At 40.2% G+C, this 60,381-nt stretch overlaps 1 pseudogene; it reads right to left on the minus strand.

Moving 5' to 3' along the window:
- Window positions 1-671: 671 nt before the first annotated feature.
- LOC118801498 lies at window positions 672-37,097 on the minus strand (annotated as a pseudogene).
- Window positions 37,098-60,381: the final 23,284 nt, after the last annotated feature.

Genomic DNA, 60,381 nt, shown 5'->3' on the forward strand with positions numbered 1-60,381 from the left:
ACAACCATTATGTTCATAAAAAGCTAATGGTTTTTTAAACAAAGTCTTTATAAAATATTACTGTAGTTTGCCATATGACTGTTGTCAGCAATTACAGTTGTAACTGGAAATAATTAGCTTTTTATAGCACAATGCCTCTTTAACAAAAAGCAATTAGCTTTTTGCAGCGTTGGCCCATCCTTCTTGGCCAACTGTCCTCAATTACTCAAGGTTAAGAGGGCCACTCTGCTGGATTGGCAAAATCTTCCATAAATTTTCAGCGGTCAGGAGATTGGTTAGGCCATGCAAGCCAATTCCCCAATTTGCCAATTCATTCATTTTTTTAGAAACCTGTTGTGAGTTCTTTTGGCTGTATATTTGTGCCCACTGTCTTATTGAAACATACATTTTCTTTCATCTCTTGGCCTTTGAGATTGAATTTTGCTCTAATATGCCTGGTACATCACTCCATTCATTTCCTTTGATGATCTGTAATGCCCCAGTAACATTTGCCCCATAAAATAGCCCCATATCATGATACTCTCATCTCCATACTTCACTGTGGATTTTCCTACACATAACCCTTCTTTCTTCAAACATGATGTACAAATATAAACAAACATAAAAAGGGAAGGCTAAAATTTGATGTAATCAATGATAGCACCCTGGGATTGCCTTCACATGTCATTTACCCCTTTGAGCCTTTCCTTTAGAGATGAGTCTCTGGTCGATCTCCTCATAAATGACCTCAGGCAGAGTCTTATGCTTCCTCTTAGAGAGCACTGTGAGGGAGACAGAGAGAAACATGGAGCCAGTTCAGTAGAAGAGAAGACTGATGACAGACTGAAGGACTAATGATGTTTAGAGAATGTACAGAAAGTGGATTGTAGATGATCTCTGAATCTCTCTACCTCTCCTGAGCACTCTGTTCTGGTAAAACAGCACAACCAGAAGCACTAAGGCCAGGAAGAGCAGCACTCCCAGAACCAGGAGAGACACTGGATAGATGGATGGAACAGCTGGTGATGGAGTTTGTGGAGGAGTAACTGCTTCTTTCTCTGTCTGACTAACTGTAAATAAAAATACAGAAGAGAAACTCTATAGAACACTGCATTTAGAGACATTTGGAAAAATCACAGGAATTAATAAAAAAAACGTACCTGTGATAGTAAGAGTATTTACTTCAGATGCAACAGTGGGGGATACAGACATGTCTGCAAAAAGAAAAGCAAAATGAACTGAGGCAAACAGAGACCTTGTCACTTAATCAAAAACTACAGTTTGCATGTACTCAAACACAGTGAGGAACTTATAAAGAACTTATAAATGCTGACATTGAGATTTAGAGTGAGAATTATTTAGAGAGAAAGAGAACTTTTTTAAAAGTATTTATCTTAAAAACTGTAATGGAAAGTGACTAGAGGTGGTCACATTGTCTTTTCTAATTCTGATACCAATACAGCCATACACAGCTACAACTACAGCCATACACACAGCTACAGCTAGAGCCATACACACAGCAAGAGCTACAGCTGCACACACAGCTAGAACTACTGTTAGGGGTCAGAATGTCTGCCAAACCACAATTAAATACCACTTATATCCTCATTCCTGAAAGTCAGACAACAAACTTCAACTAATATTTTTCAAAATGTCCATTGTTAAATTTTGTTTAGCATAATATTGCAGAAAGGCAGTGTGGTACTTTTAGCGTGCGCCCAAGGGGAGGTGCTAGGGAAGCCAGGACACTAGGAGTTCCAGTTTAACGGCCACGCCTTTTATTAGTTTTCTGAACCCAATAACTACGTGCACTATTTACAAGTGATGAGAGTAAAACGAAAGAGGAAAAAAAAAGCAAACAAAAACTGAAATATATTTACACAATAAATGAGGCTCAATGCAGCCTTAATACAAGTTATTTATCCCCACGACTTAGGGCTTGACGGCAATAACTTCTGGCTTTAGTCTATAGATTTTGTCCTCTCACAACAGCTGCCGTTGTTTGTCTGCAGGACACTTAAGGAAGACTTGGTCCGCTCAGTCCACCTCTTTTCAGCTTCGAGCAAGCCCTCTCTTCTAAGTTAAGCTCTGTCGCTTTTATGCGTTCTTCTTCCCGCCAAACGTGATCGGACTGTACCACCCAGCGGTGATAATCTCCTTGCTCGTTTGCCAGTTCGTATTGAGAGCTGCGGAAAACCAAACCGCTCCCCCCTGGCGGAAAACGGGTGGTTTCTACTCCCCCCACATAGGACGGTGCTAAGCGTGCGCGTGTCCTTTTGAATTTCTTCCCCCGGGGTCTGAAGGTAAGTATACGTTTTTTTGGGTTTTTTTTTTTTATCGTCCTCTTTTGTGTTTTCCTTCTTAGGTTTCTTTGTGTACCAAGTTAGATGTTTGAATTTTGTCATTTCACGTGTTTTAAAAGTGAAAGTTTATGCCGCCCGCTCCGATATGTACTCTCTCTTCACGGAGACATTTAAACGAATAATCACGTCCTTATACTTCGTCATCTCAAGTCCGTTATCAGTTCTCTTTTCCTATGAGGAGGTGTGGCCTTGCAGAACTTGTCTGGTGATGGTGACTCGGTCGGAGTCATCATCAAAGGCAGATTACTGATGGTTTAGTCATTAAGGGACAGTGTAACAGTGCAAAACATATTCCCTTTAACTTAAATTCCCTTGGCTGGGATTTGTAGCAGCCTGAAAGGAAGACACTCTGTTTTCTACTAGTGATTTGATGTGATGTAGCCTTCTTCTAGCTAACTATGTGGGAGAAAGATGTTTGCATAATGCACTTTGTAGATGGCCCCTTAATGACTAAAGTGCCAGTGATCTGCATTTACCAATCTTTCAGCAAAATTAAATACTACTACTACTACTACTACTGCTACTACTACTACTAATAATAATAATAAAATATTTAAAATAATAAAATATGGATGTAGTTAGTTTGCTGTCTTAGTAGGAGGAAAATGTAGCTTTGATCATTTTAGATTCTACAAAATATCAAACAGAAAAAGTTGAGTATCCAACAAATGATCAACACACAACAAACTTTACTGCACTGTCACAGATCTCAGGTGCAGCTCAGCTTTTTCAATACTTTAGCAGTTGCCAGATTAACTTTTGTTAATTAACATTGTCTTGTTCAGTCAGTCTGTAAAACATTTCATAACTCATTTTCTGGCTAAGAGCAGTTTGTTATAAAAATACTACACTTTGATTAGCCACAAAGCAGCCATTACTTAGCAAATGCTGCTCAGAGTAATGATTTTGTTTTTCACAGTTATTGTGAAAAAAAGTATAAAGTAAACAATTCTCTGCTAATCAGAATGTGCCTGAACTAACTCTAACTATTGTATAAAGTGACTGTTTACACAGCAATGGCAGATGTCCATTTATCTTCAAAATATATCCCTGTGTAGTTTCTGCCTGTGTACTGTGAAACTACAGATTAGTCATCCAGACATTGCTTTTGGTGTAATCTAATACAACACATTTTTCATTACATTAAAGGTTTTAAAAATATGTCAAAATTTGCTGTTGCTGGGTAAATACAATTAAACTAAACTGTATCGTTCTTATGTGTTTCAAAAAACAAGTTAAAACTCATCTGCTCTTACTCCAACATACATACATTTATTTATTTATTTATTTATTTATTTAAGGGCTTTCTTTTTATTTGGTTGTTTTTTTTTAAAGTAATTCATTTTAACAGATTGTTTATGTCATTGTGGGTTTTTCTTTTTTTTTTACTTTCTTTAGACATTATCTTTTTTGTTTGTTTGTGCATAACAGTTTTGGTTGCATTCTGCTTTCTTTTTATTGCACTGTATTGTTGTCTTGCATCCCTCAGGCTCAGTGGTTTCTAGGGACTTAATTTCCCAGAATCCCCAGGGGGATCACATGATTCTCAGCCCTCCATCTTGCTCCAGTCACTGCTCTCTTTCGCCTGAGTACTAACTGGTTACACCTGTTCTGATGTAATTAGCTTAGTATAAAGCCCGGGCTTTTAGTCTAGTTCGATGCGAGGTATTGCATTTTTTCTTCTATTGTGAGTTTTCTGGTTTTGACTCTGTTTGCACTCCAATTTGATTCTGTTTTTGACTTTTGCCCTTTTTGCCTTTGCCCTTTGGACTTTGTTTGCCGTGTTATGTTTGTCTTTTTGTGTCTCTTGTTTTTGCTGGATTCGACCTTTGCTTGTTTTTGACCATGTTTTTGGATTACAAATCAAACATTAAAGCCTCACTCTTCTTTTAACCGTGAGTTATTCTGCCTCATTACAATTGTGCAAAAGAAATTATGTAATTAAGTAATTCATTAATTTTAGAATGACTTAAATCCAGAACTTTGGTTTGGTTACCATGTCACAACACAAACATAGTACTGAATCTAGCTAAAAGTTCAGAAAGTAGGCATCTCATGCACAGTGTACACAAATGTACAGTACCCTCCTTTCAAAGCTGCGTCAAGGAAAACCTATAGTACCAGAATATGCATTGGAGTTCCATACTCTAGCGGCTGGAACAAGCCGGCTCTCTTAGTTATGTTTCACCAGGGTCACAACCCAGATATCCTCACTGAACTAGCCTGTCGAGATGCCGAACTGACGCTGGACAAATTGACCTTTGTTTCTATTCATCTGGGACCAACTTTCATGGGACTGCAGGGCTCAACGATCACACAGCTACCAGTCCATCACAGCTCCTCGTGAACGACATGAGAGATTTTCCTCCAGTGACCAGGAAGAGGCCATGCAATGTGGCACGTCCTGTCTGTCCGCTGAGGAGAGGATTCAACATTTAAGAGGGGGTCGGTACTTATACTGTGGGGCTGCAGGTCAACTTCTACATGGCTGCCAAGCTTGTCTGAACAGACCTCAGGCACCAACCCCTGGAAAGCATGTGGAGGCTAATCGACATGCTAATGTGGTGAATATTCCCACAAAGGGTTTCGAAATTCTTTCTCTTATCAGTGATTGTTTCCTGCCTCTCCAATTCTTCTGTTGTTTCAGCTTTAATTGACTCTGGAGCTGAGGGGAACTTCATGCTAAGCTGGTGGAGTAGCTCAGGATTCCAGTAAAGCGTCTGGAAAACCTGCTTCGAGTTGTTGCATTAGACAGGGAGCCAGTAGGAGCCGGCTCCATAACGTGACAGGCTGAACTGGTTAAGCTTAGTACTAGTGGCCTTCATTAGGAACCTCACTCATTTTTTGTAATTAATTCTTCTTAATTTTTAGTAATCCTTAGACTGCCATGGTTAGCAAAGCAACCTGAGTATCTCTTGGACTGACCATGAAATAAATAAATAAATAGATAGATGATCTTTATTGTCATTCTTAAAAGTATGACTATTGTCATGGTCCGAATTTTTTGTCACCAAAAATGCAACCAAATTGCCCCCTCACAGGCCCTATGATTGAGCTATCAATTTAGTAGAGATTGCTACCCTTCCTAAATCTAGAGTCAAGGAGAAAGCCATGGACACATACATACAAGAAGCACTAAAAAAGGTTTTATTAGACCTTCGACTTCTCCTGTGGCCGCTGGTTTCTTTTTTGTAAAAAAGAAGGTCTTCATCCCTGTATAGATTATCATAGCCTCTTGCTCCACATGCTCACAGTGCAAGAGTCCAAAGACACTACCAGCAGACAAGCTTATGCCATTACCCATTCCTAACTGTGAGCAGGCTAACTAAGAATTAGGCAAATTCCTACACTTGTACTGTCATAATAATCCTGCTGACTGGGCATGTTATTTGATTTGGGCAGAGATGGTACAGAACTCACTCATAAGCTCCACTACTAGACTCACTCCCTTCAAATGTGCTCTCGGTTATACACCTCCTGTAGCCCCATGGACTGGAATCTCCTCTGACGTTCCAGCCATAGGTAGGTGGATGCAGTGCAGGGAAAGAGTCTGGGAGAACATGCATCAAAGGATTGAGACTGTCGTCCAATGACATAAGATCCAGGCCCACCACCATCAAGGAGAGACCCCTTCATACCAGCCTGGAGACTGGGTATGGCTCTTGACCAGGGACTTCAGGTTTGCTAAGGGGAGTAAGAAACTAAACCCCAATTATATTGGTCCATTTAGGATTGTCGAGAAAATTAATGATGTCACATATAAACTCGATTTAGTGCCTCATTGTCATGTGTTACGATTTTTTTATGTCTCCCCTCTCAAACCTGTGGTTTCAGGTCTTTTGGACATGGCTTCGCCTGGTGATGCCCCTTCCCCACTGGAAGTGCTGAATGGAGATCCACACTATGTTGTTCGCAGGTTGATGGACTCCCGGAGACATGGTGGTCAACTCCAGTACCTGGTAGACTGGGAGGGGTATGGGCCGAAGGAACAGTGTTGGGTGTTGGCGCATGATGTTCTGGACCCAGGACTGATCGCGGGCTTCCACACCCAACATCCAAACAAAACTGCTCCGTGCCCCAGAGGTTGCCCCAGAAGAGACATCACCAGTTCCCCTCCTGTTCGTCATTTTGGGAGAATCCCTTTGGTCCAGCACCACAGCAGCTCTAGGTCTGTTCCTTTTTCTGCTTCTGAAGGTGCTCTTTGTGAGTGGGGCGGCTGGATACTGTCACGCATTCATCTGGATCTGAACTGCACTTCCCAGAACTTTCTTGGAGATCACGTGACTACTGATCAGCTAACTACAAATAATTAATGCTCTGCCTCACTGGAATATTACTCTGCTACACCTGTTTTGCATGTCACATGAGTCTAGTCAGTTTTTAGCTTAGCAAATTGCTAGGTATTGTTTAATTTCCTTGAGCTACCAAGCGCTCTATATAGACTTTGACTTTTGTGTATCTGGACTGTGTTTTTGGACTTTTGAATGTGATTTTTACCTTTGCCTTTTTTGATCTTGGTTGCCTGACTGTGTTATGTTTTTCTGGTGTCTTTTTGGATAGTTTTAGATCTGACCTGTGCATGTTTTTTGATTATGAGCTTGGATCATGTTTCAAAGAGTAAAACCACTTCATTTAACAACATTTGTGAGTGTGCAGTTGTTTAGCGGTACACATTAGCTATACTACTAATCCATCTGTAAGAGCAAAAACATCACAGTAGTTACAATGTCATTATATTTGTTATTATTATGTACCAACACAGTTATAAAAGACAGTTAATGTATGTAATATGTGCATATAATATAAGTAAAACACCTGCCAGCATGTTTGTGTGTGTGTTTTTTTAATTGAATCAATTTAATGTATTTTTTAATCTGCATAAAAGTATTATGTACAAGCCCACTCTGCTTGTTTTTGTAACTTTCCTTGCACATTGAAGTTGCTTTGAAAATAGTTTACATTTGGAGAAAAATGTTAGATGTTAGATTAGATCTGAAACCCTGAAATTTACCAGACTCCTCTGACCTGCACAGGTGACTCCAGCGTCCTGCCTGTGGGAGCAGTCAGTGTGGTTCTTCAGGGAATGAGGACAGTCCCACAGGTGAATCTCATTCCCTCTACACTTCACTCTGTTTAGCCAGATAGGCCCTTCACCAGCACCAAAGACAGAACTCCCATCAGCACTCAGCGCCGGCCCACAGCCCAGCTGCCTGCAGACCACCTGAGCATCTCTGATGTCCCACAGATCATCACAAACAGACCTCCACTCAGTGTTATAATACACCTCCAGCCTCCCAGAGCAGCTTCCCTTTCCTCCCCTCAGCCTGAGAGGCAGGTGCTCTACATCACACACATCACACAAGGAGATAAACAAACACTGATAAATTACTGCAGTCTCAGAGCTCACAACAATATAGTAAAATTTATGATTATGTATTTTTACTGTGGAAAAAATACATCTGACATCAACAATCACAAAACTGAAGCTCACATAAGGTTAACTTGACAAACAAATGTAAAAAATAATGATATTAAACAACTACTAAAAACTGAACTCAATTATTAAGTGTCCTTACTTGAGCATTGTCTCTGGTTGGGAAATGAGCATTTCAGATGGTTTTGCAGTGCAAAGGGGTTTTTCTCTCCTGTTAGTTCAGAAAAACACAATTTATTTATTAACCTTAAAATCCCAGGCATATTACATGCTAAAACATATTATTTAGTAACTACAGGAACTTCAATGTACTTCAAAAAGTACATTGAAGTTGAAGTACATTCAACTTCAAAGCTGGCCATTTAAGGTATAAACCACTGAACAGCTTTTCTGACTTACAACCCCATTTCCAAAAAAACAAAAAAACAAAATGCAATGGTGTGCAAATCATTTAAACCCTGTATTTCATTGAAAATAGTACAAAGACAACGTATCAAATGTTGAAACTGAGAAATTTTATTGTTTTTTGAAAAATATTTGCCCATTTTGAATTTGATGCCAACAACATGTTCCAAAAAAGTTGGGACGGGGCAACAAAAGGCTGGTAACGTTGTGTAATGCTAAAAAAAAAACTGGTGTTTGATTGGCAACAGGTCAGTAACATGATTGTGTATAAAAAAGCATCCCAGAGAGGCTGAGTCTTTCAGAAGTAAAGATGGGGAGGGATTCGCCACTCAGTAAAAGACTGTGTGAGCATATAGAGCAGCAATTCAAGAATAACATTTTTCAACATAAAAGAGCAAAGAACTTTTGCTTTTAATCATCTACAGTACAAAATATCATTAAAAGATTCAGAGAATCTGGAGAAATCTCTGTATCTAATCTTGCTGGCCGTGATCTTTGGGCCCTCAGTTGGCACTGCTTTAAAAACAGACATGATTCTGTAGTGGAAATCACTGCATGGGCTCAGGAACACTTGTGAAAATGCACAAATGCTGTTAAAACTCTATAAGAAACTGTACATAAGCAATCCAGAAATGCTGCCATCTTCTCTGGGCCTGAGCTCATTTAAAATGGACTGAGGGGAAGTGGAAAAGTGTCCTGTGATTTGACAAATCAACATTTGAAATTCTTTTTGGAAATCATGGACACTGTTTCCTCTGGGCTAAAGACCACTCAGCTTGTTGTCAGTGCACAGTTCAAAAGCCAGCATTCATGATGGTATGAGGTGCATTAGTGTACATGGCATGGGTGTCTTGCACATCTGTGAAGGTGCCATTAATGCTGAACGATATATACATGTTTTGGCAACATATATGATGTCTTTTTCAGGGAAGAGCTTGACAATGACAAACCACATTCTGCATGTATTACAACAGCATGGCTCAGTATTAAAAGAGTTCGGCCTGCCTGCAGTCCAGACCTGTCACCCACTGAAAACATTTGCCACTTTATGAAATGAAAAATATGACAAAGGAGACCCTGAACTGTTGAGCAGCTAAAAGCCTATGTCAAGCAAGAATGGGAAAACATATTACTTTCAAAACTACAGCAAATGGTTTCCTCAGTTCCCAAACGCTTACAGAGTGTTGTTAAAAGAAGAGGTGTGGAAAACAGTGGTAAACATGCCCCCATCCCAACTTTTTCAGAAAGTATTGTTGGCTTCATTTTAAAAATGGGCAAATATTTTTCAAAAAACAAAAACATTTCTCAGTATCAACACGTGATATGTTGTCTTTGTAGTATTTTCCTTTAAAAATATGGTTTACATGATTTGCATATCATTGCATTCTTTTTTTATTCACATTCTGCACAGCGTCCCAACTTTTTTTTTGGAAATGGGGTTGTATTTAACTTTTAAAAACACAATCATAGCAAGTCTAGCAAGTCATAGCTAATCTACTAATTTCATCTAACAGTTCTCAGAGTTCTCTGCTGTAATCTTTAAGTCTACTTTTAGACAGATATATTTTTACTCACGGTAATATTTACAAGAAAGAAACTGCCTACCTGAGCAAGTAATGTGCGTCACCTCATTACGATTATCACAGTAATTCTGTCCCCAGGGTGAAGATGGACACTGCCATACATTAGAGTCATGTTTCCTACATTTCAGGTCATCCAGCCAGTTAGGAGTTGATTCCACTCTTGCTTTGGTTTGGCTCAAACTGCCAGATTTTCCACAGTTCATCTCCTGACAGATCAAATGAACTGTTTCCTCATCCATATTATTTACACACACATTACCCCAGGTTCCATTGTAGAACACTTCCAGATTCCCCTCACAGCCCTCAGTGAGTCTGATCTCTTTGTACTCTGGTGGGAGAAGGACACAGACTATTAAGTCTTCAGAATCAACATAGTGATACGTTTCATATTCAGATTAAGCAGAACTTGTCTTTGAATTGATCCCTCTAAAAATAAATGTACATACTAAGTTTTCAGGAACTTCTGTAACATCATTTTACACCTTGTGAGCAGTGGTTTTATGTTAACAGATGTTAAACATGTTTTTCTTCTCTAGTAAAGTTACTGTTTTATGTAGTACACAGATACAAGTTTTTTAATGGCAGTAGCGATAAGTTGCATGTCTGCACACTGCCTATGTTAATGTTAGTCATCATGTTACCTGAGCACACGACTCCTACATCATCCTTGTGTCCACATTCATCCACTCCACACAGCTGAAATCTGCAGTTCCACAGGGACGTCTCGTTCCCCTCACACTCCAACTCATTCAGCCATATGGGTCCAGTTCCAGCTCCAAACTGGGCTGGTACTGGAGCACTGAGGGCCACTCCACACTGCAGCTGTCTGCAGACCACCTGTGCATCCTTAATATCCCACAAGTCATCACTCACTGTCCCCCATGAGCCACTGTGGAAAACCTCCAGCCTTCCTGCACAGTCTCCCCCAGAACCAACCAACCTGATGGAGCTGGGAGCTAAAACACACATACAAAAGAGAGAGAAAGAGACTTGAGCATGACTCCCAAGTTCCGCCTAAGTATGACCTGTTTGTTCTACATACATAATACATTTATTTCTCTTAAAAACACTGATGATAATGTCACAAACATCATGGATCATGCTAATGTGTATTTCATTGGAATATAATTCAAAGGATCTACTTATATTTGGTTCAGTTTTTAGATATTAAATATTTAAATCTTTTAACCAAAGATTTTTATTTCAAATAACTCTTAAACAGTACTATTAACTTTAATATCTTACACTGTACAAAGTAAATAAAATGTTCTTTTAACTGTGGTTTTCATTTACTTCCATTTTTATTCCTTCTTTTTCTCTTTTTTTCTGATTCGACAACTGCAGCATAGTGTGTAGAACTGTGATATATTAGGGGGTTCATGTGATATAGGGGAGAGTGTGTGTGTGAACTAACCCCTCACTGTCGGCAGGGTTAACTTCACTAGCCTGCAACTAGTAATTTTGCCAGCTTGTTTAATCTCAAATGTGCATAATTTTGAAACAAATCACTTTAACAAATATTCTTTTTAGAACCCATTTCCAAAAAGGTTGGGATGCTGTGCAGAATGTAAGTAAAAATAGAATGCAATGACACACAAATCTGATAAACCATATTTTTAAAGGAAAATACTACAAAGACAACATATCAAATGTTGAAACAGAGAAGTTTTTCAACAAGCTGAGTGGTCTTTATCCCAGAGGACACAGTATCCATGATTTCCAAAAAGAATTTCAAATGTTGATTCATTGGACCACAGAATATTTCTCCACTTCACTTCAGTACATTTTAAATGAGCTCGGGCCCAGAGAAGGCAGCAGTGTTTCTGGATCCTGTTTATATGTGGTTTCTGCTTTGCATTTTAGAGTTTTAACTTGCATTTGTGGAAGCAGTGATGAACTGTTTTCATAGACAGTGGTTTTCAGAAGTGTTGCTGAGTCCATGCAGTGATTTCCTTTAGAGAATCATGTCTGTTTTTAATGCAGTGCCGCCTGAGGGCCCAAAGATCATGGCCTGCAAATATTGTTTTTTGGCCTTGTCCCTTGCATACAGAGATTTCTCCAGATTCTCTGAATCTTTTAATATTATGTACCATAGATGATGAAAAGCAGAAGTTCTTTGCTATTTTATGTTGAGATACATTATTCTTGAATTGTTGCACTATTTGACCATACAGTCTTTTACAGAGTGGCGAATCCCTCCCCATTTTTACTTCTGAAAGACTCAGCCTCTCTGAGATGCTTTTTTATACACAATCATGTTACTGGCCTGTTGCCAATCAACCACCAGTGTATTACACAACTTTACCAGCCTTTTGTTGCCCTGTCCCAACTTTTTTGGAGCGTGTTGTTGGCATCAAATTCAATATGGGCAAATATTAAAAAAAAAAAACAATACAATTTTTCAGTTTCAACATTTGATATGTTTTTCTTTGTACTATTTTCAATGAAATATAGGGTTTAAATGATCTGGACATCATTGCATTTTGTTTTATTTACATTTTGCACAGCGTCCCAACTTTTTTGGAAATGAGGTTGTAATTCTCTTAAGGTTGTGTAACAAAGGCTAAATGAAGATCCTCTTTCTGACAGTGGTTGTCATGTTTATCCTAAGGAGCAAATGTTCACTTCTGTTTGCTGCTAAGCTAGTAGTTTGGTCACCTCACTTTCTCTTCCCATTCAGATGCTTTTTAGAGTGTGTGTGCATGGTGGGGCTACAGTACAAAGTTCAAAAAACAAAGTGGACATCGTTGAGACTCTTTATTGAACATTTTGCTTGTGAAACTTACCATTAACAGACCATCTAGCTCCAGCACATCTAGAACTACTCTAATGAGTTCAGTGCTGCAGCCTGCAATGAGTATTTAAAACTACACTGCTGCACTACATAAATCAACATAAGAACAAGGAGCTTGCTTCTGACTGGCTAATTTGATCACTCTTGATTTTACTTCCTCCCACTAAAGCCCTGTTTAAGCTGGATTAGTTTTACCTGAGGGTGTGCTGTAAATTGAATGATTACCAACAAGATCTGTGATTTTAATCCAGTACGAATCTGCAATATCTATAGTTTTTACAAGTCTAAGTAATAATGAATTTTTGAACTTTTTCACATGGCTAACAGCTAAATGGAGCTTGATTTGACCCAATGTGTGTTGCATAATGCTGAGTTAAACATCCACATAATGATGTTTCATTCTGGGTTATTTGAGGTAATTTGGGGAACTTCCACAGATCCTTCATCCCGTATGATTTGGCCTGTGAATTCATGCACAAATTACATTACCAGACCTCCTCTGGTAAAAGTAATCCAGCTCAAATAGGGCTTAAAATACTTACCAGAGCAGGTGATTGAGAGCTGTTCTCTGGAGCTGCAGTTGACTGCTTGTGCGCTGCTGCAGTTCCCCAGATGAGCTTCACTCCCAGAACAATTGAAACCCGTCACACACATGTGTCTGTGTTCAGGACTGGATGTAGAGGAGCTGGAGAAGCTGAACACAGAGCCACAGCCCAGCTGTCTGCAGACCACAGAGGCCTCAGACTCACTCCAGGAGTCCAGCAGAACTCTCCTCCAGTCCTGCCTGAAGTACACCTCCACCTCCCCCTCACACTCCATCCCTCCAGACAACCGCACTCGCCCCTCATGAAATGCCAAAGAGGAATCTACAGGGAACATTCACCAAAAAAATGTTTTTGATTTTACAGCCCTCATATATTCATTAGTTTTTACAACACAGTAATTAAACATATTATAAATGAAACACACTGAGATTTTTTGGTAAAATACAACCACATTCAGAGTTTAGTTGAGATTACGCATGTCAATATTCAGTTTTCAGAATTCATAACAGTTTGCCCAAAATTGAGGAACACTACATGGCCAAATGTATGTGGACATCAGGGTAGTCAGATGAGATCAGAAATCAAATTTGACGTTTCAAATTTGAAATATATGTATTATTGTTTTTTCTATCACAAGAATCATCATTTTGGTCGAGGGTGAAATCTTAGTGTCAAACTTTCATTGATAGTTTAAATTAACAGTGAATGCTATGCTTTTATATGTCCATATATAGTTGACCGTGAGCTGAAAATTAGCAGCTCACAATATTGGCAGTAATACAACTGCATTTATAGTTTATACATAATGCAAACTTTCTTGCATGCTCAGCACCTCAGTCCTTCTCAAAGCTTGCTGCTCTTTCTATAAGAGCTAAGAGAATATTTAAAATAATCAGTATGTAACCTCTAGTGGTGAGGTTGTAGATTGCAACCAACTGACACCCCAATTGTGCTAAATAATAACTGTGATCTTCTACTTGTCAAAATATGGGTTCTTAAACATAACACAAAATGGTTAGCCAGCACCAGGACCATCGTTCTCATTTTCCTTTAATCATGCTCATGTTTTCTTTTTAAATTGTGCACTTTTTTGACTTGTGCTCAAACAATATACATGTAGTAGATACAGGATGTGTTATTCTTCCTGTGCAGAAGTAGCTAACAGTTCCCTGAAACTGTCTGACAGATTTTGATGTGTTAGATTGATGCATTAATGGACAGAGATGCTTATTAGTTTTTTTTATTTTGATTTGGGTGCATTATGAAGAACTGTAACTCTTCAAAGAAGAGCATCAGAATCAGCAAATGGCCAGCAGATTCATCAGTGCAGCTGCAACTTGGTAGTGAAATAAAAGAACACTTTAACCACAACCTTCACTAAACTGCACTTTATGATTATATTTTACAGAGATGAAGATGCAGCGCAGCCGCTTATCACTGTTTTTGCGGTTGAGCAGTGTTACACAGTTACATGAGGAACTGTTTAGGATTTCTACATCTACAAATCAAACACACAGAAAAATTTATGTGGCTAGCATTATTAACTTTAATGATTTTGATGGTTTTATTTCCACTGTAATTCCTCAATGTTCAAACAAGGAAAAACTTGTTATCCTTAGAGGTGTGAACTTCATGTAGGTCATTTCAGTAAGTCAATATGCTGATCAGAAAACTAACCTTTCTCACATATCTAATGACAGTTTTGAACTTAAGCGGCCGACTTAGGTTTTCAACTTACAACTCTTACACAACCCAATACAACCCATAGTGACATGATTCGTAGAGCTCACCACTGCAGATGACTCCAGCATCCTGTTTATGAGAGCATGCAGTTCGACTCCATGATGAAATGGAACATTTTGACAGGTGTGTTTCGTTCCCCTGACAACCAAACACATCAGCCCAGATCTGGCCACTCCCCTCCCCAAACCAGTCTGACCCCAACACAGCCACAGCACTCCCACACTTCAGCTGACCACAGAGGACACTGGCAGCTCTCATATCCCAGCTTACATCACACACTGTGCCCCACTCACTGAGGTACTGGAGCTCCACTCGACCAGAACAGGAGTCAGAGCCGTTCACCAGTTGAGCCTGAGTGTGACCTGAAAACACAAAAAGCTTATTAAAACAGTAGGTAAACAGAAATGCTGGTACAATAATTGATTTTGTATAATGTGAATTAAATAATGAATATAAAATAATGGAGAGCTCAAATATTATACTTAACCAGAACATATTAGTCCCACGTCATTGTCATGAGTGCAGTTGAGTCTGAGTGAAGATGATGCTGTACAAAGGGAAATTTCAGGTTCATCCCCTCTACACTGAAGCTCCTCTGACCACACTTGACCCTCCCCTCTGCCAAAAGCAGCTGCTCCCAGCACCTCCACAGGAAGCCCACAGCCCAGCTCTCGACACACAACCTCTGCATCCTGCTGGTCAAAGTCAGCATCACACACTGTTGCCCACGCCTTCCCATGAAGCACCTCCACTCTCCCAGAGCACAGATGTGGACCATCAATAAGTCTTGACTTTCTGTGACCTGAGTGGAATATAACCACATTTAAACATCTACAAAAGTGGAACATTTACAAAAAGATGGTTACTTAAAATTATTATTATTAATATTTATATTTTACTGGTAGATATGTAGTACTTCCAAGTGATTTGCTGGTACATACTTTGCAAGTGCATTGTATGTGCCAAGTATGTACAGCAGTACTTACTCAGAATTTAATATTAAATATGTATGATTTTGTCAGCAAGCTGTCCAAAGGTAACGGACTCCATCTCCCAGAATCCCACGGGAGATCGCGTCACTGCTCAACTTCCTCCAGAATCGGAGGCCGATATGGACTTACCCAAAATGCTCGGGGAACTCACGTGAGCCCCGACTCGCGGACGCGCGCCTATCAGAGATCTCAATCCCCAGAATACTAATCATTAGCACCTGTGTATTTAGTCATATGACTCAGGTTGTTTAGTTTAAAAGCCCGGGCTTTAGATAGAGTAGTTGTGAGGTATTGGTTTCCCTGAGAACTGCTGTGTGCTGTGTGCTGTGTGCTGTGTGCTGTGTGCTGTGTGCTGTGTGCTGTGTGCTGTGTGCTGTGTGCTGTGTGCTGTGTGCTGTGTGCTGTGTGCTGTTAGTCACCACTGCTTTGTTTGTCTAGATTTTGCCTTTTTGCCTTCTGATACTTTTGCCCGTCTGGACTGATCTGTGTTTGAACTCTTTTTGCCTGTTTTTGGATTACGTTTTTTGCTCTGCCTTATCTGGTTTATTCGCTTGGTGTTATGCTCATCGTTCGTGTGTGTTTCTGGAACTTGACCCACGCCTGTTACTCGACTACGTCTGTGCCTTGTGTGATTTAAAACTGCTGTGATCTGTTCTATCCGCGAGCGTCTGGTTTCTGTTAGTGTTACAGATTTACAATTAAGAAATATTTGATGCATACTTTGTGAGTTTAATATATAACTACAGAAACTAATGTGAGAAGTATGAGGTATATTTCATCTTTTAATGCCAATAAGATACAGCAATGAGTTATGCGCAGATGGAACGCATGAAATTCTGGAAGATATGGGCTGGAGCTCTAGACTGAATTGTTAGCCTGTTTGAGATCAGTCACTGGCCTATTAACTTATGCAACTAGACTTGTGAGTCTACATTTGTTTCTCCACTGTGCTTTTTGATCTTGTCCTTTTGGATTTTTCACTGTTTTGTAGATAGTGTAGTGTCCTGCTACTGGCTCATGCTTCCAGTAGAAGGACACTACACTATGCAGAGGGCCATGCAAAGAGGCTCATGGGGGGCACATGCTCTTCAAACAAATGTACATTTATGTTTTATGTTGTCGTTCCTTGGTTAAGGTGTGTATGTGTTTGTGTCATTTTGTGTTGGACAGTGTGATTAGTTAGAGTGGGTTTGCATCTACTATAGAGCAAAGAGCTATGGGTAGTACTAACCTTGTCTGCTATCCCCAGCTGTGTTAAGTGCCTTTTTCCTAACTTTACAATAAAAGAGCACTAATGACAGAAGAATCATGGCCTCTGATGTGTGTCATTGTAGGCTGATGCCACAATCAAGCACAGAGGGTTTCTGTGTCTTTTGTTTGTTGTTTTCTTTGTGTAAGTTAGTCACTGATATTCCAGGTAGTGTGGAATTTTGTTTGCTAAGTTGTCTGTGTGTCAAACCTGAACTCTAAAATCCAATTAATTAGTTATGCACTGTAGTGCTTTAGTACAAAACATTTACACTATAAAAGACATCACTTATCATCGCTGTGCTTTAACCTAGATCAGATCCATAACATTATGGATGGTTTTGAACACTATATGATTTTGCTCTGAATACCACAAAGACAAGAAAACAAACAGTTGCTGTGTAAATACTGTGTACAAATTTACACTTTATTTTATAGTCCTGTTCCCACCATATTACAGATACTTTACTGCTATGTACCTGGGAGTACATCTGGTTAATTTAAAAAAAAAAAAAAAGGTAGTTACTGGCTGTGTCCAAAACTGAAAGCAACTATCTCAATGCCTTTCTGCCCATGCTGTCTCATCAGTCAGTGCCTTAGAAGGCAGTTTTTGTCCACTGTATCAGCGCTGGTGTTTTCTGCTACTTTGTGTCTGCACCAATGTGGTTAGGCAAAAAAAGGATTATAGGATGTGTAAGGCAGAGAAAGATACTTCTATGCTGTCTTCAAAAAACAGCTGAATGGACGACCCTCAGCAGGCAGCATTTTATACAAACATTAGATTTAGACATGACTAGGAGCAGGTGTAGGCATGAGTAGGCAATGCCTATTACATGTCAGACACAGCCACTGTGTATTTACAATGTACAAAGTTACTGTATTTTCCAGTCCCAATATGATGTTATTACAGATCACTTTCTAGTAAACTAAAGTACATGCAAGCCTATATATATATATATATATATATATATATATATAGTACATGCAAGGTATGCTCCAGAAATTTAGGTATCAAATGTTTACATATTTTTCCATTAACAGTGTAGAAATGACAAATTCACTGGTAACCCAAATCATTTGTTTAAAGATGTCATGTTGTATAAATCTGTAGTTCTTTCTTTTCTCTGAATTGTACATGAAACAGTAAAATATACAAAACATGCCATGTTTCCAGTAAATATTTTGTCCAGTGAGCACGTCACAGTGAGTGACAGAGAGCAGCCTAGCTTAGAGCTTCAGATTGAGCAGCATCTAACCTCCACCTGAAGAGTTAGTAGTTAGCAGATCGTTAACCACTCTCACGTCTCACGCCTCTCTTTTGTTCTCTCTTTCTCTGTCTCTCACCCAGGTATTTTTCAACCCGCTCACCATGGCGTCTGCCCAAGAATGCGCTCTCCAGGCACTAAGCTCAGAGCTGGCATGACTGGACTGGCAGATCATTGCCCTCCTGAAAAAGCAGAATGAGCTCCTTCGGAAGTCGCAGCTCAAAGCCACCCGGGAAGTTTCCTCCTCGGAGTTTGTGCCAGCCTTGTCTCTACGTACACTGGGAGATGCCATTCTCACTCCAGCCCCACATGGACCCTGGGAACGCCAGCACCGCCGAGGGCCTTGCAGACCCTCATCACCACCCCTGCCGATCTTTACCTCCTGCAACCATTTTGCCGCCCATAGCTTGCCGCCTATCTTTTCACCTACGTCTCTGACCCTGTCGCCCGCCGTAGCACCTCAGACCTCGTCGCCCGCCCCAGCGTCCTGGACCTCTACACAGGACTCAATGCCATTGTCTCTTGTTTTCCAGGTGCTCATGTTCTAGACATAGCCAAGCACCTCCCCTCCGCTCTCAACAGACACAATACCTTCGGGATCGTGGTTATCTATGTCGGGACCAACGACATCGCTGCCCGGCATAGTGAGGTCCTGAAGGAGCACTACCAGACGCTGCCGGACACCTCCAGAAAGGCGACAGATGCCAGGATAGTCATCTCTTCCCACATACAGGAGGGGATCCGAGCATTTCAGGCTCTTTGCGCTGCAGTCCTGGCTCCGCGGCTGGTGCGCCATTAACGGCCTGGGCTACGTGGACAACTGGTCTTCATTTTGGGAGCAGCCAGCACTTTACAGGAGGGATGGGCTTCACCCTAGTTGTCTTGGATCAGTTGTCCTCTCACAGAACATCGAGAGGGCCATCCACTGACTACAAAGTGAAGGCCACATAAGTAGCGCCAACAATAGTCTTATAGCCAACACTAGAAACGTTAAAGCTAATAATGCTAGTCCTAATACTGCAAATAAGGCAAACGGCAATAATGTTAATGTCGACATTTCTAATGTCTCTACCGCTGTTATGTCTTATAACATTGAGACTGTGTCTGTCGCACATCCGATTCATACACATCGTTGTCGGAAAATCTGTCCTAACAATCTTACTGAAGTCCAGTTAACTTCTGGTAGTAGCAGCGCCAGCAGCTCTCGCATTTAACTTGGCCTACTCAATATACGATCCCTGGCACCCAAAGCAGTTATTGTAAATAAAATAATTACTGATAACCAACTTAATGCACTGTGTCTCACAGAGACGTGGGTCAAACAGGGTGAATATTTAGCTCTAAACGAATCTACCCCGCCAAGTTTCAGCTATTATCACAACCCGCGTATCAGTGGTAGAGTCGGTGGTGTAGCTATGATCTATAATACAAACATAGGCATCACTCGGACTACAGGCCATGAAGCAAACTCCTTTGAAGTCCTGAGTCTTAGAGTTGCCAGCCCCTGTCCTGCCTCTAAATCGAATAACTTTATATTATCTACAATCAATCGTCCCCTGGGCCCTTACTCTGAGTTTCTTAAAGAGTTTGCAGAGTTTCTTACGAGTATAGCTCTCTCTGCAAATAAAGCTTTGATAGTAGGAGATTTTAACATTCATTTTGAGAATACTCAAGACCCTTTAAAAATAGCTTTTGAAGCACTTCTTGATGCTATGGGCTATTCTCAAAATGTGATGGGGCCTATACACTGCTGCAACCATATCTTAGATTTAGTACTATCTTCGGGAATCAGGACAGAAAAACTTAGTAACTGTCTCTCAGAATTAATGCGTCTCTAATCATCACATAATTATACATGAAGCTGTTTTGGACTATGTTTGTGTATCACCATAAGCGAGCTATCACTGCCTCCACTATAGATGCTCTTATAGTTTACCAGATTTATCAATCATACCTGCCCTGTGGGGCTTCGAGGATCTTGAAAACAATACTGAAATTCTGCAATCCACACTTCAGTCATCTCTTGATAATGTGGCACCGATTAAGATGAAAAAAGTTAGAAGAAAAAAGCTCGCACCATGGTACAATGACCATACACGTACACTAAAGCAAAAAGCTCGTAGTCTGGAACGTAAATGGCATATATCAAAACTATATTGTTTTTGAAATGAATGGAAAAACAGTGTCATAGAATATAAGCGTACCCTAAACGCAACCAAAGCATCCTATTTTTCATCACTAATTGAGAATAACAAAAATAATCCCAAGATCCTGTTCACGATATTATCCAAACTAAGTGGTAACAGTTTGATGATATTCAAACAACATACAGCAGCAATGATTTTAGCAGATTCTTCATTGATAAAATAGAAAATATTAGACTACAAATCCAAAATCTGCCTATAGATCTGATATCACAACGTAAGTGCCCTGTCAGCCCAAAAGTCCAGTTGCTATCTTTTAGTCCTATCCAACCAAATGTATTAGTCACACTGATTAGCTCATCCAAATCATCAACATGCATTCTTGACCCAGTGCCCACAAAACTGCTCAAACAGATTGTCCCCTGTGTTGTTAAACCCCTGCAGTCTATAATAAATTCATCCCTCAGTCTGGGATATGTACCAAAATCATTAAAACTCGCAGTCGTTAAACCCCTAATTAAAAAGCAAGATCTTGACCCCAATGAACTCACCAACTATTGACCAATTTCCAATCTCCTGTTCATTGCAAAGATCTTAGAAAAAGTGGTCTCACATCAACTGCACCCATCTACAAGAAAAATCTCCATGAGATGTGTCAGTCTGGCTTTAAACCCTTTCACAGTACTGAAACAGCATTAACTAGAGTAGTAAATGATCTCCTTGTGTCTCTCGATAGTGGCCAAATTTGCATAGTCCTTCTAGATCTCAGTGCAGCATTCAATACTATCGACCACAAGATCCTCCTTGATAGGCTGGAAAACCTGGTTGGTATCAAAGGACAGGCTTTGTCCCGGTTCCAATCTTATCTGACAGACCGTTATCAATTTGTCAGCGTTAACAATAAACACACTGTTGGTGCACTAGTACAATATGGTATCCCCAAGGATCAGTGCTCGGGCCGCTGCTTTTCTCTCTATATATGCAACCTCTTGGTAACGTAATTCACAGGTTCGGTGTTAGTTTTCACTGCTATGCGGACGACACACAGCTCTACATATCTGCTAAATCAAAATCTAAATGAATCTGAATCTAAATAATCTTGAAGAATGTGTTAAAAATATCAAAGGCTGGATGACCAACGATTTCCTTCTTCTTAATCCTAACAAAACTGAGGTCCTACTACTTGGACCCAAGGCAGAGAGATCTCAACTCTCCAAATTTGTACTAAATTTAGATGGCTATATGGTCATTCCAACCACCACTGTAAAAAATCTAGGCATCATCTTCAATTCCAGTTTCTCTTTTGATGAACACGTTTGCAACATTGTTAGAACCGCATTCTTTACTTGCGTAACATTGCTAAACTACACAACATTCTAGCCCTAAACGATGCAGAAAAGCTGGTACATGCCTTTATAACCTCCAGGCTGGACTACTGTAACACCATTTTAGCTGGATGCTCCAACACTTTACTAAGTAAGCTCCAACTGGTCCAGAATGCAGCTGCTAGAAATGATCCTTCTCCTAACGTATAAATCGTTAAATGGCCTGTCCCCACAGTATCTTAGTGAATTAATTCAGTCATATGAACCCACATGTACACTCCGCTCAAAGAATAACGGCTTGCTGACAGTTCCTAGAATTAGAAAAAAATACAGCAGGTGGTTGAGCATTTTTCTACGTAGCCCCAAAATTGTGGAATCATCTCCCAACCTCTGTTTGGGACTCAGACATACACTCTCCATCTAGACTCAAAACTTCTCTGTTTGCACAAGCATTTTGCTAATATCAGTTGTTGCACTATTAACTCACTAATATCTCTCCATAAATGCACCTGTCCTGTTAATCAATTTCTCTCTCTCTCCCTTTATTTGAGCCTGTGAGTGACGTCTGCCTGAGTTGCCACATGTGAGCCACCAGAACTCCATCTCTGTTTGCTGATCTGCACCGTTTTGGCCACCATGGAGTTTCATGCTGTACAAAGCTGTGCAAACCTCACCTGCATGAACTGACCCTCCTGATTTTGCTGCTGCTGCTGCTGCTACATAAACTCAAACTATCTAATTAACCATTGCTCCACTTGTTTTTCCCCGTTTTGTAGTATAATATTTTATACTAATGCTGTTTGCTATCTGGTGTCGACCAGAGGAGGATGGGTTCCCTTTTTTGAGTCTTGGTTCCTCTCAAGGTTTATTCCTCTTAGGGAGTTTTTCCTTGCCACTGTCGCCATTGGCTTGCTCATGGGGGCTTGGACCAGGATTTTTCTGTAATGCTGCTTTGTGACAACACAAAAGCGCTATATAAATAAACTTTGACTTGACATGACTTGACAGTGCAGGCATTGTGGTAAAGGAAGGTAATGTGCAAAAGAAAATAAAAGTACAGCGCAACATGGGAGAGACTAATTTGAATGTTACTTAAAATGTTATTGTATATGTATAGTATATGTTTAATTCAGAATGAGCATTAGTTAGATTAATTCAGAGCTGGCACTGGTTAGATTAATTCAGATTGGGCATTAGTTAGATTCATTCTGAGTGGGCACTGGTTAGATTCATCTAGAATGGGCATTGGTTAGATTCTTTCAGAGCGGGCACTGGTTAGATTCATTTAGATTGGACATTGGTTAGATTTATTTGTAATGCAAAGAGACTGTAAATCCACACCACAGTGGTTTTGACTACAGCCTTAGACTGGTTGATTGTAAAATGCTAAGCCTGATTATTACTGGAATAGCATAAGGAATTCTGCAAGCAGTTCTGATGCTTGTTTATAATACGATGCTAGCAAGTGATTGACCAATTAAGAGGGCTTGTGTCTGCATAAACACTACTGTTAGTGACACTGTGACTGGCTTCAGGCAGTGGCTCACAGGACAATCAGAGAAACAGTGGTCCTGGTTTAGTACTGCCCTGCACATTTCAGTGCTTTCCCCACTTTAACACAGCCATTACAAATAGTCAGCAGTTGCTAATGAGCTGTTGTTTCATGTAGAAGTGATTCTTGACCAATTAGGAGAGCTTATGGCTGAACAAACACCAATGTTAGTGACACTGTGACTGGAGGCTTACAAGACTTAGTGCATTCACTGCCTTAACACCCCCATTACAAATAATCAGGGGCTGTTAACTGGGCTAGCTGGGTTAGTTTTCCACAATCATATTATTGTTTAATTCCTCCAGGACCAGAATTGTGAAACACTGTGCTAACCCACAGTGGACCTGTGCCTCCTTGATAACAACATCCATCATTGGCCATCCAGGTCCTCCAACAGTCCTGCAAGTCTCTACCTGAAGTTGGTCATGATGTCACTAACATTGGTGCTCGTGCAACCACAAACTCTCCTAGTTGGTCAACAATCACTTCCACACAAAGTAACAGGGAATCACTTTGGACAGAATTATCCTTGAGCCGGTTAGCAAGTATTAAAAAGTCAGAAGCCGTGGTTGCTACCAAGTTTAGACTTTTTCATCACTTCCTCTTAAACATGCCCCACTCTAAAAGGTCCCTCCTGACATCGCACCCAAAGCATTTGATTGACAGGAATGCTCACTGACAGTGAAAATTCAACTGCAAACAGGATTGCAATTGCAAATAGGTGATTCTTATTCCATTACATCACAGTTAGACCATTGAGACAATGAAAATGAAATGTCAAAAGCACTTTGCTTTTCTGCATTAACTTTAACAGCCAATATGTACAGAAATGCAAATACATATTTAGTATTTGAATATGAATTATGTCTTAAATAATGTGCACTCGCATGCAAAATGCAATTGTATCCACCACTGAAGTAGTATTTTCAAACTTGTATTCGAATTTAAATAAAATCTAACATATGCTGCCATATAATAGTAATTTATATAGAACCGTTAAAGAGTGAAAAACAAATGTGCATTTCAGCTTGTATATCAGTTAGAAGAAAACCTGGTAAATTCAAATCTTTCATTTCCAGGAAGCCTTTCAAGTCAAAGCAAAGTGATGCCTACCTCCAAAACACATTTCAGCCCTAAATTCCTTATGGCATGGATGCATGGATTCAACAAGGTTTTGGGAAGATTCTTTAGAGATTCTGGTCCATGTTGCCCATGACTGCATCACATAATTGCTGCAGATTCATGCTGTGAATCTCCTATTATGCCACATCCTAAAGGAGCGATATTGTATTCAGATCCAGTGACTGGAGAGGCCACTGAAGTAAACTGAACCCAACAAGTTTGACTATTGATCATGGAACCTATTTAAGATCCTTTGTGCTTTGTGACATCATGATAGATGTAGTGATTAGAAGATAAAGTAATGCACATGGGAGCCATAAAAAGATGCACATGGTCAGCAACAATGCATACATAAGCTGTGGTTCAAACAATTCCAGCAATTTGACAATGCTTGATTGGTATCAGGGGGCCCAATGTTTGCCAAGAAAACAATTCCCACTATGTTTACAACCCACCACCACCTGCAAACTGTTGATCCAAGGCAGTTTAGGTGGATGGGATGGATTCATGTTGTTTATGCCAAATTCTGACTCTACTGATATGACATAATAATAAGTTACATTTATATAGCGTGTTTCACAAACCCATGCACAAAAGACATGCATGTTACAGCAGAACCTGAGGTTCATCAGGACAGGCAACATTTTTCCAATTTGTTCAGTTTTGTGTTCAGTGTTCAGTTTATAGATGTAGATGTTTGAGTAACAGAAGTGAACCTCTGTGTTGTGTTCTACTGTTTCTGATCTAGAGGTCAGCTGCTTGACCCTGTCACGATTTTGTTCGGCTCTGAGGTGTCTTTGGACTCCATCTCTGATTAGTTTAGTATAAAGCCCAGGCTTGTGGGATAGGTTCTTTGTGTGGTATTGCTTCTGTCCCAAGAGCTACTGAGCATTCATATCTGTTTGTGTTATTCTGGTTCTGACATTTTTGCCCTGTTCTTGACTTGCCTTTTGTGCTTGGTTATGTTTGTGCTTCTGTGTTTTTTTGCTCTTTTTGGATCTGACCTATGCCTGTTAATTGACTTCGATTTTGGATTGTGCTTTCATCAGTCAAGCCTCTCATTCTACTTTTACCTGCGAGCGTCTGCGTCATTCTGTTGTGTTACAGAATACCTCGCTGACCATGCAGACGGCAGATCCAGAGGCTTTTCAGAAAGCTCTCACTGAGCAAGGACATCCGCTAGGCTGACACCAGCAAGTATTAGCCGGGGTAACTCATTCCCTCGAGTCCTTAGCTCATCAACAATCTGAACAACAAGCTCACCTGGCATTACTGGTTAACAGCGTCAAGGATCTTACCGCCCAACTTCAGACCCTCAGCACAGCCGAGCCAGAAGTGAGCTCCGACAAAGCTCAGTCAGGGCAGCCACACAGTGGTGGAGTATGCCCTAGAATTCCGTACCTTAGCCTCTAGTAGTGGTTGGAGCGAAGCAGCCCTTCTTGTTATGTTCCGCCAGGGACTCAACTCGGACATTTTAACAGGACTGGCTTGCAGAGACGATGATCTAACCTTAGATCAACTTATTAACCTGTCCATCTGCCTAGATCAGTTGTTGAATAACCGCAACAAAAACAAAACAGAACATTCTAGGAGAAGTAGTGTGAAAATCAGAACCACCCCGGAACCCCTGGTACACAAAGAATATGAGGAACCTATGCAATGTGACTCCTCCTGTTTCTCCAAAGAAGAGAGACTCCAATGGCTGAGAGAGGACCTTTGTTTGTACTGCGGTGGTGCCGGTAATCTAATTCAGGACTGCAGGACCAGGCCACCCAAAAAATCAGTACCGCCCCCTGGAAAGCACGTGGAGTATTCTAATGTGGTGAGTGTTCCCACAAAGGGATTGGTTTCTAAATCCTTTTTAGTACCAGTCATTTCTTGCTGTCATCCGTTGTCTGTCATTGTTTCAGCCCTCATAGAGTCTGGAGCTGAAGGGAATTTCATCCATTCCCACCTGGTAGAACAACTTCAGGTTCCAGTGGAAGACCTGTCAATGACATTGCGAGTGGCAGCGCTGGATGGAACCCCTGTGGGAGCCATTTCGTCCAAAACTCAGCCCATTCTCATTAAAACCAGTGCCCTGCATACAGAACATCTTTCCTTTCTAGTCATTGAACAAGCAGAATTTGAACTCATACTAGGATTACCTTGGTTAGAAAGACATAACCCCACAATTTCCTGGTCAGAGCGAGAAATTCAGAAATGGTCTGACTTTTATCATCAAACCTGTATTTCTCCACCTATAGTTTTGGTCAGATCCACTTCCATTGAAAGCGCCAATGGCAACAATAATGAAAACATTCCCCTCGAGTAGACAGACCTCAAGGAGGTGTTAAACAAGGGTAACGCCACAAAATTACCTCCCCATAGACCATACAATTGTGCCATAGATCTCTTAGAAAACTCAGTCCTTCCCAAATCCCAAGTTTAATCCCTTACTCAAGAGGAGGAACAGGCCATGTACACGTATAATCAAGAAGCTCTAGACCAGCGCTTTATCACACCATTCACATACCTAGCAGCATCTGGCTTCTTTTTTTGTTAAGAAATAGGACAGAAGTCTTCGTCCCTATGTAGATTATAGAGTCTTGAATCAAATCACCAAGACCTACCCTTATCCCCTTCCCCTTGTTCCAGCAGCTGTAGAACAACTGAAGGGAGCCCAGTATTTTACAAAATTAGATTTAAGAAGTGCCTACAATCTCAACAGAATCAGAGAGGAAGACGAGTGGGAAACGGCTTTTGTGACCACCAGGGGGCACTATGAGTACCTTGTGATGCCTTTTGGGCTATCTATCGCCCCCTCTGTACTCCAAGCCTTCATCAATGACATCCTGAGAGATATGCTAGGAAAGTTTGCTATAGCCTGCATTGATAAAATTCTTGTGTACTCCCCTGATTTAGACTCACACATAAGCCATGTCCGTGTCATTCTTAAGAGACTTTTGAAGAATAATTTGTATGTAAAAGGAGAAAAATGTGATTGCATTCTACTCACAAAAGTTGACACCCACTGAGAGAATTTATGGCAACGAAGACTGTGAAATGCTGGCCGTAAAGCTTGCGATGGAGAAGTGGCGTCATTGGCTAGAGGGAGCTAATCACCCATTCCTTGTGTTAACCGACCACACCTTGAATACCTAATAAATGCCAAATGACTCAATGCCCGTCAAGTCCAATGGTCCCTGTTCTTCTCCAGATTCAATTTTAACATTACATACTGTCCCAGATCTCAAAATAATAAAGCAGACGCCAAGGTGACAATATTCACCAAGATGGGGATAGATGAGGAAATTGAGAGAACTTCAGAAAATTTTCAAATCCCAAATCAGTGCTCTCCTGAGAAGCTTTATGTACCCCCACAGTTTTGTGATAGACTGATCACCTGGGCCCACTCCAGTCTTACTAAGGGCCACCCTGATGAGATGCATATGCAACAACTGTTGTCAAATAGATTGGTGGGAAAATATGAATAGAGAGATTCATTCCTTTGTGGCTTCGTGTACCACAATGCAAGACCAAAAATACCACCCGCTGGAAAATAGTTCCCTTACCAGTTCCAGTCCGACCCTGGTCACACATTGTTATGGATTTCGTCACTGACTTACCTGACTCACAGGGTTACGACACCATACTTACTGTCATTGACTGGTTGTCACAAGGTGTCAGATTTATCCCATTTACATCCATTCCCACTGCTTTTCAGACAGCTGAAGTCTTATTAATTGTGTCTTTCATTTTTTTGGAATACTGGAGGATATTTTATCAGATACAGGTCCCCTATTCACTTCACAAGTGTGGTCTGCTTTTTTCAAACATGCATCTTTGGGCAAGGCTCCTAACACTACCTTCTCCTACCTATGTAAAATGATCAAATTTTAAGTCGCTCTGGATAAGAACGTCTGCCAAATGGCATAACTGTAAGGCAAATGATGGATAATAAAGTTGTTTAGGTTTCTGTATAATATTCTATAAAATATTTGTTTTCTGCCTTTTTCCTGATGCTGAAAAATTAGTAACTTGTACTTAATAGTCTGGACTAGATATTAATAAAATTAAATAATGAAATAAATGAAAATAAATTAAGATTGACTGAAACATACCTGAACAGATAATTTCTGCATCCATGTAATGGTTACAGGTATGTTTGCCCCATCCCAGTGATCCACAGTGTTTCAGTGTAGACTCTGATCCACTGCAGTCCACATGACTCATCCAGATCGGTCCAGATCCTGCTACAGTAAGATCAATGCTCACTGGCTCCCCACAGTCCAACTGTCTACACACTACCACACCTGCCATTACATTCCCACCAACAGCACAAACTGTTCCCCACTGTCCTCTATGAAGAACCTCTATTCTCCCAGCACAGCGACTGCCACCCCCCACCAATCTCACACTTTCTGTGAGAGATATAAAAATGGACAGAGAGAGAGAGAGAGAGAGAATGAAGCAATGTTCAGAAAGAAAGAATAAATCAGAAATCAACAAATACAACTTGTTTTAAATACAAAATGTGTTTCATGTATGAAAATGTGATGTCTTAAATTCTAAAGTAAATATATAAATAAATAAAAGCACTTACCGGCACACACCAGTCCCACATCATTTTCATTGGTGCAGTTGTGTTTGAGTGAAGATGATGTTGGACAGAAGTGAATCTGAGACTCGTTGCCTCTACACTGAAGCTCCTCTGACCACACCTGACCCTCCCCTCTGCCAAAAGCAGCTGCTCTCAGCACCTCCACAGGAAGCCCACAGCCCAGCTCTCGACACACAACCTCTGCATCCTGCTGGTCAAAGCCAGCGTCACACACTGTGGACCAAATCTCTCCATGAAGCACCTCCACTCTCCCAGAGCAGCGAGAACCACCAACCAGCTTGACTCCTTACGTAATTATGAGAAAATACAAATCATTCAAGGACATCTAATGACTTTCAAATTTGAGTTTTACTAATTTTACTAATTTATAAGAGGACAAAATTGCTGTCATATCTAAAGTATTTAATCTCTACAAATGAACACAGCAAGAACAATCAAAACTGGTACATGAGATCCATCTATATGTCCATTTTCAAAATATTTTATGAAGAAAACACTTAAAAAATATTGTGATGACCCTGCTACTTATTCAACCCTGTACTCAGAATAGCATGACTTTTTAGCCAGGGTGCCGACTCTTCCAGTTCAGTTTGTTACTGTAGCCTCAGCATTGCCAAGTGGCCTACGTTTACTGGTTTGCACAGCTTGTTAATAAAAAGAACCACATTTGTTTGATCTACATTCTATGTTCTGCAACTATGCAGACACATACCTTACAGGTGTTTTTGGGGGGACTTTTTAGCCATACTAACTTACATTTTACCTTGGACTAATGACAGGCTTATTGTCCATCTGACAGTATTGAGAAGTGCACCATTGCCCCCTACTTTGAGCTCTATCTTCTGCTTTGAGATTGGTTTACAAATTCTACACAGTTTGTTCTCACCCTATCCAAAATTTCTCACTTTCGCCCTCAGATGTTCTCGTTACGAGAAGACATCTGGCCCCACAAGACTATATGCTGTGACACATCCTACTTCTGCAGTACTGATTTCACCTTCATAAATAACTGTGCTTCCCTAACCTGGCTGCTGAGCCCAAGGGCCAGCTAACTAGATAGGTGGAAGGACTTTAAGATCACTATTATTCCATTAGTCATGCTTACATGCAGCCTAATAATCTGTTAATATAATAATAACTGATTGAACGTGGTGGGTAATCCTGTAAATAATCCGTTGAATAGAAGAATAATAACCATGTAAACGCCTGTATCCAATTACATTTCCAATTGGAACGTGTAAGTACGTTCTGCGCATGTGCGTTCGCGTCATAGCAAAAGTTTATAACATTCAACATGGCGGGAGCAGAAACTGGTCTGCAGAGGAGAAGGAGTTTATGCTTTGAACTTTAAAAGACAGTGGTGGGACAGGCATCCAGTTTATGTGTCTCAGAACGTGTTGTGAAGTACGTTTTCCTGAGTCTGACATCATTTTAATGCAACTAAAAACACAAGTGCGCCAGCTGAAAACTCGTCTCAGTCTGACTGGACCTCACGTCATGTTCACTGTCATGGTAACGTTTACTCTAAGAGGTACTCTACGCATATGCATCATTTTGGATAGGATTACTTGTAGTGAGTATTTAACCGAAGATTTTCATCAGATTGTTGAATAGAGCATGTGATGCACTATTAACACCTCAGTCTGTGATTGGAATGTATTCAATTGGATTGACAAAAATCTTTGCATGTAAACATAGCCATTGACACTGGGTCAAGGCAGCTGCATGCCAACCCTTGTGCTGAGGACAACTACAGACACTCTGAGCACAAATAAAGCCAGAGTGCATCAACGACAGAGACGCAAGAGCAGAGTGCAGCAGTGACTGTGGCTACTGATGGCTCTATCATATTTGCCGCCCTAGTTCAAATTTGATTTGCCACCCAAACAAAGTGATTCTGGAAACTATGTAATCAAACTAGTGAAACCTTTTAGGCACATGAGGTTAAGGTTTTGAGTGATAGGGGCTGCCTGTCAGAAAAGCTAAGGCTAAAGCTAACAGCTAAAGCCAATGTTAGCAATTACAGTAACTTACCTTAGAGTCACCTGTTACTAGCTTTTTACATTGAACTATGAGCTAGGTGTTTTAGGTAGTTTAATCCAAAACATTCTTATCCACCTTTCAGATGATAAGGACAGTGTGTGTCTGAATAACACATTCCACAGTAACACCTTCTTACCATATTTTCACCAGTCCAATAATTCTGACTCATTACTACCCCCTCTATTCACTATAGATTTGTTATGAACAGTTCTGTTGGAGTTTTGCCTTCACTTAATGGAAAAGTAATGTTTAGAGATAGTGGATAAGTAGTGATTGATTGAGAGGCGTTTCAGTCAATATTTTGCAAATGGTTTTTTAGGACACACGCCAGTTTGAAGTGGTGCTGGCAGTTAGTAACCAATATGTAGCATGGCTTAATGCACTCAGACATACTGTGCAATTTCAGGTATGCTGGTGCTGCCCATGCCAAATTCCTGCCCTAGGCAATTTTCTAAATTGACTATACCAGGATCTGCTACTCATTGGAGCGGTAAAGTGACTTCAGTGCAAAAAAGCTCTGCAAAAGAAAGCCTATGACACTCACTGCTAAGGAGAGCCTGTCATGCTGCGGACTGAGTGTGTCTTTTCAGTCCAGGAAAAAAAGGGAACTTTTCTCCAACCTGATGGGTAATTGGGTAAGCACTACTGGAGGTTGTTTATTGGATGTGAGCTGGGGCAGGGCAGTGAACAATAGTGGTTCACCTGGACTGTTTAGCCCTTTATTGGCCCTAAAAGATCATCATCAGCCCACCAATTGCCGTGGTACCCAGCAGACGTAGCACTGAGTTTCCCTTATGGAAGGAATAAGGAAAAGGTGACAGTGCATTTTCTCACTCCAGGTCTGCTAATTAATATGTGTTTATTGGAACTGAGCATTTCCAAGTAATCTGCTTTCACTGGCCTGCACTGCATGCAGTGGCAGTTCAACTAAAGCTACACCTTGTGATTCACCTTCATCGCTTCAAAATATATATTTGTCAACACTCTTATTGCTAAAAAGTACTGCTATGCTTATCTGTACCCAAAATATATAGAAAACATATTAAACAATTCATAACTAATTTAACAAAGTGTGGGAAAGTGCTAATGTTAAGTAATTTAAAATCTTTCTGCATTTATAATTTACCTGAACAGATGACTCCAGCATCTTTGGAATGATCACAGTTATGTTTACTCGAATCTAGCGAAAAACAATTCCTTAGTAAAGACTCTGATCCGCTGCAGTGCACATCACCCATCCAGATTGGTCCTGATCCTGATCCAAAGTGAGCATCAGAAAGTGCATCTACAGCCTCACCACAGCGCAGCTCTCTACACACCACTGCAGCATCTCTCATATCCCAGCCATCATCACACGCTGTTCCCCACTGTCCTCTATGAAGAACCTCCACTCTCCCAGCACAGTGACTGCCACCATTCACCAACCTCACACTGTCTGTACAACAGAGAGAGAGAGAGAGAGAGAGAGAGAGAGCACCAAAGACAGTATGTAAAAACTTTGCTCTTCAGGGCTGTGATATCATCTGTAAATGATGCAAAGAAAAACTACTTGTTGAAAGAGTAAACAATAGAATATAAAATTTAAAAACAACCTTCACTGCTGCAAAAAAATGATATTAACTATAAATGTAACTCTTACCAGCACACACCAGTCCCATGTCATTGTCATGGGAGCAGTTGTGTTTGAGTGAAGATGATGTTGGACAGAAGCGAACCTGAGATTCGTTGCCTCTACACTGAAGCTCCTCTGACCACACCTGACCCTCCCCTCTGCCAAAAGCAGCTGCTCCCAGCACCTCCACAGGAAGCCCACAGCCCAGCTCTCGACACACAACCTCTGCATCCTGCTGGTCAAAGTCAGCATCACACACTGTGGACCAGGTCTCTCCATGAAGCACCTCCACTCTCCCAGAGCAGCGAGAACCACCAACCAGCCTGACTCCTGAAATATTATCATAGGAAGAAAGACAGTAATAACAAGTATTAAAATAATATGCTTAACAATTAATGATAATTACTGTAAACATGTTTAGAAAAAAAATGATTTGATGAATAGACCTTCAATGTCTTGGAAAACTTTCATTAACAATGACAGACATAAACAGGTGACACAAAACCCAAATAAATGAGAGAAGAAACACAGCAAGTGCAAATGCTTCCAGACAGATACACTGTTGATCAAAATAAGTACTTAAAGTCCTGCTGTGTTCTGTGACATGTATAAAAAGGCTGAGCTGGTCCAGCTGACCTTGATTTTTCAATCAAGATGGAATCAAGAGGAAAAGATCTAGGTGACTTCGAAAGATGATCCATTTTTTAGCCACAAATGGCAGGATATTCAGTCATAAAGATTGCTCAACTGGCTAGTGGCTATTATAGTAGAGTTGCAGTGCATAAAGCTATCATTAAATGAATGTACACTGAAGAGTTCAGTAGTGCAACCATAGGCACTGGTCTACAGGAATGTTCAAAAGTGATATACCCAGATCACTCATCCTTCATCATATTCACCATAAGTGCACTAGTGCATGTGTGGTGAACATCAAGAGAATGGTACTGGCCTGAATGCTTGATCCCTATAGCTAGGGATTCCAGTAGCTCTATTATGCTACGAGCGACATGAAGGCATGTAATGAGTCCATAGGTCCTTGCAGAGAGAAGAGTTATGGGGAAATAGTCTGATTAATCAAGAAAAAAACATTTCTTTCCTGATCGGAATGGTCTTTTCCAGGAGGACAGTCCACAGTAGTCACTGAATGGTTTGATGAGTATGAAAATGATGAAAATCTCATGCCATGGCTTTTGTACACTATTAAAAGTGGTATCTTAAAAAAAACTGACTTCATGTGGTAACAAGCAAATGAAATAGTTTTTCAACTCAAATAAATACTTTGAATAAAATGCTGGTTCATTTAAATAATTTATTTAAGTTGAATAAAACTAGTTTCACCACTTGTTGCCACATGAAGTAAATTTTTAGGTTGAACTAACAAACCATTTTAGTGTATTCACCTTAACATAATGCAACACCTGTGTTACACAGCTCTTCGTACCACCACCATCATCACAACACCAACTGGGCGGATATCTTTTCAAAGTATGGTGTTCCATCATCCATCCAGTACATTTCCACATTTAGAATATCTACTAAGGTTCACTAAAGTTCTTCTGGTGGACTAAGACACTTCATGTTGGTGTTACCTTTACTTTTACATCCATCTGTAGGCATATTTGCAAATGTTTAGGTATATGATTGCCAAAAGAGTTTTAAATTCAGTGACACGGCAAAAGGGAGCAAATCGTGTTCGAATAGAAAAGTAGACTGACTCATTTTTTTAGTGTAACTTACCCGAGCAAATAACACCAGCATTTGTTGATTGATTACATGCATGTTTATCCAATATATTTGACTGGCATTTCTTCAGTGTAGACTCTGATCCACTACAGTCCACATCATTCATCCAGATTGGTCCTGTTTCCAGACCAAAGTGAGCATTACTCAGTGCATCTCTAGCCTCTCCACAGTCCAGCTCTCTACACACCACTGCAGCATCTCTCATATCCCAGCCATCATCACACACTGTTCCCCACTGTCCTCTATGAAGAACCTCCACTCTCCCAGCACAGCGACTGCCACCATCCACCAACCTCACACTGACTGTACATGAGAGTGAATGGAAACAACATGAAAGGTAGAGAAAGATGAACATTATTCATGCAGAACCAGATGGCTGAAGACAGAAAATTAAACCCCGAGATAAATTTTAAACCTGAGGTCAGTAAGAGGAATACAACTATAAAGATATATTTCTTACCAGCACACACCAGTCCCACATGTCCACCATTATCATGGGAGCAGTAGCGATTGAGTGAAGATGATTTTGGACAGAAGTGAATCTGAGATTCGTTGCCTCTACACTGAAGCTCCTCTGACCACACCTGACCCTCCCCTCTGCCAAAAGCAGCTGCTCCCAGCACCTCCACAGGAAGCCCACAGCCCAGCTCTCGACACACTACCTCTGCATCCTGCTGGTCAAAGTCAGCATCACACACTGTGGACCAGGTCTCTCCATGAAGCACCTCCACTCTCCCAGAACAGTGAGAACCACCAACCAGCCTGACTCCTAAAATATTATTTATAATTAACATTATAAACATGATAATAAATACACAGTGTATACAGTGTTTGCAAAGGAATAATGATTAACCATTAAAGTTACATGAAAAAAAATGGCTGCACACCTGAACAGACGACTCCAACATCTTTACTATGATCACAGTTATGTTTACCCCATCCTGCTGATCTACAGTTCTTCAGTGTAGACTCTGACCCACTACAGTCCACATCATCCATCCAGATTGGTCCTGATCCTGGTCCAAAGTGAGCATCACTCAGTACATCTACAGCCTCTCCACAGCCCAGCTCTCTACACACCACTGCAGCAGCTTTCAGATCCCAGCCATCATCACACACTGTTCCCCACTGTCCTCTATGAAGAACCTCCACTCTCCCAGCACAGCGACTGCCACCATCCACAAGTTGCACACTGTCTATTTAACAGAGGGAGAGCAAATAAAGAAAGAATTCAATTAATTGTGAAATACAAAATTGCACGTACATTATTTATCATTTACACATCATATTCTGTATTTTCGCAGAAACAGTAAAGCCTCCACATTGAGCTATTTCTCAATTTTTGGTCATCTTACTATACATCTGATTAGAGTATGCTATGCATTAGCTGGCCACATAAGGTGCTGGTCTGCTGAGTAGGCCTTTTTTTGTGCTTTTACTTGTATTCTGTTATTCTGTTCAGTCCTATTTATAAAGTTTTGTATGGCTCTTAAGACATTGGATCCTGTCCCTGATCAAGTCAAGTCAAGTCAAGAGGCTTTTATTGTCATTCCATCCATGTACAAGTACACAGTGGAGTGAAATTACGTTCCTCCAGGAACAACAAGGTGCAACATGGAACAAAAGAGTACAAAGTGCAAACGTGCAGACATAAGTGTGCAAACAAAAAAATTAACTTGAAAATAATATGATAAATACGATAAATTAAACAGACATTAGACACAGTAAACATACAGGACAGTGCAGCATCAACACAGCACTCATTTCTGGACATGAGGTAGTGGAATAAGGTGCAGAGATCTTTAACATGCTGTGATCTGTGAGTTTACACAGTCAGATAACATACATAAACACAGCAGTTACTGAGGTAGTACTTGAATAAACAGTGTAAACACAGTGTTAGCAGAAATGTTCCACAGCTGAAGTGAATCAGGGAAGGAGCACAGATGCATTAAGGACTGGCATGAGAAAGAGAGCACTAGCCTCCAGGCCATATGTATACATGATGGAGATGCACGATCGCACTGATGTTTGTGTGTGTGTCTCTGGGCTCTCGTTGGGTTTGCCAGTCAGTGTGCATCGGCTCCTCCCCCGGCCATGCCACTTTCGTCCCCTTCTAGGCAGGTCCTGTGACTGTGAGGCATGCCGCAGCTCTGGTGCGAGTGGTGTTAGTTTTGTTTTTTTGTTTTGTTTTCATTTGAGTTAAAAAGAAATACCAAGAGGAAGAAAAGGTAAAAAACAAAAGAAACAGCATCTTATCTCCATCCTCCTCTGGACTGCATTTTATGAGCCTGGACTGGCCAACTGGCTGGCCCATGAAATGAGCAGCGGGTGGATGGGGCCACATTATTGGCCACTACACCGCTGGAGGAAAAGCACCGAGCACTGCTGGAATGGGGCTGGTGCATGCAGTGTTTTGGGGAGAAATACCTAGTGGAGAACTGCACCACTGGGAGGAGCTCTGCTGCTGCTGTCTGCTCCCTGAGAACTCCGATGAGGACGACAACAGTGTGGAGTGGGTTTTTTCGGGCCTGAGAAGGTCAACATCCCTGTGTGGACCCTCGTGGACGTGGCACTTCTCCCACTGGAGGATGAGGAGCATGGCACAGTGGAAGTCCCTGCTCCTATCTGCCTGGACCAGGTGTCTCCCTCTCCCTCACACCCAAGCTTGGCTTCTCCCTCTCTCTCTACCCCCTGCATCCTGCTGGAGGAGCTGAGGTGGTTGGAGTCCACCCCCTCCCGTCATGTACCTGGCCCGCACCTGCTCCCGAGCCCCGTCAAGGTAGGCCTGGAGGTAAAAGAGAACTCTCTCTGTCCAGAATGTCTGCCACAGCCCAACACCTGGGCACTATGGGAGGCTATGGAGAGCATCTTAAAGCTGCCGCTAGCGTCAACAGCACCGCCTGGTGTCCTGGATGGCACCCCACAGCTGCCAACATTGACAGCGCTGCCTGGTGTCCTGGAAGGCACCCCACAGCTGACAGCATTGACAGCGCTGCCTGGTGTCCTGGAGGGCAGCCCAGTGTCAACAGTACCACCTGGTGTCCCGGAGGACACCCCAGTATCGACAGTGTTACTTGGTGTCCTCAGCATTGACAGTGCTGCCTGGTGCTCCACAGAGCACCCCAGAGCCGCTGATAGCATCGACAGCAGCGCGTCATGTCCTGGAAGGCACCCCAGAGTTGCCAGTATTGACAGTGCCACCTGGTGTCCCAGAAGTGACAGCATCCCCTGGTGCCCTGGAGGACACCCCAGTGTCGACAGTGCTGCCTGGTGTCCCCTGGTACACCAAAGCATCGACAGCGCTATCTGGTGTCCTGGAGGACACCCTAGCGTTGACAGCACCATCTGGCTTGCACCAGAGGGCATCCTGGAGCAGCCGCCGTTTACAGCACCACCTGGTATCCTGGAGGGCACCAGGGAACCTTCTTTCACCTCAACAGCACCACCTGGATGCCAGGAAATCTCCTGCAGTGGCCACACCACCACCGTGTGCTTTATATTTATGTTACAGATGGTCTAGTAATGTGACAATACAAAATGTATCCTGTAAACGACAGTGACCAGGCTTACCCGTAAATAGAGAGTGTGCAGCTCCTCTACAAGGTTTATGAACCTAATGGATAAAGGGATCATGGAAAAGTTTTCAGGCCATCATCACAAGGAGCTATTTTATCTCAACCTTCAGAAAAAAAATCACATACCAACACCATAAAGCAATCAACACTGCACAGGTAAGAGGGTCACCCTCTGTGACCTGTAAGGCTCAAGACTGAGGAGTTACACGCAGACACACACACACACACACACACACACACACACATCAATGGAAAAACTACCAACATCACAACTTTACTAAAAAGATAATTTTCCATTAAAAGTGTCAAAGTGAGAATTTCACGGGACATTCACAACATCATGTGTCTTTTTCACGTAATGATATCATATTGTATGAATGTGTAATTCATTCTCTTTCCAGATTTGTATGTGAAATATACAAAATATATCATGTTTTAAATTTAAATGTAAAATCATACCTGAAACACTGGGATGATTTTTAAATTTCTGTGACATACATGTTGTTAATATCACAGGACAAGACTAGTCAGAGTGGTGAAATTGGAAATACCACCCTGAACACCTCCCATGCAGAAAGAAAACAAATCAACATTGAGAGACAGAGACAGGGACTGGGACACTTCCCATGCCTAAACCCCATAAAAGTCATAACACCTCAAGTTTTCTTCGGAGTTGTGAATTGGGGCTCTTCCTTATTTACAGAAACCAACTTTAGAGTCTGAACTTTTGGCATCAGCCTTTCGGTAGATCCTTTTTGAGCTCAGTCCAATTCTTACTTGTCAGAAAATGAGATAATGCATGCACATTTCTGGATTGGTACCTCTGTTTGTTCTGCAAATGAGGACGGACCACTGACTGATGTCTCAGGCCAGGCCTAAGCCATTGAACACAAGGATGCACTTCTGAGTGTAAATATAAAAAGCTGTTCTGTGCTTCTCTCGCAAATACGGCACGGTGGTATGTCTTGAGAAGCTGTGGCACTCTAGGAAGTTTATCATTGTTTGCCATTTAATAATGTGTGTTAATCGATCCTACTCTTCGTTTTGACTTTACATGGAGACACATATATACCTCTCAGATTTCTTATATTATTTTGATTCATATATTTTACTTTGTATGGTCCCTCTCTCTCTCTCTCTCTCTCTCTCTCTCTCTCTCTCTCTCTCTCTCCATATATATAGGCTTTGTTTCACTCTTACATTATGGATTTGTCTAGTTTGTGCCTTCTGCCTGATTTGTAACTCCTGAGTGTTGGACTGCCTCTAATAAGGCCAATGAGCACATAAAACCTGCCTACATGTCCCCTACATCTAATTAATTAGACTAACTAAACAAATCAAATTGATTGCTCCAGGCTCACCCTGAAATGTTTTTAGAAGTGTATGTGTGTTGAGAACAGATTTGGCCCCATCATCTGTTCAAAAGACAAAATATAGAGGGACTTCTTTAGCCAAGTTACCTTACTAAGTTGTCTTTTTCGAACACTGTCAAATGTAAAAAAAAAAAAAAATCTTTTTGAGCGATGAAAATATAAAATGGTAAATTTCCAAGTGTCTATCATAAGGATTAAATGTTTTGTTTAACCATGATGAGAAAACCAAAATAAGGAAGCTCAGTGCTTACCAGCACACACCAGTCCCACATCACTGTCATGGGAGCAGTTGTGTTTGAGTGAAGATGATGTTGGACAGAGGTAAATCTGAGATTCGTTGCCTCTACACTGAAGCTTCTCTGACCACACCTGACCCTCCCCTCTGCCAAAAGCAGCTGCTCCCAACACCTCCACAGGAAGCCCACAGCCCAGCTCTCGACACACAACCTCTGCATCCTGCTGGTCAAAGTCAGCATCACACACTGTGGACCAGGTCTCTCCATGAAGCACCTCCACTCTCCCAGAACAGCGAGAACCACCAACCAGCCTGACTTCTAACGTGAAGAAAACAGAGAACACAGAATGCACTATAATTACTGATATCACAGTGCTCATTTCCATTCATTTGTAGGTGTAATTTCCAAGGGAAAAGGGGGGATTACAACCCCTCAGATGATTTTAACTAGACCATACACCCCCACACCCCCACCCATTCATTTAATAATGATTTTATGACAATGAAACGTGACAAAAGATTAGATCTTAATCCTTTGTCATTCCTTGGCTGCATGCCCCTGGAGCCCTCCAAAAAAAGGCCTTTTCAACTTCTCCAATGCTCCAAAATTTAATATTTAATTAATAACCATTGCAACAAATATATAATTGGCTAAATTGTAACTGGTTTCTTCCTATGATCACATTTTTATATTTGTTTGTGTTCATTTAGTTTTTTGCTTTAAATGAGAAATGGCAGAAATGAGAAAGTGGGTAGCACAGTGTTCCTGTCAAAAAATCCAGAACCCAAAACTATGATGGTGTTCCGGTGTGCTGATTTTCTCGATAGGAAAGCTGTGCTACTGCCCACTTTTGCTCAAATTCCTTGTGACACTTAGTGGAATCGTATAGTGAGTGTCTGTATTAATATTAGGTGTCTGTCATTCCTGCTCTTCACTGTCCTTGCCAAGTGTTTGTGCTACTGATGATTCGTGAATAACTGGCCCTTACCGACTGCTGCCAGTTCAGTTATATTTTGATTTCTTTTTATTAACCAAGGACCAAGGTTCTGGTGAGCGCCAAGAGTTTTACATTGCCATAACTGGTGATCAAAAGAAATGTTAATTTTTAAGGCCCAACATGCATTTCTGTAATTGTAAATTCTTTAAAACTATTGTGCCTCTAATTTTTTACATCTTTCATCTGCCATTACAGGACATTACATGAGTTTAACTCACTTTCATAAGTTTACAGACAGTTTTACAACCTGAAGTCTACTAAATATAAAAAAATGTAATTTACATTAAAATGCAGTTGATCCTCCAAGACACTTTGGTGTCAAACATTTGTTTCATTACTTTAGAACTGGTCCTATGAAGCTAATATTACTAATAAAAACTGGAAGCAAACAGTCTGCTGTTTCCACAAGTACATACCAAAAACAACTCTCAACCAGCTCAAACTGCTTTTTAAGTTTTAAGGGGGAATAATACAGGAAAGCAGGACATTGTACAGATGAACTGTATTCCAATTTTAGCTTTTAGCTGTGAAAAAAAGTCTGCACATGCCATTTAACTAAATTCTTTTTTTTCTAAATAGGTGTAGGTAGCTTATGGATGTACTTCAAAACAAATATATGAAGTTTTTAGCGTGTGTTTGAGTTTTGGTGATCATTTACTTTGAGTGCTCCTTAGTGCTGTTTTATTTCTATAACAACAGATTTAGTTTCAGTATAAGACATTTATCCTATAAATAAAAATACAGTATTAGTGGACTTTCATTACATTTCAGACAGCAGATTACTGAAGATTACCTGAACAGATCATTCCAGCACTTTTAGCAGGACCACAGATAAGTTCAGATTTCATATATCTTCCTTCACATTTGTTGATAGTAGACTCTGACCCGTTACATATTCTCATATAATTCCACATTAGTCCTGATCCTGGTCCAAAATGAGCATCACTCAGTACATCTACAGCGTCTCCACAGCCCAGCTCTCTACACACCACTGCAGCAACTTTCATATCCCAGTTATAATCACACATTGTTCCCTTTCCATCTCTACGAACAATATCTACTCTTCCAGCACAGCGCCGGCCTCCATCTGCCAGTTGTACAACGTCTATATATCAGAGAGAGAGAGAGAGAGAGAGAGAGAGAGAGAGAGAGAGAAAGAAAGGAAACAGGTAAATAAGAGAGCTAGCAAAAGTTGTGGTAAAACTTCTTATGAAACCTGTATTCATAATGCTTTAGAAATGCATTCATAATATCTTCAAATGCCTGGCATGAGCTTGTAGAATTGCGTATAAGCTATAAAACAAGACTATTTAACATTATGATGTCAGGTTTAATCACACTTATAGTATCTGATCACAAGATAATTGCAAATGTGAATGTTGTAGTGCACTGTAACATTTGATTGGTATAATCACTTCCTGGAGAAGATGCCATATCGTGTGAGAGAACAAGGGCTGATTTTTGGTGGACTTAAAGTTTGTTTTGAAAATAATATTTTTTTTAAATATAACTTCTTATATAATAATGTGAATTTCATTAGGTTTATTTTTAGCTTACTGGAAGCTGTAATGCTACAGAGAGCTGCTTTATGTTAGCCAGTAAATAGCAAGACTAGACAACAGCTATCATATTTAAGAATACAGCTAACATTGGCAGGTTGCATGCGTTCAGTGGCAATGTTCACTTTATGCCTTGAGCTTTTATCTCAAAGTGCTGAAAGTGCTTTTGTTGGCTGTTTGCAATAAACTATGTACTACTGAACAAAAATGACTAAGTTGTATGTCTTTAATAACCAGTTAGGTGTGATTATCTAACTTCACTTAAAGCCTGTATAAAGTATTAATAATGCTTTGTAAGGGATTATATACTGGAATTTCCATAATATTTAAACCACATTTAAATACTTCACTCCACTTAAAGCTTGTGACGACCTGCCATAATGCTCTATGAGTGTCTACAATGTTCTTATGAATAGATATTTTGATGTGTTATGTAACCTGACTTTATGAAGGCAAATACTCTTGATTTATAAAGTTTAATGCATGTAATTATGACTACTCAAAACAATTATACAAGCTCATTCTGGTTTTATAAGGCATTGAGTATATCATATAATGCCTTAGAAATGGATTTATAATGCGTTATGAATACAGCATTTATAGGAACTATAACCTATAAGAGTTGTACATGGCCTTATAGGGACAGTGGCCGATTTAATACTGTAGTGCTACTACAGGGATAATGTAACCTCAAAGAGAAAATGTAATTTAGAACTATTATTATGATCTATAATAACAGTTATTAATGCTCTGTGTATTGAATTTTTTTTATAAAATGTTTGTTTAATTTGTTGACTAATAATTAATAATAACATTAATAATTAATAATTAATAAATTAATAATAAATAATTAATAATTACTTACCAGCTGTGGTGAGTGTGATTGTGGAGGACAGAAGAATAAAAATCACACAGCTGTCCATCTCCCTCTGTCCTGCACACAGTCCGTTCAACTCAGCAGCAGAACAAGCTTCACCTCCACTCCCCCAGACAGACTAAAGAAACTGAGAGAGAGAGAGAGAGAGAGAGAGAGAGAGAGACAGAGAGAGAGAGAGAGAGAGAGAGAGAGCTCCCCACAGCCGCCAATCACACTCACTATGACCTTATTAGAAAGAGAAGAGGAAATCATCAAACATTTTCAGTGACAAATCAGAGGAGGCATTTTTTTCTTTCTCCATATTTATCAAACGAGCGTCAGCGCTGATGAACAGAACTCCACCTCCGTCTGTAGAGATGTGTGTGTGTGAGGAGAGACGCTCGCAGCAGTGTGGTGAGAAACACACCAACATACAGGAGACTGACTTCAGAGAGAGGAAACACTCCAGTGTAATACAGCATTAATGCTGCACCTGCAGAGAGCTGATCCACACACTGATAACCATCTCACACACACACACACACACACACACACACACACACACACACACACACACATATGCACACACACACGCACACACATACACACACACACACATACACACTCACAGATAACCTACTCATAAAGACACACACACAGATAAATTACATACAAACCCTGATAAAGTACTCTCTCTCCCTCACACGCGCACAGACGGATAAACGATTCTTGCACACACACTGATAAACCACTCTCACATATGCACGCATACACACATACACATACACTGATACAGAACTACCATATACATACAACACACAGATAAATTAATCATAGATACACACAGAAAAACCACTTACACACACTGATACACTACTACCCTATAAACAGGCACTGATACACAGATTCGTGCTCGGTTGATTAACACCTCAGTACTTTTGTCATAAGTGACCCACTGCAATAGCAGACCGTTCTGGGCCGATTCTGGCTTATATATGCGAGTGTTGTTTGACTTCAGGATGGATATTAGGCATGTGGGCCAGAATTGGACCAGATGCTGAACAGCTGTGTATGGTTTTGACTTATATCTACTTTTAAGGGCCAATTCTGGCATAAATGTTGTGGCCCAACAGTGTGGATAAAGGAAGACGGCCGCACCTTAATACTGTGACAGACCAATGCTCATTGATTTGCGTCTCAGTACTTTTGGCCCAAGTCTGGCATGTCATCAGTGGCCCATTACTGAAGTTACAGAAAAACAGCTGACACTAATTGTAAGGGTTAAAATCCCCATTTAACGAATTTCCCCACCCAAGTTCATCATTTTTAAATGGACAAGCCCGCAGCAGAGAAGACAAATTCTCTTCAAGAAGACAAAGAACAAGAGGCTAAGTAATATACTTAAAAAAAATCACATGTACATACGCTAACATGATTTGTGATGTATAGGTTTAGTTCAGTGAGATTAACTATTTTGGATTATTGTTCCCGTATGGAAAATGAAAAGTTATAACTATAGCTAACACTTGAAAAGCACGGGCTAGCTAGATTAATGAAATGGTCAATCAGTTCAAGGTTTAGTTACGTTATCCTTCGTTGCTAATTACCGTGAATAATGTTAACTTATTCCTTTTAGCTAGTTGCGGAGTTCTTGCCTCATTATTCAGTTTCTAAAGTAAAACCCCCTGTGCCAGACAACCTGTTATTGGGGTTCTGTGACTGCTTGCAGTGGAACAACTTCCAAAGTGACAGAGCTCATTCAGTCTGCAGAGCGGACTGTTGGAATGCTGATTGTGGTGTTGCTCCAGATTGTCAGGTAAAGGGATTTGTTGTACAGTGTAACACAAAAAACTGTTATCTGAAAATCCGCTAAAGAAGTAAATGATAGCTGAATGCTTTTCCTCTTTCCTCAGGCATCAGGAAGTGGACAGGTTTTGACTGATGTAGAATTTTAGGAACGTTTATAAATGGTAAGTTTTTATATTTGAACAAGTATTTTGAAAACTTTTATTATTATTATTATTATTATTATTATTATTATTATTAAGGTCACTGAATAGCTGTCATTATCTAGTATTTTAAATACATTTTTGAACAACAAATCACTTCAAACTTAGATTATTTATTATGTTACTATAGGCTATGTAATTAACAAAAAACATACATTGCTTGTTTTATCTTGTGTATTCACTAGCCTTTGTGTGTTTGCTTTTGTGCATCAGTATTTTTTCTACTTTGAAAATGTTTATAATTGTGATACACAATAAACAGTCTGAATACATTCTAAATGTTTTTGCTTTTTGTTTTGTTTAAGGGATTCTGCATTGGTAAAAATTAATGTATGCAAAACGAAGCAAAATCATCATAATATACCCACGTAAGCTCATGATGGAACCGGTTTCTAAACCCACCTCTTACTGAACTGGGATCCAGTGCAAATCCCAGAACAGGCCCATGTTTAACATAATATAGAATAAAATCATGCATTTAAAATCATTAGTGATACAGCAGATTATCCAGTTTTGTATTTGTGTACTAAAAAACAAACTTTAGTAATAATTGCATACAGAATCAGAAAAAGTAGCTGTTGATCAAGTTAAATTGCAAAATAGCGTCACATACAAAGTTGGCTTGATCTCAGGAATGTATGTATTTTATAAAGACATACTGAATGGGTTGACACCTATGTTTTAGGGACATACACAACTGCTTATAATATTATAATTATAAAGTACAATTTTTCAGACATTTATGTCATCATTGATCTAAAATAAAATGTCTGAGAAATTACATTTTAAATCTACTGAAACAGTGCTCCAAGAAAGATATAAGATTTAGCCTCTATTTCAGTGGCCTCTCCACTTGGCTCAAGAATTTTTCATCTGCCACTGTTTAGAATGAATGCAGAAATCTTGTTAGAAATGTATTTATGAATGTGGAAAATATTATACTCTTTGGCAAAAGGCAGATGGTCTGCGGATTGACCAGCAGTATATGTCCTTGAAGATGTACACACAAAGACTGCAGATGATGACCTGTCACAAAGGTGAAGCTTTCTGTTTTTATTTATTTAACCAAAATCAACATGGATTTTTCATTCTGAAATGGCTTTTGTCAAAACCTATCGATTATTAGGAATAATGAATAATATTTTGCATGTTCTGCAATAAATGCGTGTGGCATCCTGCAGGGCCACTTCTGGGCTGGGGACGAAGGTGGGTGGTCAGCCGTAACTGTGTGCCATATGTGAGCCAGAACTGGCCCACTCCTTTTAAATATGGTCACTTTACAGTGTGTGGGCCAGATCTGGACCACAGCCATTAAACTTGCACACCTTACAGTACATGGGCCAGAGCTGGGCCAGATCACCTGGTTCTACTCACTTTACAGTATATGGGCCAGAGCTGGGCCACATCCATTAGTTACACAAATTTTATAGTGTGTGGGCCTCATCTGGGCCGCATCCATTAGTTCTTCTCGTTTTACAGTATATGGGCCAGATCTGGGCTGGAGACTCAAGTGGGCCAGATAAATTTTGCTAACTGGGTACAGTACTACAATACAAACATGCACTGATACACTACTGCCGTATAAACACACTCTGATACACTACCGCCATGTAAACACACACTGATTCACTACCGCCGTATAAACACGCACTGATACACTACTTCAATATGAACACAACATATCGATATAATACTCAAACACACAGATAGACTACTCACAGATACACACTGATAAATTACTAAAAGGCAGTGATACACCTCTCACACATACACACTGACAAACTACTCACACACACACACACACACACACACACACACACACACACTGATAAACTAATCACAAATACACACACTGATAAACTTTATCTCATAATGGTCTACAGGACAGGGCATATTTCATAGTCGTATAGTTTTGCAATAGAATTCTTCATTTTTATGTGTTTGTCTTGTGTACTTACTGTTTTGTGCATTTATGGTCCTGTATGTTTATTGTCTGGTGTGTTTATTGTCCTGTATGTTTATTATCTGGTGTATTTGTTGTTCTGTATGTTTATTTCCTGGTGTGTTTATTGTTCTGTATATTTATTGTCTGGTGTATTTATTGTTCTGTATGTTTATTATCTGGTGTATTTATTGTATATTCTGCCCTTTTTTCACACTGCCCTGCTGTGTATCTGCACTGTGTGTAGTTCTGAGTAATGTGCTGCTGTTTGTGTTGTAAAATGGACCTGAAGGCTGACATTTGTTCTAATATATAAAAGTGGAGCAGCGATAAACAAAGACCACTCAACTTGACTCTCTTCTCTACCCCCTTCTACTCCCTCACCACATCCCCAGCTCTCTCTCTCTCTCTCTCTCCTGCTCCTCTACACACACCTGCTGATACGCAGCTTCCTGTTTCTCCACAACAAACTTCAAAGGATAAACAGCTTCAGCTGCCAAACAGATTCTTATCAGCAGATCACATATTTACCACATCACATACAGAATTACCGCACTACTGTAAATATGTTCTGATACAGGACAGACTTCAGCTTTATGATATTACAGTAAAGTGTATTTCACTGTTAATGCTGAGGAGAGAGAAGGACCATGGTTAAAAAAAAAATAAATAAAGGAAGAAGGAGACTCTAGTGGGGGACAGAACATAGTTTTGTAGAGATGTATGAGTCGTTTAAGGCAGGGCTTCTCATATCTTGTACTGGACATGTTGCCCTGCATGTTCCATGCTTTTTCTGCTTAGCACAGACAGTTTAACTCAATAATGGGCTGTAAAAGAGCTGATTAGTTGGATCAGGTGTGTTGGATGCTTTATAAACACTAAGTGTGCAGGTCAGTAGGCCTCCAGGACCAGGACTGAGAAACACTGATTTAAGTCATTACTGTGGTTTTGGGATGCAGTGGGTGTGCTCTGCGCTCTGAGGGGTATATTTTCAGGAGGTTGTTGAGTTTTGGGAATTTTGAGTCGAACGGAATTAAAATATTCTCAAAATAACTGCATCAGTGAGATGTTGTTTGTTATTTGTTTAAAGTGGGGTGTCTATTCTTACCTGCAAAAGGTTGATGTGGATGAACGTTTTATTTACGAGCAGGAGATCACATGATCAACTGTTTAAATATTGAGACTAACTGATTAAACCAGTGGAATCATGTGTGATGTTACTCAGTTGGAATGAAAACCTGCAGCAGCCCTTTGTGAATAAAACTGAACACTTCTGGTGTTTTTTTTTTCCCCTGTGACCAGGAATTGAACATGGTGAGAGTGCCCAATGTTTTTTTGTTTGTTTGTTTGTTTATTTTTGGGACTTTGTGGCAGTAAACTAATGAAGATGAGCATAAAAAGACTGATGTGCATTAAGCTCAATCAAGCTGTTTGTAATCCACAAAGAACTGCTTTCTGCTGTCCATCTGTTACAAATCTCTTTGAATGTTTATATCTAGGGACAAAGAGGCAGCAGCATATGGTGTAGATGTGATGGTATAAGGGTAGAAAGATCGCAAATCACAACCGAAATAAGTTATGCAATGCTCACGTTAACAGGCAAGGATGTAAACAAAGCTTAAGCTTAGCATACATAAAGGCTCTAAAACGCCATTCAGGCTGTGCTAATAAAAACTCTATAAGCTTACATCACACGTAGGGTGCCTGAGACCCACTACCATCACACCTCTAAACTAAAGGCAGCTCATCTCCCACATGGCGTGAAGGAATCTCTTAAAGTCATGGAGACGCAGGCTCTTTTGTTTGCCAAGGCCCACCTACAGATGAGGAAACGGTGACCCTGATTGGCAACTGTGCTAATACAGCTAACCAGCAACTACTCCTTCCATTAAATCTGTTCTCCACCTGGTAAAAGGTAGATAGAGGAGAGAGAAAAAAAAAACAGAACAAGAAAGAAAGAAAAACAAAACAAAAAATTGCATGTGCTACACTGGCACGTGACTCTATTTGAGCAGGACATCAGGTCCATAACAATGGAACCTCAGCTTTACTGCTGCTGGTGCCACACACATTAGGACCAAAAAGTTCAACCTTCTCGTCAGACTACATTATAGTGTAGACTGCGCTTCACTGTGGAGATTAGTTAGTTAGTTATTTCTTTTGAAGTCCTCTGACAGCTGTTTTTCTGATCCCATCTTAATTGCTCTCAGCAAACTGTTTGCTCCTGAAGATCTGTCTGCTTGCAAATTGAAACTGCAAGCCTATTCTAACACACCTGATGCCACTCATCAAGCATTAAATGCTGGGATTGATTTTTAAAGCTCAGACACCTAAATTTACATATTCATGTTGAACACTTTGAATGTTTATCAAAGGGAACATAAATGGTGACTTAGAATGAGCTGTTCTAACATGGAACTCATAACATTATTTTGAAGATTAATGGCATTATACCATGCTGACATTAGGTGTCAAAACACTTTCTGGGGTGAAATGACATGTTAAACAAATTAACTTTGTAGCTCAGTGTATTTGTGTTAGGTTACACAGCTTCACAACTGAGACTGCTTGCAAAATTAAACTAAAGCGAGCACTGCTACAAAGATACTTTGACACTTTGTGGTAACACTGAATGAAAATCTATTGTATTCTGTTTATGTTGTGAGGGTTTTGATGCTGATACTCTGTAACGACAGAGTTCTGTATATTTTCTCTGCTCTTTAAGTAAAGTGAGCTTCATTGTGCTGATATAAGATGCTATGAACAGTAATTGTGGAAACTAGCACGAGTTATGTAGATTTTATTCTATTTGGCTCTTAAGTAAATGAGCAGTTTGTGATCTAGTTTTTTGTTGACGATTCTGTCACTGAAATTGCTGCTTCATGGAGTCACATCTTTCCTTTGTCTCCTGGTGGTGGTGCTATAGGACATACACAATATTAAATAATCACTGAAAATCTACCTTGATGTAGAATAGTTTCAGGCCATTTTGTGTCATTTCTGGCAACAAAATGGGTTTGAAGTGTTGTCAGGATTAAAATGTCCAGTATATTATTTTATTTTGCATGTGAAGTGGACACTATTAGAAACAGGAAACAAACTGAAAAATGGACACAATGCTACTAAAAAATCAGCTGTTATAACATCTGTCATTTCACACCTCACAAAGGCATCATGTCAAATTGATAATGAATCTGACAAAAGCAGCCTTTATGCCAATAACTGCTTATTGGAATAAGCCTTTATAAATGTGTATGAAGGTTTATGTCAGCTATCATGAAAGGCTTATGTGATTGTCATGTATCCTTATGAACATGGTCTACAGCAAAGTATTAGCTTTTATTTTTAATTTCATATCAATGACTGAAATGTTAATCATGCAAAATATACTCTGAAGCAAAGATGTGGGAAGGAGGAGTGCTGAGTGGGATCCAGCACCTCCAGATTTCAGGAGAAATAAAATAACAAAAGAACACTTTAAAATATTTTGTACCCATAAAATATAAGCAGGCGAAGCAAAACAATATTATATTAAATCTTTACATTTTCAGATAACATAATTATCACATTCCCATGAATTTTTTCAAACATTGTAATAATCTCTCTCTAGATGTTGACATGTAGCTTGACTATGGCTGCAACACAAACTGCTTTACTCCTCAGATCAGCAATCTGATTGGTCAGTGTTCAGCTTATTTGCACAGACAGCAAGGTGAGTATCAGCTGTGATTGCTGCGCTGGTTATAGGAGTACAGCTGTATGATGTCATCTCTGTCCAAACAATTCAAATGAAAAGAATTCATCATAATATTTATCACTTATGTGCTGAAAATGTCAGCAAACCTCCAATTTAAAACGTCCTGTGTCTCTGCTCTCTAGAGCGATATGTGGAGATCTGTTAATTTGCTTATTATACTATACAATCAAGACTGAACTGAATAAACGTTTGCATAATACAGAATGTGTAGCCTCACTGGTGAGCAGATACAAAGAGCAAAAAAGCAAATGAATAAAGCAAGAAATCAAATGTGAATAAATTTCTCAGGCCATGAAATTAAAGCGAATGTATGTTATGTAAGCAGTTTTTCTTTATAATTTTTAAATGTTTTTTTTTTTTATCTTTTTTTTCTTAAGAAAGCAAAGTGGTTTAGAATGCAATTAGTTAAAGAGAACATTGTACTCTTCACTATTAAAAATAGCACAGTCACAAAGAATACAAACTTTCATCTTTAAAAAGAATTTAAACTTTGGCTGAGTTTAAGAAGCTCAAATGTCATTTCCTGAGCAGATATATTATTTGGGTCTATGTCAGATGATCTGTCCCTCTTTCTCAGACACCTCTACCACATCATCATAGCCTGAAAGTAAAAGTTGTTCAATAAGTGACAAAACACAGGCATATTACTCCACATATACATCACTATAATTTCACTACAGTACTTCATTTATGTACCATTACAGTGATGCAAATCCAGGTTTAACTAACAGCACTCTGTAATGATGTGTGCAAGAGCAAAAAATACTCATTTAATCTGTTTCCATATTAATAAAATAGAAAGGAGACTCAGCTGCTCAATCTCCAAAATCCTGTCCAGGAGTGATGACATCATCATAGTTCTCTGGTGTGTACACTGTACAAACATATGTGGAAAAATGATGATACTGGTGAACAGTAAATATGGTTTTATTACTGAACTGATCCTGTTTCACAATGTGTTCACATGAATTTTTCATTTTTAAAAAAACAAACCTGCTGTAAAGTGTAGATTCTCTCCAGCAGGAATGGCATCATCATAAATCTCCACCTTGTTCTCTGTAAAAATGTGGAAATAAATGTCAGTTTTAGTGCCACTAAGCTTGATTTTATTATCGCATAATGAGGTGTAACTGTCACAGTGTCTGAGTTTTGTTTACAGCAAATAATGGTAAATTGAAGTAATCTAGATCCAAACCACTAGACAATAGAAATCATACAGAGAAGAAAAGGAAGTGCTTCCACTGCAAGTCACTGTTAGCACAATATTTTAGGACATGCATGGAGAAGAGTGTTAAATGCTTGATTGTGTATATGTGACTTAGCAGTCACATAAGTGTCTCCAGTTGGCTATGACTCTTTAGCAGAGAGAGATTGATCCTGATTTATCCTGGTTTCTGATTATTTTCTCTATGTGTAAATCCTACTCTATCAGTCGTAATACCGACATTTCTTTATTCCACACAAACTACACCAAGACTAATTTGTTGTAGCACAGACAAGTGATTTTTCAATGCAAAAATGACAAAATCATCATAGTTCTCTGGAGTGTCTTCTGTTCCCATTTTACCTAAATCACATACAGTTAATTCAACCTTTCATAAAGTCTTTCAGTAAAGTGATCTCTATAAAGGCACCCACTTTTCAGGCCACTGGTGGTGACATCATTATAATATTCAGCTTTTTCCTCATTCACAGCCTTTTCTGGAAGAGAAAGAAGAAAATTAATTTCTACATCTGTCCAACAGCCTGATGTTCCTGAAGAAACTAATTTCTAGTGTTAAGCTGTAATATTTTCAAACTTCAGGAGATTGCAACATGTCCTTTTCAAATCTTATGCATGCATGTCATCAGCCCGCACAACATTTCTGACACTGATGCAAGAGTGTCCGATTTAATCAGCAACAGAAGAGAAATCAACAACATCTACAGGACAACTGAAGCCTGGAAGTTCTGGCAAAAGAATTAATTTGATTATTTTCGTATTTCTACAGTTACATTTCTAATATTCATGAGTTGAATGGAGTTTAACACACATGTTCTGGTCCTCTTACCAGAGAGAAGCTCCTCATCCACATCCTCATATCCTGAATGTTGTTCTTCAGAGAGGAAAGTTCCTGTTAGAAATGCATTCAGAATGTCAAACAATGTCATTGCCTAAAAACTCCCATTAATTACAGTGAACGGGGTAGGAGCACACACACACACACACACACACACACACACACACACACACACATACACACACACACACACACACACACACACACACACTCATTACCTGATCTTTCACACAAAAACACAATCATGCAAACACTCCCCTTCTCCAATTTCTGCCACCTTTGCTCCTTCACTACTTCTGTTTCTCTCTTTTCTTGTGTCGTTTATGTCTGTAATATCATTATAACACATCTACCCAGTACCCACACAATTGCATTAGCAGACAATCCATTAGCAAGGACAAAATTTCCTGAGGAAGATGATTTGCAGCTGCAATTTAATGAAGATTGACAGGGCAAAACACACCAAATGGACTTTCAACTTTTTCCAAGACAGAAAAATAGCTGAAAAGCTGTTGCATGAAACAGTACAACATTATTTAATTACATAATAATTACATTATTTAATTACACAACATTACATCATTTAATTAAATATGCAGTTAAGATGCATAATGAATGCCATCTCTCTCTCTCCCTCTCTCTCTCTCTCTCTCTTTCTCTCTATCCAGCCACTTATTTCTGGAAACTGCTAATAGCTAATGTATTACTAACTAACAGAAAACAAGGCAAGTTAACCACTGTGTTAGAATCTCACCATTTTCATCATCTTTGTTGACATTGTTATCTTCTCTTGTAGCAACTAAGCTGATCAGCTATTACATAACAATGAGAGTTATTATGCTACTTACAAATGCTAGATAAAGTTCCTATTAGTAATTTGCACTTCCCTCTTCCTCAGATATATCTGATATTTTGAAGCATTTCACTGAATCTGTAAAACACTACCTATTTTGTCAACTAGCACCAGATTCATGCTGCTCAGAGGAGGCTGATACTTAACTTTAGGTATTAAGAATTATTACAAGGGCAAAAATCAAGAAATAAACAAATAAATAGATGTGAGAGCATTTGGGCCTCTCAAATGTAGAAAAAGTAAAAAAAAAAAACACTATAAGTAATAATTAATAAATTGATTTTTCCACTTTTTAGTAAGGAGTTTCTATCTGCTTACATGGACAAGCTGCCCCTGACATCACCACATCACATTTAATAATCTCTGTCCACCGTACAAGACTCACTGGCTAACCAAATACACAAGTAGGAGCTGTGTGTAACGAACAATGGCCGGAATTTCAAGTCTAGCTGAGTGTTTATATATCCGTTATTAGACATAACCTATATGTAAAGTGGGAACTGCCCACAACCTGAACTGCGCTGATTGCGATAGTTCCCTAGTGAGCTCTAGGCTCAAACTATCGTGTGTAGTCGAATTCGTGTGGCAAAGCGCCACGGAGGCTGGGGTCTGTGATTCCCAGTGTTTGTTCAATAAGTTGCTACCTAGTGTTTGAATTAATGCCTTGCAGATAGAGGTGCTCTTTGGCGCCCTCCGGTGTCCGATTCAGCATATTGCAGAAAGAGGTGCTCTGTCGCCCTCTGGCATTAAATTTAATGCATTGCAAGTAGTGAGTGGAGCGAGTCGAGTCGGATGAGACTTAAACTGGGACTCTGTTACCTTTCTAATACGGTTTGTTTCTGTGTCACCTTGTTTGTGGTTTGATAAACACTCTTGAGATTTTTACTGTGATTTGGCTAAACAGTGCTTTACCCATTTCATTAGAAGGCTTTGGATCTGTGCTCTGGTCAAAATTGTGCTGTTCCTTGTTTATAGGCATCTAGTGAATTTGGCTTTGGTGGTGGCTGTCCTCCGTTTCCACTTAGTATTCTATAACCACTAGTAACTGGTACAGTCCGCTCTGGCTGCTATTTACTGTAAGTAACTAACCCCACGCAGCACTACTGGACATCCACCTAATAGCTAAATGGTACCAAAGTAGTTATAGACTGGTGCCTGATTTAAGTAATAGACGCCCATTGTCTTTGAACCAGCTGTCAGGGAGCATTACTAGTAAACTACAGTCCATAGCAATAAACTTAACTAAAGACCTGGTGACAAATTACACAATCATGATCCCTAATACTGGTGCATTTGCCCTTGGAAAACTAGCGGTGGACCTTAAAGCCCACCTAGAGGCTAATGATCAACAAAGTCGGGAATATGTTAACACTGTATGCAAAATAGCCATCACCGCTCTAGCTCAACTCGCATCTACTCACAAAGAGTTAGGAAACGCCCACGAGCTGGCTGCAGCTGCCTTTTGGGCGAGCCAAAAACAATTAGGAGAGAAAGCAAGGTTGACACACAGAGCCGAGGAATTAGCCCACCTCCTCTCTGCATATGAGCAAAATTTAGACGCTGCTGAAATACAAGTTGCAAAACATGATCAGGAAGCCATCGAAACCCGCAAACTCCTTAGCCAAGCTCACACTGAAATAGGACGGTTAAGAGCAGAACATCAAAGAACCACAGAGGAGCTGGCAGCAACTAAATATAAATTAATGGTTTCCCAACAACTGCAGTTGAGGACAGAGAGCGAGCTGATAGAGGTCAAGTTCAAGCTTGAGACAGCTCCACAGCAACAGGTAAATAGTGATAGCAAGTTCACATACGTTCAGAGAGAACCAGAGTTCTCTCACGAGGTAAACTGCAGCCAAATCACTGAGCTAGGGATTCCCTCTGATCTGGCAGAGCCCACGTCTCCTCAGCCGCTCCACCAGCTGTGGAGCCCCCTTCACTCTCAGGGTCCCTCCTATGGGGACCTGGACAAAATTGCATGCAACATAAACTATTTTGAGCCGACGCCTGATGGTTCCAATGACATTCATGGTTACCTGAAGGATATAGACTATTTTCTGCGCAGGTTCCCAAATGCCACGGTAGAGGACAGAATTTACTTAATCAAAAGAACTTCCAGCCGGGAAGTCAGCAGCTTTATCGAGCACCAGCCTAACAGTGTTAGATCTCACTATGATGTTCTTTGTCAGGCCCTGATAGAGGAATTTTCTAATCATTTGGCGCAAACGGGCTTAATTGCAGCTCTAGCAGTTAAACAACATAGACAAGAGTCACCCCAACAATACTACAGCCGCCTTCGGCTAGTTTATTTTGGTTCGCGAAACGAACCATGGATGGAGGAGGACCTAAACCTTAAAACACTGTTTGTCCAAAACCTCCACCCCACCAGAGTTTCTATCTCGGGATTGCGGCTTGTCCACAAACAGTGTTAGATCTCACTATGATGTTCTTTGTCAGGCCCTGATAGAGGAATTTTCTAATCATTTGGTGCAAACGGGCTTAATTGCAGCTCTAGCAGTTAAACAACATAGACAAGAGTCACCCCAACAATACTACAGCCGCCTTCAGCTAGTTTATTTTGGTTCGCGAAACGAACCAGGGATTGCGGCTTGTCCACAAACGTTATCCAGTAGACAATTGCGTGATTTAGCCCTAAGAGGGTTCGCAAAGCATCTACAGGCCTCAAGCAAACGGACAGAGACCCCAGAGGTCCTCAGTCTTGATACTCAGGGTTCATGCTCAGCCCTTTCACAGAGGCCCCTAAGGGTCAGGAGCTCTCGCGACCCCAACGTTCCAATTATGGTCGTTACCGCTCCCGCCCGCTATGGGCTGACAAAAACCAAAACCGCTTAGACTTCGCGTCACATCCAGTTCTGCCCAGATATCAAAACCAGGTTCCCCCAAATGAAAGGTTAAAACCACAGACCTGGAAGAGAGGCAAGGACAATAGACGTCCCTACCAAACAGTACACCCATGGGGTGAACGTAAATGCAGTCCACCTTGCCACAACTCTGAGGGTGCGGGACGGCTAACCCACCGGTACCTGTGTAAGAGCAGTAGCCTGGAGGGTAAATCTAACACACTGAAACTTAGTCTAAAGGACTTAAGATTTCTTGAACAGGTGGATCATAGAAGGAGAGAGCACAGTCACACCAAAGGGTTGTAACTTTGTTTGTTAGTGGCCGCATAAATCAAAACCTTCATAGAATTTGCACAGGAATCCGTCTAATTCATTGTTGTAGCTCTCCACTCCTGCTTATAGGCCGTTTTACAGCCTACGCACTGCACCATTTAAGATAAATGAGCCCGTGACTTGAAATTTTCTGTTTCAAATAAACTTTAGTATGGATTGCACCATAACCATGTACATCTTTCTCACCATGATAACCTGTCTGAACAACCCTAATTGTTGGCTTATTGACCTCTTGTGCTATGTCATTGTTGTACTAGGGCCGAGTTTAGCAATTACTCTGAAAGTGTAATGTATAGGTCCGTGTTCGGATATGAGGTCCTCAGTACCGCCTTAAACAAACGTATATGCTGTGTGTATTCCTTTCCTTAGTACTCTAGATACACCATGCTCACACCCAACTTGTAAAGATGCTCCTGGCTGATATGTTACAGGGAGCCAGGTCCTCAATGGAGAGCCTACCCATGGGAAAGCTCCCCATTTATCTAGTCTTATCTCTTGGTACAGAATGTTCTCGTCGCCCAGTGACTGCTACACAAACAAATCATTGGCCACTGTTGATGTTTAAACTTGCCATCAAGGATGCTTTGTCAACCTATAACTAACAAATGACCACACCAACCTAGTCATGTTCAATCAGTGACATACAGGCTTACCCCCATTAGACCTATAGAATGGCGTCCACCTGACTGTATAATTGTTGGTGTCCACTAACAATTATACAGTCAGGTGGACGCCATTCTATAGGTCTAATGGCCATTCTATAGGTCTAACCAGCGGTCTGAAGTTCCTGGTAATGACCTTCAAACCGTGGGGGGGGAGATGTAACGAACAATGGCCGGAATTTCAAGTCTAGCTGAGTGTTTACCCAAAGTTAAGGGCCTTCGGGCTCCAGCAAGACTGGTTGGAGGTGTAAATCTGTCAAGCTCAACCCCAGACTCAGTCAGATTTACAGCTGAATTCACCCAGCAGAAAAACAGGACACTTCCTCTGGAATGTGGCAGATGCCTCTCCAAAGTACTGTGGACCACTTTTTATCTTAAGTAACAGAAAGTACATTTCTAAGGTGTTTGTCCACTCCAAACTGCAACCATTCGTTAGAACTCTTTTTAACTAAACTAGACATACCAAAACGGAATTTGTACGACTTTGGATGGCAAAATTACAACTTTCTAAATTCCCTAGGGATCTCAAGCATGGACCCACAGCACCCCCAAGGGGTGCAAACGAGAATTACCACGCCACCACCTAAGGACTGTTACTCACAAAGGACTCCAGGAAAACTTATTGATATGCATGTCTGACTATCAATCTTATCTAATTCACAAGTGTTGATGCTTGTATTTATATACTCAGTTACATAGTGTGTATTCATCCCTTCTTTTACCAGACATCAGGAATGTGTGGGATAACTGTCTGAAAGTAACCGAAATAACAATTTCAAGTAGTGATTTTAGAACACTAAGTATGCACCTGGGTTTTCTTTTCACTTGTTTTATTTAGCCTTCTATTTTTTTTTACTCTTCTCGTTTACTTGATTTAGTCATTTGAAGTAATGATTTAACTGTGTTGAAAGTTCCTGCAATGAAAAGACACCCAAGGATTATCTATAAGATTGTTTCTGCCTTTGCCATAGTTGTTCTCAGATAATGTGGGTAGAAACTGCATGTAGATACCTAAATGTTAGGTTTGTAGGTTATAGATTTTAGTAACCTAATTGATCTGAAAACTGTTTTGTTTAATCGAATTAAACTTTTAAACCTAGAAGGAACAAAGGAGGGAGTTCCCTGGTAGGGTGCACAGAGAAACCCCCACCAATCAGGACCAAGAATTAGGAATAGCTAATTACTCGTTAGGTGAGAGCGAACCTATCAACACCTGGGTTCCACCCCTGAAGGGTAGGGCCTCCAGCTGAACAAAACCAGAGTGCACCGCAAAATTTAGGGAGTTCCTGCGTTCGCAACAAAAGTTTCTAAGTTTGTGCCGGCCTAGGTCAGAAAGACAGGTCAGAAGTATTAGGACGCTAAATTATCAGATCTGAAACCTTGTTTGTTTTGTAACTTGCCTGTTCGCCTACACACCTTAAGTTTGAACCACCCTCAGAGAAGGAAGGTGGATATTTCTTGTCTGGCCCGGAAGGATATATCCATAACTTTCTATTCTGCTAAAGAGAGGTAGTTAGTTAAATTGGTACCACCAGCCTCAGGACCCTGATTGCAACCTGAATCTCGCCAGCGGAGTGGGAGCGGTTCGGACACCACGGAGACCCAGCATCGCACCCAGAGCCACGCACTGATCTGTGAACAGATCGACCCTCGAAAGGCCGCCCAAGCTCCACCGTCAGACGGCCACGAGACGCCTCCGCCCAATCACTGACGGAAAGGCGCGTGCCCGCACGGAGATGCAGCATCCACAGCCAGCTAGGAGAGGAACCACCGCGTGAGCTCCAGCCTTTGATCGAGTCTGTCCTGAGACGACCCCGCCTGAAATCAGCCCCCGACTCCAATGTAATAGCACGTACTCAAGCTATTTTGTCTTTCATTACTATCACTTTGTTTTGTTTTGTTTTCTTGTTTTATTTTCTATTGTTTATCATTGAATGTAGTCCAAAAGTAGTTTGATATTTAGCCAATAAATTTCCTTTTCTGAAGCATCCTTGGTGTGAGCGTTTCTCTCTCTTGCCCTGGTCTGTAGACTTCAAATAAATCCGGGTTACCTCACACCCTCACATAAGGTTCCAGCAATAATAATAATAAAAATTGCAAAACCCGTTACATGTGCAACATGATTACTACAAACATACGCTTGGCTCTGACAGTTACAAATTCTGAGTGTTTTATTGCGTTTTTATGTCTGGGTTTAAAAGTGAGGGGAAATATTCATACATTTGTTTTTCTTCTTCAACACACATTATGTATTTTATGTACTTTTACATGTACATAAAAAATAGGTATTCAAAAGCATAAACAATGATAAGTAAAACTCCCCAAAGTTACAAAGGCCCCCTCTGTCAAAATTTCAAAATTCTCAATACATTTTCAATAGTATTTAAGTTAGTGAGATTGGCAAACACCTTCAACTTTTTAAAAACCAGCTGTGTTATTTTGGCTGTATGGGGTTGTTGTTGAAATGTTCACCTTCTCACCTTTCTTAGTCAGTGTGAGTTTATATTGTCTATTTATGTTATCTACTACTGTAGCATTTATATGTGATTGTATGATTACATTGTAGTTTAACATTATGTTTTGCAAGCTGTTTACCTCTCTCATTACAATCTTTAGCCATCTTTTGCCTCATATTCAGTGTTAGCCCACTGTTTATATGCAGTGGAGAATTGTCCGTTTGTATTGCTTAAATCATTCTAATGTATTTGTTTTGCATACAGTAGTATGAGAAGTATTAATAAAGGGGTATATTTTATATTTGTCATTTCAGTTTTCACAAGATAAAAGAGAAAACATTTGAAGCTCATGTT

This window comes from Colossoma macropomum, unplaced genomic scaffold (genome assembly GCF_904425465.1).
Source record: "Colossoma macropomum unplaced genomic scaffold, Colossoma_macropomum, whole genome shotgun sequence".
NCBI lineage: Eukaryota > Metazoa > Chordata > Actinopteri > Characiformes > Serrasalmidae > Colossoma > Colossoma macropomum.